This window comes from Zea mays, chromosome 1 (assembly GCF_902167145.1).
Source record: "Zea mays cultivar B73 chromosome 1, Zm-B73-REFERENCE-NAM-5.0, whole genome shotgun sequence".
Taxonomy (NCBI): Eukaryota; Viridiplantae; Streptophyta; class Magnoliopsida; order Poales; family Poaceae; genus Zea; species Zea mays.
The window spans coordinates 239,311,678-239,383,766 of record NC_050096.1 but is presented as its reverse complement, the minus strand read 5'-3'; the positions used below and the strand labels follow the sequence as shown (position 1 = coordinate 239,383,766).

Here is a 72,089-nt window from a genome sequence, read left to right as displayed (position 1 = left end):
TTAGAGATAGGATTTTGAGGTTGATTTGCAAAAACAAACCAAGTGGTGGCAAAGGATGATCCATATATGCCAAACTGAATCAAAACAATTTTGAGTTCTTATTTGATTTGATTTTGTACTTGTTCTACTTGCTTTATGTTGTGTTGGCATAAATCACCAAAAAGGGGGAGATTGAAAGGGAAATGTGCCTTTGGGCCATTTCTAAGTGTTTTGGTGATTTAGTGTCCAACACAAGTGCCTAAGTGTAAAAAGGTGGACAAAGTACAAATCAAGAATTAAGGTATGTTTCTCAGACTTAGTACATTGTTTTATGGACTAATGTATTGTGTCTAAGTGCTGGAAACAGGAAAAATTCAATTGGAAATGTCTTGGCTCAGAGCAGCCAAGAATCTGCTGAGTCTGGGAGCACCGGACTGTCCGGTGGGTCACCGGACTGTCCGGTGGTGCACCGGACAGTGTCCGGTGCGCCAGGCTGACTCGGCGTGAAGTGGCCGCTCTCGGGAATTCGCCAACGGCGTACGGCTAAAATTCACCGGACTGTCCGGTGTGCACCGGACTGTCCGGTGAGCCAACGGTCGGCCGGGCCAACGGTCGGCCGCGCGATCTGCGCGTGACACGTGGCCGAGCCAACGGCTAGAAGGGGGCACCGGACTGTCCGGTGTGCACCGGACATGTCCGGTGCGCCAACGGCTCTCTGGCGGGCAACGGTCGGCTGCGACATTTTAGGAAGGAGATCGGGCACCGGACAGTGTCCGGTGTGCACCGGACTGTCCGGTGCGCCCGATGACAGAAGGCAAGATCAGCCTTCCAGAATTGCTCTCAACGGCTCCTAGCTGCCTTGGGGCTATAAAAGGGACCCCTAGGCGCATGGAGGAGAACACCAAGCAACCTTAGAGCATTCTTGATCATCCACACTCAGTCTTTGCGCATTCGTTTGTCATTCTCAGTGATTCGAGCTCCGTTCTAGGGAGAACTTTGAGATAGTCTTTTGAGCTCGATTCTTGGCCGTGTGTGTGCGCATTTTGCTGTGGATTTGTGTGTGTTGCTTCCCTCCCTTACTCCGTGTTTCTTTGTGAACTTCAAGTGTAAGGGCGAGAGACTCCAAGTTGTGGAGATTCCTCGCAAACGGGATATTGAAAGGCAAAGCAAAACACCGTGGTATTCAAGTTGGTCTTTGGACCGCTTGAGAGGGGTTGATTGCAACCCTCGTCCGTTGGGACGCCACAACGTGGAGTAGGCAAGCGTTGGTCTTGGCCGAACCACGGGATAAACCACTGTGTCATCTCTGCGTTTGATCTCTTGTGGTATTGTGTTTTGTTGAGACTCCTCTCTAGCCACTTGGCGATTATTGTGCTAACACTTAACAAGTTTTTGTGGCTATAAGTTTAAGTTTCATAGGATCACCTATTCACCCCCCCCCCTCTAGGTGCTCTCAGAAATGCGTCATCTCACCCAAGATGACTAGGATCGAAGATCTCCGCAGAGAGAGCTTCGTCAAGACAATTCCTACAATGATGATGACTGGTATGAAGATTTCCATCATGGAAATTTTGCTTTTGATGATGCTTCTCCTCTATCAGCAGAACTGCAGGCTACAACATGGCCCCCATCATACAAGCCACCTCAGCTCCCCATGTATGATGGGCACTCAGATCCGAAGCAGTTTCTGATGAGCTACGAAGCAACTATATCTTCGTACGGGGGCAACACTGCAGTCATGGCAAAATCCTTTATCAAGGCAGTCCGAAGCGTGGCCTAGACATGGTACTCTTCTCTTCGGCCAGGGACGATCACATCATGGCAAAAGCTAAAGGACATGTTGGTTACCAGTTTCCAAGGCTTTCAAACGAAGCCAGTCATAGCTCAGGCTTTGTTCCAGTGCACACAAGACCATGAGGAATACCTTCAGGCATATGTCCGAAGGTTCTTGCGACTGAGGGCACAAGCGCCCATAGTGCCTAATAAAATTGTCATTGAGGCCATGATCAAGGGTCTTCGGCTAAGACCTACGGCTCAATACTTCGCCAGGAAGCCCCCACAAACTTTGGAGAAGCTGCTTCAGAAGATGGATGAGTATATCCGGGCTGACAACGACTTCCGTCAAAGAAGGGAGGAAGCTTACATATTCTCTGAGATGACCAAGGGCTTCGGAGGAAGAATCCACCCTAGGCATGTTAGATCAATCCACAGCTCTAGTCAGAATGACGACAAAGGAAGCCAACTTCAGAGGCCACAGTACACCTCACAGTCTTCGGGCAGCAGCAAAGCTCCTTTAGGCCACTAGCTCTAAAGGGCAAAGGCGCCAGGGGCTTCGGAGGAAGATATGGGGACCAGCCCAGGAAAATTTATTGCCTATTCTGTGGTGAGGACAAAGGCCATAGTACAAGAATGTGCCAAATCACTATCCAGAAGCAAAAGGAGATCACAGAAGCCAAAGCTCGGTAGAATCAGCTGAAGCAGGTCTTACACACTGCTTCATGCCACTCTCTACATACCAAAATATGTGGGCAATCATCCTGCAGACTCTGTAGCTTTGGCTAGCCATTCTCAGCCTTCTTGGCCTCAACTTCCACCGCCGCCACCACTGCAACCTACACATTCCTGAAACCAGCAGCCAGAAGGGCGCCAGCACTCTCAACAGCAACACGAATTCAGAGAGGAATCTGAAGCTCGTACAGTCAACAGTACTGTGCCAGAATCAAAGCACATTTATTGAGCAATATCCTCCCTCTGAAATACTTTTATGTTCTATGTCATTTTGTTTTTTAATAAGGAATAAACAATGTCAATCTAGTTTCAAGTTCTTATAATAATTTTTGCTTCTATCGAGATGGAATATATCTTCTTCACAGACTTACGAAACCTGAAAATTGCTGAAGCTACAAAAGTCGTTCCCAAGGGAATACAGAGCTAAAAATTGCTGAAGCTACAAAAAGTCATTCCTAAGGGAGCGTAGTGTAAGTTTTGTCGAAGCTACAAAAAAGTCGTTCCTAAGGGAGCGCAGTGTAAGTTTTCTGCTCAAAAGTCGTTCCAAAGAGAATGCAGAGCCAAATACCGTCGACATATAAGGCGAAGAAGTTCAAAAGTTATTCCTAAGGGGATGCAGAACTTATACCGCTGAAATAGAAGGCGAAGAAGTTCAAAAGATGTTCCTAAGGGGATGCAGAACTTACACCGAAAAATAAACGGTGAAGCCGAAAAATAAACGGCAAAGAGATTCTAGTCGTTCCTAAGGGAATGCAGAGATTGTGTGTTCCAGTGTGGGAGTGTGAGTATGTGTCCTCAGCATCATTATCATTTTGCATCATATCATCACATCATTTCGCATATCATCACATCATACATCATATTGCATCAATGACACAAGAATGGAATACGGAGCCGATTTTTGGAAAATATTCTATCAAAGTTACATGAAGTAAGCTTCGAATTACAGCCTCATCAGCCTACACGTAAAAGAGGGATCTCTCTTTGCGAAGCAAAGATATCTTTATTTTTGCGAACCACGGATCTTCTTTCTTCACGAAGCATGAAAAGAAGGGAAGGTGTTTTTTTCGCCGAAGGCTCAAAAACGGTATGTATGAAAGTTTCATGCATCGTAAAGAAATAAGTTACAATAATTTACATAATCAATCCAAAGTTACACACGTCAAATATTACAGCTTCGTTACAATAAGAGCACAATGTTTATTCCAGTGTCTCTTGCATTGACCATTTGAAAATGTTTTTGCAATAAGTGCTAGTCTTCTTTCAGGACTTTCTCTGCAATTTCATTTAACAACTTATTGATGACTTCGTCAACGATAGATTCAGCCATATTAATGATCTCTAGTGCTTCCTTCGTTTCTGGATCGGCCAGGGGATCGAATGGTTCCGGTGGCGGAGATAATTCAGCTGAAGTAGGAAAAATTAATTAGTCCGAAGCCATAGAAACAAATGTCAAAGATGAACATCAAAAGATATTACCTATACGTCTTTCACGCTCTACAGCTTCTTCAGCTTGTCTCGCTTTCATCCGGGCGTCATGGGTGTCTTTTTCACTTTTCTTCATAATTTCATGGGCCATCTCTCGGCCACCATTCACCCAGACATAATTATAGAATTTTCCACCCATTAAGGTCGCTTCAGCTGAAGGATCTTTTGTGTCATCTGCGGAGAAGGTAGCTTTGGCCTGGGCCATGGTCTTGATGTGATCACATCTTGCCTTCTCCAAGATAGTCGAAATCCCCCGTGCACCGGAAAATGCACAAACATCCCCGCGATCACTCAAGATTTCTTCAAAGGTCTCAGCCTCCCCACTTATCCATTCAATAACACCTTCGGGGTCGCCTCGTATGAAGTTTTCTTCGGTAGAATAGGCACTCACGTTGGTGAAACTACCTTTTATTTTCTTCACGCACTCCAAGGATTTTTTAAAGCATCTTTCCTTGGATGTGCGAAGTTCTTCAACATTTTTCTCTAAATAATTTTTCCAATATTCGCTGATATCTTAGTTAGCTTCTGCGAGTGCGCATTTTTCTTTAGCTTCTGCCAGCTGTTTCTGAAGGTCTTCAATTTCAGTTTTTTGGATTTCAGCTTGAGCCTTGTAACTAGCTTCGTATTCTTTCACTTTGTTTACCAATGAAATTAAGATTTTGTCTTTTTCAAGACCTTCGTTTCTTAATTCGATCACCTCTGGGCAAAGGTTGTTCAGAGCCATCGTATAGCCTTCATCTTCAATATCTTTTTGTGCCCTAAGCGCATTGCTAAGAATTAAGCCCTGCAAGAGGGGGACAGAATTAAGCATAGCACAAAAAATATTTCATTTTCAAATACAAAATTAGCTTTTATACCTTTATGCTATTGTACGCTAGGCTGTTAGCAAGTTCGTCCTTCAATAAAATCGAAAGACCGTCTTCCAACTTCGGGAATCCGATGCTTTTACCTATCTCCCGGCAAACGGATATTTCTTTGTTATCCGGGAGACGGTACAAAAAGTCTTCTTCACCACTCCCATTAAACACTAGCACCCCCTTCGGATATTTCAATTTTTGGGCATAGTGTTGCGCTTCTTACATCTCTTCTTGGGATAGTACCTTTCCTGAAGCATGACAAATAATGTAGTCAATACTTTTGTTCGAAGCTTCAGGAGCAGGAGTTTCGATTTTTTTAGTTGTAACCTGTTGATTTTTCCTTGGGGTTAGCAGGCTCCATCTCGGTGGGCCCTGAAGGCCCAGCTTCGGTTTCAACCTGAGTTGTTGCAGCTTCGACTTCTGCCTGCTTAGTATCAGCTTTGGGTTGCGCTTTGGCAGCTTCGGCAATTTTCCTTGTGGGAGCGAGACTCAAGGTTTTTGTTGTTTCTAGCACAACATCCAGCACATTCGCCATCGTTCTCCTCTTAGGAGTAGTGGCAGAACCCTTTTGCGCCTTCGGCTTTGTTGCCTCTGTTGGAGGGCTCAAAATCTCTGGCATTTTTGTTATTTCTTCAGTTTTTGGCCCTTTAGCATTATCAGCCTTCATCTCAACTAGCTCGACTGAAGGTAACTTCGGCATTACAGCTGGCTCTTCAGTGCTCTACGCAGACGGAACAATTTCTTTTGTTTTGGCAGCTGAAGTGGCCCCTTCGCCAAATTCAAGTATCGTGGTCGGTTCAATGTAACGCGGCCGGTGAGTCAGAACCTTCATCTTCTTGCCCTTCGGCTCAGCTGTGATCGCCGAAGCAGCAACTTTTCTCAAAGCAGCAATCTTTCTTTTTACCCCTTGCCCTCGCAGCAGGTAACAATAGTCAGGGTATATGAAGCCAATAGCATCGAATACCCTGTTCAATCTTTTCTTACTCCGACCCCCGAAGGCTGTGGACAAGGCATTGTCCTCGGTCTTGGAATACACCCCCAAGTAACTCATCGGTAGTAGTTTCAATGCACTTCAGTCAGTCATCATTTGGTTCATCAAACTTATCCCCAAACCTGAAGGTATACTTCAGCCGAACCAAACCACCTTCGCTAGAGTCAGTGATGGTCTCCTTCAGCATTTCCCAGCTTTCCACAAGCGGCCATACCCTGAAGGCTATATGTTCTTGAATTAAATCCCTTGTGCCAACAAAGGAGCAAACAGTGCTAAAGGCCTTTTGACACACTTCGGTGGCGTCATCAATTTCGACCTTCGGCCTTCGAAGGCCGAAGCGGGACCAGATGGGGCGCATGATGATTTCTTTTATGTCTTCTCTCGTCTTCAGATCATTCTTCACATAAAACCACTCTTCCATCCAGGCCCCGGGCCATCTCTTCCAAAATGTTGGCACTGGGTGGCTTGCGTTGGGACGAGCAACGAATCCATAACAACCAAAGTTATTGTGGTACTGCTCTTTACCAATGGCCTTCGTCTCATATAAAAGTTCGTGTATATTGTAGAAGCATTTTGCGCTTGGCTCTAGCCCTTGACTCCTTACTGCCTAGACAAAGAGCCCCATCCTTATTACGGCTTCGGGGGTGATCTGATGAAGGAAGATCTGGTAGGTTTTTAACACTTCAACTACAAACTTGCTCAAAGGGAACCGAAGTCCAGCCTTGAAGAAGCTTCGGTAAATTACAACTTCGTTTTCCTCAGGGGGCAGGGACGTTGTTGTCTCTACCAGCCCTCACAATAGACATGTCCCGAAAGTACCTTCCTCTCATGTTTTCAAGATGACTCTACTTAATGGTCGATTTTCCGAAGACAGAATGGCTTGGCCGCCAAGGCCGATCTTCAGAATCTTCATCCCCACTTTCCAATCATAGCTATCGCTATCACCAGTATCTTCAGATAAACCTTCCAGTATCTCCTTAGTAATCTTCTTCGTGTTTGTCTTTGCCATCGACTCGACGAATCCAGCAATATAAGGATCCACAGCCTTCTTCTCCTCAAACAGCTTCATCTCTTCAGTCAACTTCGCCTTCATAACAACCTTCTTTTCCTTGGATATTTTTTCCTCGGACATGGTGAAAATGTGACTTTAAACTAAAGCTCAAGAAGCTTGGAAATCAGGTGAGAGCTAGTGAGCACGAGCTAAAAAGTTTGAGAAAATAACACAAATAGTGGCAATAGCGTACCAAATGTTGTCGCTATGGTTTATATTTATATGCGCAGTGCGTTGCAACTTGGTGGGCCCTGTCTGTCATTGACTGTTGCTATTCTAGCAAAGGGAAGGAGTTTTTTCGGACCTTCGGGTTAAGGCCTCCGTTCATGTCGCAGTCTGAATTCGTTGTTATAACAAATTAATACTGTGAGGGGCTACTGTTGGGGACCTTTGTCTTCCGAAGGTCCTCAAAAACATGATTAACAATGTTTCCCAAGTGTAATGTATGTTCAGGAACCTTCGGACTCGGGATAAAGCTGTACACAATATGAAAAGCAGGGTCAGGATGAAGGATGAACCAGTTCCGAAGCTATACGCAAGGAAGCTTCAGCTCAACGACAGAAAAAGGAACCGACTTAAAGGGGGAAAGGCTATTTAGTCCTCGTTGGATTGTCATCAAGTCAATAGTAAAAAGGGCATAAATGTAATTTTACACAGGCTGCGCCCTGTGCCTATAAATAGATGAATAGTACTCCCGTACTGTTCACATTGACTCGTACTCGCTTGTGTGTCACGCTTGTACCTTTGTCTTCAATTAAGCCGAAGGTACAAATGTAGTTTGATATTATTCTTATTCATTTCTGATTATATAAAAGAAAAGATATATTATGATGTCATGTAATTATTCATGCTACTATGTTTCATATGCTTTGTCTTTCATTGATTTATGTTGCAATAATGAAGGTACATCCTTCATAACCTTCGTCCGAAGATTGTTATACCCTCAGGGAAATAACGCTTCTAAGGATGAAGGACATTAAACTTTAACCTATTTTTGTGTTGTCTTGTTCTTAATTCATAGCATTTGAGAGCAAAACAAATCAAACAAACATAATTACAAATATATACTAATTTCGGCTGCAATTAAATAACAGCCGCCGAAAATATGAAATAAAATACGAAAAAAATAACCTTTGGATGGCAAAGAGCTTGGCGACGACGGTGGAGTGGTTGGAGGAGTTGAGCTTCGCCGCGGCCGATCGACGGTAGTTGAGGACCATGGCGGACGACGGTGGCGACAGCGGGCGGCGCTGCGGCGGCGGATGACCGGGGTCAGGTGCGGCGGGCGGGTGGCGCTAGGGCCAGCGCGTGGGCAGGGGCGGGCGCGCGGGCGGGCAGGGGAGGGCGACGCGCGGCCGGCGACGGTGGGCAGAGGCGGCGGTGAGTGGCGTGGCGCGAGAGCGAGACAGAGACAGAGAGCGGTGGCGTGAGGAGAGAAAAAGAGAGAAGAGAGGAGTCGGGCTGCCGTTAAAATTACTGTATTTTTGGCGGCCAGGACTTGACCGCCGAAAATAAGGTCTTATTTTCGGCGGCTCTATCGGCCGAAAATACTAACTTATTTTCGGCGGCCAGAGCCCGGCCACCAAAAATAACTCTGGCTGCCGAAAGTGACTGTACGTGCCGTTGTGCCTCCCTTACTCCAATTTTGATTGTGATCATTTTTAAGGTTGTGAGAGACTCCAATCTATGGACATTCCTCACAAACGGGGTTGTGATATAAGGAAGAAATCATGGCACTCAAGTTTGATCTTTAGATCACTTAAGAGGGGTTGATTGTAACCGTTGTCAGAAGGAGGACACCATAATGTGGAGGTAGGCTTTGGCCGAACCACAGATAAAAACCAATGTGTCTCTTGTGCCATTTACTTTACTGTGATTTTTCCTCCTCCTAAGCTCTCTATTCTCACTTGTGGTATTGCTCTAAGTTTAACTCATATCTTGATAGAGCAATCAAGTGGAGGGAACTTCTATCTCCTTCTCTCCTCTCAAACTTGGTTGAATTTGCACTAACTCTAACTTTTAGACCAAGTTTGTGTGTTTTAAGTCATATTTTGTAGGATCACCTATTCACCCCCTTCTAGGTGTTCTCATCGAGAGAACACTGTGACTTGATCCAAATCTCTACGCAACGCCACGGGATGACAAAAACTGCATAGCACAGTAATACTCAATCTAGTGTCAATTGAATATACCAAATTACTAGCAACGAGCCAACACAGATGACTATAGAATATTATAACAAGACACGCAAAAAAGCCCAAGCGGCAATGGTGCATAGCAGGTCGACGGCGTCGCACAGTAGGCCGATAGTGTTGGGCATCAATAGTGCCGCTCAAGGGGACGGCAGTGCCGCGCAATGAAAATTGTATAAAATCGCCTCAAACTTCACAGGAAGTTTGTGCACAGGGAAAGAATATGATTTCTAAAGTTTCAACCAGAGCAAAACAAAACTCCATGCATATATCAGAAATCCTATTTTGGTTGGGGTTTTCTCAATCCAGCTAAACTAATGCCACCTAGAGGAGTAAAACTAGGAGAACAAAATGAAAGGTGCAAGTGCTCTAAGCCAAAAGAGATAGCTATCCACAATAGCTCACCTGTCTATTTATAGAGTGTTATTTCACTAGTCTCAACTATCCCTAGATACATAGAGCCTATCCAGTTAGCCCGGGGCAAAATGGACCAACTCCTAAGATTTTGATATGATGGCCACACACTCCACACAAAGTTGCTTCGCCTCAACGTACCCTTCGTGATGCTGCCACGTCCCACCTCCGATTCCCACCGGAATCACATCATCGAGTTTTGAGGCCCAAACTTAGCAAAACCAGCAGCTAGATGGTTTTGAGGTGCATCTACCAAAACGGTCATGAGTAGCGCACCACATGCGCGTCCCCCACGTCCTAGACACGTGTCTCACCAGTACTCGATCGCGTCGGCGACATGATCCGCTCCATCACGTCCTTGCGCTCGTGCGTGTCCCAGGTGTCAGCCATCGCGACTAGTCACTCGACCTCTCTATTCCCTCGGTCAAGTCCCAACACTCATCCTTCGTCGGTTCATCAGCATGAACCCGCATGACCTTCACCTTCATTGTCGACCATCGTACCTATGCTCCACACCTGCACACCACAAGCCAAGACACATGGTTGCACAACACATATACTCACGCCCCAGTTTTGTATTTGCATGCATAGTATGTGGGTTTGCAGTTATGATGAGATATGATAAAAACAAGATATGTATTTTAACTTGGCAAAATCATGCTAATAAGGTTGGTGAGAAAGGTTAAAATTTGGGGGTTATGGACAAATGTGATGGGTAGAAAGATTGATAGTTAAAACTCAATCAAGTTTCTCTATAATAGAAAAGGCTCTCCATAATTACTTAGGTTTCACTCAATTTGTATCTTCCAATGTGACACCTATGGTTGCACCACTTCATATTTCAATGATATACTTTTTGCAAATCAACATATATAGTCATCCATGTTTCAAGCGTATTTGTAAACTTATGTCCTTTATGATTCAACACAATGACATTAACATCACGATTTTCCAAAAAAAAACAAGTATAAATGACCATAAATACCATGTGGATTTATGTGAAATCTCATTCTCTAAATTCCAATAAACCAAAGATGCCAAAAGTTGGCTCAGTCACCTTTCCATTACACATAAAGATGAGCATTAGTGTGTGAACCCCTTTAATAAACCAAATTCCAATAATGGGCCATTTGCATCCCTTCATTTTGAAGGAATTGGAATTTACTTTATAAAGTAGGTTATTTAGTTTGGAATTTGACATTCCACCACTTTCCCAAATTTAGATATAAGCCTATCCCCAAATTCATAGGATGAGGTGACTAGGCTATGATTCTACTCCGCAACTTATAACACACTCTCCACGTCTCGCTCCCCTAGAGTAGAAATGTAGTATATAAATATTACACACATATGACCAACAACAGTATACAAATAAACTTTATATAAAACCATATTAGCTTAATAGATTTATGCCTAATTTAGGATTATTAGAATGGAATTCAATTCCAAGGATCCAAACGGGGCTAAGATGAAATTAAAAATTGAATGTATTTCTACTTTGTAGTAGGGCAAAATGGGAAGAACATGTCATATAGTGGTCCCACAAATCCTTTGTTCCTCTCATTTCCCTCCCTTATAACCCTTCCCCTGTGATATAATGTGGTGGCCATGCACATTATAATTGTGATCCCAGTGGCACAACGGTTAACAGTGCCTTGGTTGGATGCACACCATGGAATACATGATTTGCTCAAATGACACTGGGTCATGCACAAAGTCAATGGTTACGTTACTAAAGGCACCATTGCGTGATTTTGGTAATACAGCTAGTGAATACCAGTGCACACGATAGATATGCCAAAAGGAAGGCATAGGATGCCAAAGTATTTGTGAAGAGATATGTTAACATAGCCTAAGGATATTTATTTTTGACTACGCAATAGCGGCGGACAGGTTGGCGAGCGAGAGAAACATGTGAGGTCCAAGGTTAAAGGGGTAGGAGAGAAGATCTAACGGCTAGGAATCAATCGATCTAGAGAAAGGAAAGAAAATACATTTCATAGTTCCTTCGAAGTTACGCAATCTATATCTTCCAATTCTACCCTTGGCATATCTTCAATTCCTATTTTACTTTTAATCAAATACTTTTGCATGTTTCCATTTGAACACCTAGAGTCATCGGACTTATATACATGGTTCTACTAAAAAACATGTAAAATATATGTGTATATATGGTTGTACTAAAAAACATGAAAAAAGACCTAAAAATTAATTCACATAAATTTTCTATATCATATCTCACTCTAAACTCCAATAAAGTTTGCCAAAAAATGCCTTCTTTATCTTTTTTTCATGATCGAGAAGAACGGAGCACATATGTGTCAAACTTCATACACACCTGAATAGCAATAGCAATAAAAAACAATAATACGTAAGAAAAAAAATCACCGCCAAAAAACATTCCTCCTTTTGATAGGGGCAAAGCGGGAAGAATAAGTCAAAACATCGACCCACAGACACCTCGTCCCCCTCGTTTCCCTCTTCGGCTCCTCCCTTATATCTCTCGCCCTGCTTTCGCTCTCACACCACTTCGCCACAAAACCCAAACCCGTTCCACCCGCAAGGACTCTCTTCTGGGAAGAGTGGGACGGATCGAGCTCGACCCCACAGAGGTCCGTCCAGACCCTCCTCTCCGGCATAGAAAGGAGACGAACGCTCTTTGGGGTAATGGCGCCGGCGTGGGAGCGTGCCAGGCGCGCGCTCACCGCCAGGTTCTGCATGCGCTTTGCGGCGAGGCGCGTGGTCGTCGAGGACGCGCCACGTGGGATGGTCGACATAGAGGCGCCTTTTCCGGTGGCGGTGGCGGAGGCGGAGCAGCAGCAAGAGCAGCCGGAGGACGAGAGGGAGATGTTGCTGGCCGCGGTGTCCTCCGAACCGGTGTCCGAGCAGCTGGCGTCGTCGAGGTCTGGGAGCCGGAGTTCAGCGGTGAGATCTCTTTCGCCCCCTTGCAGCCGCCTTGTGTGCTTTTGTCAGGTGATCACGGTGCATCAGATGCGCCACTATAGTTTCATGATTTTGCGTAGGATTGTCTTGTGTTCTCGTCTGTCTTGCTGTCGACATGGGTTGCTTGGCATGCATGGGGACCACACACAGTTCTGTGGGAAACTTCCTGTGACGAGATTATTTTCCCAAGCTTATACGAGAGAAATAATTGGTCTTTTTTTTAAAAAAAAAATCAGTTTCCATTTCAGGCGTCTGACATCTAGAAATCCCATACGTATAAAACTTTTGCTGCATGTTTGTTCTCCTCCGATCTTATTTCAGTATATATAGGACCAAACTCTTGTGCCAATGGTTTGAAATTCGGTAGAAAAAACCCTAGTCCTGAACTGTTATGTTTATTGCCTAACTCATCGTCCTTTGAATAGAAATGTCGGCTTGTTTGGTATGATTGACGCTTTGGGGACTAAAGTTTAGTCCTACTCTACTTGGTTGTAGAGAATAAAAGTATTTAGAGCACATTAAATAAGTTATAAGAAGACCAAAATATATCTTAGCATTCTCAGGTAATTAGTGCAACTGAAATAAATGAGAAACAAAAAGTGAAATTAATATGGTTTAGTCTCTGTTAGTAATCTCTTGATTGACTAGAGACTAAAACATTTTAATCCCGTTTTAGTCTTACCATTTAGCAATTTAGAGACTAAATAGAACTAAAACGAAGAGACTAATCTTTATCCCTGAAACCAAACCGGCCCTTCATTTCTTGGTAATCGAAATGATCTCGAGTTGATGTTCTACGGATTGTACTTAGCGTGTTATTGACTATAGACAAACCGAGGAAGCAATCGGCCATCATTTAAGCAATACTTTTGTGTTGTTCTATTTGTAGCTAGGATCCGGCTGTGATTTGGAAAAGAAAAAAATGGCTCTTCATTTGTGCTCTTCCATTCCTATGTAGGCAATTTATCGAATAATGGTCACCATCACCAATCACCATCTTGGCGTATCTTATGAAGCATACTTTTATCATCTACAGGCCAAGTTTATCTTTGATCTGTTGGTTGTTGCCATTTACTCCTAGTATAGATAAGGCTCAAATGACTTCTAAGGATATTTTGGCGTTGACATCATGCTGGGCGGCTGGGCGAGCCAAGTACTCAAACTGTGTTGCAATAATATTTTCCGTATAGTATGTGTTGGCATCGATTTAGACCTCAATCACTACGATGAGTGCCGACGGCGGTGCGTGGACGGTCCTCGGTCGAGGGCCGGACGGTTCACGACTTGGTGCAGAGGTTAGGGTTCCTGCCTGACGAACCGGATGGTCTGTGCCTAGTGGCCGGATGGTCCGTGCGTGCGCAGAGGTGACGTGTTCGCCGCAGCACCTGGACCTCACTCCAAGGAGGGACCCCGTCGGGGAGAAGAGATTCTAGGGATTGTCTTGTGATCGACAGGCCACCCAAGACGTCTCTAAACGACGTAGAGCCGCAGAGAGGTGAAGATTAGAGTAAGAAATATATGTTACAGTCTACTCCTAGGACAAAATGTAAAGAACTAAAGGTATATTGATTGTTTGATCGATTGTTGGTTCTTCAATCGGTCATACCCCTTCAAATATATAAGAGGGGGGTCTAGACCCGTTCCCAGTCGTTCTCCAACAACTTCCGTAGGGTTAGAGGGCTAAACATACGAGGAGATAGGAGTTTTAACCGCCTGATTTGATTTATTCGCGGACCGTCCACACCTATGGGTGGACCGTCTGGTCGTGCCCAGTGCCACAAATGGTGCTCAACACATGCCCCTGCCTTTTGGAGAAGCTAAGCGAACCAAAATTACTTACACAGGCTGGAACTAACTCGATGTGATAACATTGGTTCTGTTAGGTATCTTGCCACATGCTAGGATGGTATTGCTTTAGGAAATACTTTAATAGCATTGTGTTTAGATATTCTACGAGCCCATAAAGCTTCAGACAAGACCTTATGCCAATGCTTAGAATGATCAGATATCTTCTTTTTTACCAGGCTAATCAATGTTCTGTTGCTAGACATAGCATGTCCATTAGCCTGAGCATAATATGGAGATGAATTGAACAATTTAATTCTATATGATTCAGCGAACTCATGTACCTCCTTTGACATAAAAGAAGTCCCTTGGTCTGTGGTCAAAGTCTGAGGAATACTGAATCTATGAATAATATATTTAGTTATTGTCGGGGACCATAATTAGGGGTACCCCCAAGACTCCTAATCTCAGTTGGTAACCCCCATCAGCACAAAGCTGCAAAGGCCTGATGGGCGCGATTAAGGTCAAGGCTTAGTCCACTCAAGGGACATGATCTCGCCTCGCCCGAGCCCAGCCTCGGGCAAAGGCAGCCGACCCCGGAGGATTCACGTCTCGCCCGAGGGCCCCCTCAAGCAACGGACACACCTTCGGCTCGCCCGAGGCCCAGTCTTCGCAGAGAAGCAACCTTGGTCAGATCGCCACGCCAACCGACCGTATCGCAGGAGCATTTAATGCAATGATCGCCTGACACCTTATCCTGACGCGCGCTCCAGTCGATAGAGCCGAAGTGACCGCATCACTTCGCCGCTCCACTGACCGACCTGACAAGAAAACAGCGCCGCCCACGTCGCTCCGACTGTTGTGCCACTCGACAGAGTGAGGCTGACAGCAGCTAAGTCCAGCCTTGGGCGCCATAGGAAGCTCCGCCTCGCCCGACCCCAGGGCTCGGGCTCAACCTCGACGCTGAACGACAGACTCCGCCTCGCCCGACCCTAGGGCTCGGACACAGCCTCGGCCTCGGAAGACGGTCTCCGCCTCGCCCGACCCAGGGCTCGGACTCAACCTCGACCTCGGAAGACGGACTCCGCCTCGCCCGACCCCAGGGCTCGGACTCCGCCTCGACCTCGGAAGACGGACTCGACCTCGATCTCGGAGGAGCCTCCGCCTCGCCCGACCTAGGGCTCGGACCGACCACGTCACACGGGGGGCCACCATTACCCTACCCCTAGCTAGCTCAGGCTACGGGGGACGAGACCGGTGTCCCATCTGGCTCGCCCCGGTAAACAAATAATGATGGCGCCCCGCGAGCTCCATGATGACGGCGGCTCTCAGCCCCTTACGGAAGCAAGGAGACGTCAGCAAGGATTCGACAGCCCCGACAGCTGTCCTTCCACAGGGCCCAAGCGCTACTCCGATGGCCACGACATCACATGAACAGGGTGTCGAAACCTCTCTGACTGCCACGACGACATGTACTTAGGGCTCTAGCTCCTCTCTGCTAGACACGTTAGCACACTGCTACACCCCCATTGTACACCTGGACCCTCTCCTTACGCCTATAAAAGGAAGGTCCAGGGCTCTCGTACGAGAAGGTTGGCCGCGCGGGAGAACGAGTCGACGCATAAGGCTCTCGCTCTCTCTCTCTCTCTCTCCCACGCGAACGCTTGTAACCCCCTACTGCAAGCGCACCCATCCGCCCTGGGCGCAGGACAACACGAAGGCTGTGGTTTCCCCTTACTGTTCTCCCCCCTTTGTGTCCCGTCTCGCGCCGACCCATCTGGGCTGGGACACGCAGCGACAATTTACTCGTCGGTCCAGGGACCCCCGGGGTCGAAACGCCGACAGTTGGCGCGCCAGGTAGGGGCCTGCTGCGTGTTGACGAGCAGCTTCCCGTCAAGCTCCAGATGGGGAGTCTCCAGCAACCTTTCCAACCCAGGACGACACTCCGTTTCGGGATTCTTGAGTTCATTTCCCTCGACGGTAGCTACGACATGATACTCCTTCCTCCGCCGCGCGACAGCGATAATGGCGGCCGTCAGCCCGCCCGCCGGCGGCGGAATCAACGACGTCTTCCCCACATGGCGGAAGAACAACATCCAGGTTTGTCCCGTCACCTCCCCCGCCGACGGAGGAGGAGGTGGGGCAACCATGGCCAAGCAGGAGGCGGCACCTCGTCGGCTGTCGAGCAAGTCGACGACGCCGGCGCCCCAGCGGGGGACACGTCGGGCTTCGACCTTGCGTCTGAGACGAAGACGAGCGTTGTTTCTCCGCAACACGCCAACCCCAAGCAGACGAACGACGCCAGCACGCTCGCGAAGGACTTGCTGGGCGTCGCCCTCGTACCTGAGACAACGGTGCAGTCCGCCCCTGACGCGACTTCGTCACCGCCCGTCGACCAAGAGGTACCGACCGATTCCCATCTCGTGCCTTTTGGATTCAGCCTCGACCCACCAAGCGACCTCGCTTCGGTGGAAGCCTTCATAGAGGCATGTACCAACCCTCCGGGGTACCATATGCGGTCCCCCTGGGACAGACTGACGGCCGTCTCGACCTACGGACCCTCGAGTTCCGAGGAAGATGACGAGCCCGACTTTTGTTGGGATTTCTCCGGGCTTGGTAAACCCAGTGCCATGCGGGACTTCATGACCGCATGCGACTACTGCCTCTCCGATTGTTCCGATGGTAGCCGCAGCTTCGGCGATGAGGACTGCGGCCCAAGTCGTGAATGTTTCCACGTCGATCTAGGGGGTCCCGGCGAAGGCAACCATCTTGGTATGCCGGAGAACGGCGATCCCCCTAGGCCTGCGCCTCGCGTTGACATCCTTCGGGAGCTAGCTGTGGTCCCAGTCCCTGCGGGGGGTCAGGACGCACAGCTCGAGCAAATCCGCGAGATGCAGGCCAGGCTCGACGAGGGAGCAGGAACACTTGAGCAGTTTCGGCGGAACATCGGGCAGGAATGGGCAGGCCAAGCTCCGGCCGGAGAAGCGCATCATCTACCCCAGGGCATCCAGCACCGCATTGCCGACGACGTCAGGGCAAGGCCGCCACCGGCTTCCAGTGGGGTCGGCCAGAACCTGGCTGCAGCAGCAATACTACTCTGCGTGATGCCGGAACCATCGACCACCGAAGGGCGGCGTATCCAAGGAGAGCTCAAGAATCTCCTGGAGGATGCCGCGGTCCGACGGGCCGAAAGCTCTGCCTCCCGAAGGCAGGGGTACCCCTCCGAGCATCGCGTCGCGACTTCCCGATTCGTGCGGGAAGCCTCGGTCCACACCGGGCGCACGCGCAACACGGCGCCTGTGGCCCCGGGACGCCTCGGCAACGAGCACCACCACCGCAATCGTCAAGTCCACCTCGACGAGAGGGTGCGCCGAGGCTACCACCCCAGGCGTGGGGGACGCTACGACAGCGGGGAGGATCGGAGTCCCTCGCCCGAACCACCCGGTCCGCAGGCTTTCAGCCGGGCCATACGACGGGCGTCGTTCCCGGCCCGGTTCCGAACCCCGACTATCATCACAAAGTACTCGGGGGAGACGAGACCGGAACTGTGGCTCGCGGACTACCAACTGGCCTGCCAGCTGGGTGGAACGGACGATGACAACCTCATCATCCGCAACCTCCCCCTGTTCCTCTCCGACACCGCTCGAGCCTGGCTGGAGCATCTGCCTCCGGGGCAGATCTCCAACTGGGACGACCTGGTCCAAGCCTTCGCCGGCAACTTCCAGGGCACGTACGTGCACCCTGGGAACTCTTGGGATCTCCGAAGCTGCCGCCAGCAGCCAGGAGAGTCTCTCCGGGACTACATCCAGCGATTCTTGAAGCAGCGCACCGAGCTGTCCAACGTCACTGACTCGGACGTCATCGGCGCGTTCCTCGCCGGCACCACCTGTCGCGACCTGGTGAGCAAGCTAGGTCGCAAGACCCCCACCAGGGGCGAGCGAGCTGATGGACATCGCCACCAAGTTCGCCTCTGGCCAGGAGGCGGTTGAGGCCATCTTCCGGAAGGACAAGCAGCCCCAGGGCCGCCAGCCGGAAGACGTCCCTGAGGCGTCCACTCAGCACGGCACCAGGAAGAAGGGCAAGAAGAAGTCGCAAGCGAAACGCGACGCCGCCGACGCGGACCTTGTCGCCGCCGCTGAGTACAAGAACCCTCGGAAACCTCCTGGAGGTGCCAATCTCTTCGATAAGATGCTCAAGGAGCCGTGCCCCTATCATCAAGGGCCCGTCAAGCACACCCTTGAGGAGTGCGTCATGCTTCGGCGCCACTTTCACAAGACCGGGCCACCTGCGGAAGGTGGCAGGGCCCACAACAACGACAAGAAGGAGGATCACAAGGCAGAGGAGTTCCCTGAGGTCCACGACTGCTCCATGATCTACGGTGGGCAAGTGGCGAACGCCACGGCTCGGCACCACAAGCAAGAGCGCCGGGAGGTCTGCTCGGTAAAGGTGGTGGCGCCAGTCTACCTAGACTGGTCCGACAAGCCCATCACCTTCGACTAGGGCGACCACCCCGACCGCGTGCCGAGCTCGGGGAAATATCCGCTCGTTGTCGACCCCGTCATCCGCAACGTCAGGCTCACCAAGGTCCTCATGGACGGAGGCAGCAGCCTCAATATCATCTACGCCGAGACCCTCGGGCTCCTGCAGATCGATCTGTCCTCGATCCGGACAGGCGCGACGCCTTTTCACGGGATCATCCCCGGGAAACGCGTGCAACCCCTCGGACAACTCGATCTGCCCGTCTGCTTCGGGACTCCCTCCAACTTCCGAAGGGAAACCCTCACGTTTGAGGTGGTCGGGTTCCGAGGAACCTACCACACAGTACTGGGGAGGCCATGCTATGCCAAGTTCATGGTCGTCCCCAACTACACTTACCTCAAGCTCAAAATGTCGGGCCCCAACGGGGTCATCACCGTCGGCCCCACGTACCGACACGCGTACGAATGCGACGTGGAGTGCGTGGAGTACGTCGAGGCCCTCGTCGAATATGAGGCCCTCATCGCCGACCTGGAGAGCCTCTCCAAGGAGGCGCCAGACGTGAAGCGCCACGCCGGCAACTTCGAGCCAGCAGAGACGGTTAAGTCCGTCCCTCTCGACCCCAGCAACGACGCCTCCAAGCAGATCCGGATCGGCTCCGAGCTCGGCCCCAAATAGGAAGCAGTGCTCGTCGACTTTCTCCGTGCGAACGCCGAAGTTTTCGCGTGGAGTCCCTCGGACATGCCTGGCATACCGAGGGATGTCGCCGAGCACTCGCTGGATATCCGAGCTGGATCCCGACTCGTGAAGCAGCTTCTGCGCTGATTCGACGAAGAAAAGCGCAGAGCCATAGGCGAGGAGATCCACAAGCTGATGGTCGCAGGGTTCATCAAAGAGGTATTCCATCCCGAATGGCTTGCCAACCCTGTGCTTGTGAGAAAGAAAGGAGGGAAATGGCGGATGTGTGTAGACTACACTGGTCTAAACAAAGCATGTCCGAAGGTTCCCTACCCTCTGCCTCGCATCGATCAAATCGTGGATTCCACAGCTGGGTGCGAAACCCTGTCTTTCCTCGATGCCTACTCAGGGTATCACCAAATTAGGATGAAAGAGTCCGACCAGCTCGCGACTTCTTTCATCACGCCCTTTGGCATGTACTGCTACGTTAATATGTCATTTGGTTTGAGGAATGCGGGTGCGACGTACCAAAGGTGCATGAACCACGTGTTCGGAGAGCACATTGGTCGAACGATCGAGGCTTATGTTGATGACATCGTAGTCAAGACGAGGAAAGCCTCCGACCTCCTCTCCGACCTTGAAACGACATTCCAGTGTCTCAAGGCGACAGGCGTAAAACTCAACCCCGAGAAGTGCGTCTTCGGAGTCCCCCGAGCCATGCTCTTGGGGTTCATCGTCTCCGAGCGGGGCATCGAGGCCAACCCGGAGAAAATCGCGGCCATCACCAGCATGGGCCCCATCAAGGACTTGAAAGGAGTACAGAGGGTTATGGGATGTCTTGCGGCTCTGAGCCGTTTCATCTCGCGCCTCGGCGAAAGAGGCCTACCTCTGTACCGCCTCTTGAGGAAGATCGAGCGCTTCACTTGGACCCCCGAGGTCGAGGAAGCCCTCGGGAACCTGAAGGCGCTCCTTACGAATGCACCCATCCTGGTGCCCCCCGCTGCCGGAGAAGCCCTCTTGATCTACGTCGCCGCTACCACTCAGGTGGTCAGCGCCGCGATCGTGGTTGAGAGACGAGAAGAAGGGCATGCATTGCCCGTCCAGAGGCCGGTCTACTTCATCAGTGAGGTACTGTCCGAGACCAAGATCCGCTACCCACAAATTCAGAAGCTGCTATACGCGGTGATTCTGACGCAGTGGAAGTTGCGACACTACTTCGAGTCTCATCTGGTGACTGTGGTGTCATCCTTCCCCCTGGGGGAGATCATCCAGTGCCGAGAGGCCTCGGGTAGGATTGCAAAGTGGGCGGTGGAAATCATGGGCGAGACAATCTCGTTCGCCCCTCGGAAGGCCATCAAGTCCCAACTCTTGGCGGACTTTGTGGCTGAATGGGTCGACACCCAGCTCCCGGCAGCTTTGATCCAACCGGAACTCTGGACCATGTTTTTCGACGGGTCGCTGATGAAAACAGGGGCAGGCGCGGGCCTGCTCTTCATCTCGCCTCTCGGGAAGCACCTCCGCTACGTGTTGCGCCTCCATTTCCTGGCGTCCAACAACGTGGCTGAGTACGAGGCTCTGGTCAACGGGTTGCGCATCGCCATCGAGCTAGGGGTCCGACGCCTCGACGCTCGCGGTGACTCGCAGCTTGTCATCGACCAAGTCATGAAGACCCACTGCCGCGACCCGAAGATGGAAGCCTACTATGACGAGGTTCGGCGCCTGGAAGACAAGTTCTACGGGCTCGAGGTCAACCACGTCGCCCGGCGGTACAACGAGACTGCGGACGAGCTAGCGAAGATAGCTTCGGCGCGAACAACGGTTCCCCCAAACGTGTTCTCCCGGGACCTACATCAACCCTCAGTCAAGACAAACAACACGCCCGAGCCCGAGAAGGTCTCGGCCCTGCCCGAGGTGCCCTCGGCTCAGCCCGAGGCACCCTCGGCCCGCGAGGGTGAGGCACTGCGCATCGAGGAAGAGCGGAATGGGGTCACGCCTAATCGAAACTGGCAGACCTCGTACCTGCAATATCTCCACCGAGGAGAGCTACCCCTCGACAGAGCCGAAGCTCGGCGACTGGCGCGGCGCGCCAAGTCATTCGTCTTGTTGGGTGACGGGAAGGAGCTCTACCACCGCAGCCCCTCCAGCGTCCTCCAGCGATGCATATCCATCGCCGAAGGCCATCACACAGCGTCTCGAGCCCTTGTTGGAAACGCTTTCCGACAAGGTTTCTACTGGCCGACCGCGGTGGCCGACGCCACTAGAATTGTCCGCACATGCCAAGGGTGTCAATTCTACGCAAGGCAGACGCACCTACCCGCTCAGGCTCTGCAAACAATACCCATCACCTGGTCGTTTGTCGTGTGGGGTCTGGACCTCGTTGGTCCCTTGCAGAAGGCACCCGGGGGCTACACGCACCTACTGGTCGCCATCGACAAATTCTCTAAGTGGATCGAAGTCTGACCCCTAAACAGCATCAGGTCCGAACAGACGGTGGCATTCTTCGCCAACATCATCCATCGCTTTGGGGTCCCGAACTCCATCATCACCAACAATGGCACCCAGTTCACCGGCAGAAAGTTCCTGGACTTCTGCGAGGATCACCACATCCGGGTGGACTGGGCCGCCATGGCACACCCCATGACGAATGGGCAGGTAGAACGTGCCAACGGCATGATTCTGCAAGGACTCAAGCCGAGGATCTACAACGACCTCCACAAGTTCGGCAGGCGATGGATGAAGGAACTCCCCTTGGTGGTCTGGAGCCTGAGGACGACGCCAAGTCGAGCCACGGGTTTCACGTCGTTCTTTCTAGTCTATGGAGCCGAGGCCATCTTGCCCACAGACTTAGAATACGGTTCCCCAAGGACGAGGGCCTACAACGACCGACGCAACCAGACCAACCGAGAAGACTCACTGGACCAGCTGGAAGAGGCTCGGGACGTGGCCTTACTACACTCAGCGCGGTATCTGTGACGGAACCTCCCAAGTAATTAGGCCCACCTACAGTTGTCCTTGTCTCACAGACATCAGACAACCCTGTAGGTGCCCCTGAACTACTTGACAAGTTCGGTATCTTTCCTTACCTTACCAGGAACGTCTCACCCATCTTGTAGACATTTCAGAACATCGGAGATAAAGAAATGCGGAAGCGAATTACATAAACTTTACATTTATTTCAAAAGTAAGCTTGAGTTATATTATTACAGACCAGCCTAAAAGTGAGTGCATAGAGTAATATTATACAAACCAGGGAGGCAAAAACTCCTCCCAAGAAGCTAAAAGCAAAAGATCCTAAACGGAGGACCGAGTCCTCCCGCACCTCAGTCTTGATTTTCCTTATTGGGAACCACCTTAGCACAGAAGCAGCAAAAGTCTGCTACTTCCTCACCTAAAAACAACGAAGGGATAAACCCTGAGTTTGGAATACTCAGCAAGTCTTACCCGACTAAGGAAAAGACTCTCAAGGGGATGCTGGATAAATAGGAGTCAAGGGGAGGCTTTAGCAAAAATCAACTCATACTTTTGCAGAAGTAGCTTACTAAGGTGAGTCCTTACTTTCAATCTTTTAACGCCATGTTAAGTATTAATAGACTCCATTTGCATCTAGTCTAATTTCACATCACATCAACACAACATCATTTTTATCCATCGTGTTCGCCTCTTGACTCTAGGTTGTAGAAAAGTGACCAAGTCTTCATAACCGCGAAGGTACGGCGATCCGAATCGATTATACTCAGCTGAGGATCTCCAATCACACGACATATGTAGCACTTAACCCTTGCATATGTCAACCCGCCACCGGGGTTCTTAAGACCGGATCAGGTTCACGCAGACCGAGAGCACAGATACACCACCGTCCAGCCTCTTGCCACGGAGGGTACACGCTACTCTCGCCACCGCTCCACGCCCATCTCGTGTTGTCTTATTCCGGCCTTAGTCTGCCCGAGGCAAGGCTTACCCATGACGAGGCATGTGACCAGTTAAAGGGTCCTCGGTCAGCACGCCTACATACTCGTTAATCCTTAACCAACCTGGGTAGAACATCACCTGTTCCTAACCCAAGTCTCAATTTAAGTATTTCCATCCTTAGGATTGTGTCTGTTCCTTAGGATGAAAGAGCATCACAGGGAACTTTGCAGTAAGATCCCACTATTGCTCCAAATGAAAATATTCTTGCAGGTAGAAGCCATCCTCTCCATGGTTAAATTGAGGACAACCTCTATCCACAAGATCTAAGCAAGGCTAAGCATTTTTGTAAATCATAATTTTGATACTTCACAGAAGTATCTATAAAGGTATGGATATCAAGGAAAGCAATGCATCAAAGGGTTTCAAGTAACTCCTATGAACCTAATGCACATTTCACTAGACTTAAGTGTGCAAAAAGTATTTAAAAACACAAGGAAAGGGGTTGCATGCACCGGGGCTTGCCTTCGTTTACTGGTGAATCAGGCTCGGATCCACAAATGTCGAAGTAGAAACTATTCCCGGCCTGAGTGTCCAAAGGTGGTTGTACTTGCTCTTCAGTTACTTCTACCTCTTCTTCTCGTTCTAATCATAACCATACATATGTATAAGAATGGATGCCATGGGATGCTCATGAGGATGCAAAGACAACATAAACTTATTAGTTATGTCTTGAATACAACTTTCCTTCACGGAGTTCCGGGAACTTAGGGTTTCCGGAGTCGGTAAAGGAGTTCATGGAGCAGGGGGGGTGGTTTTGGGTTTAGTGATCAAACAAGGTCCAAATCAATTCAAACTCTACCCAAGGCTTCTAAATAATGTGGGGAGTTCATATAAAAATTTTGAGCATTTTAGGACTTATCAATTATTTTCTAAAAATCTATAACCAAGACTTTTAACTACTTTAAATACCCTAAAATTTCTTACTTTCACTAAAAATCACAAACTTATTTTTATTAAATACTATGGAAAATAACAAACCTAGGAAAATTGGTTTCACAATTTTAGCATTTTTCTACATTTTTCTACACATTTTTAAAGCTCTGCTGGAAAAAGAAAAAGGAAAACGATGAACAGGCTTGGGCTGAAACCAGCCCAGGTCGGCCCAACAGCAGCAGAATCGCGCCCGCGCCCGCGCGCGCGATGGCGGCTTTGCAGAAAAAGCCCTCGAGGTTTTATCTAACAGGAAGCGGGTTCGGTTACTATTTCCTGGGGTCACTGACATTCACAAAAAGGTCCTCTGGTTTCTGTCTATTCTGTGTTTCACGTCCTCGACGGCATTCAAGCACGGCCGCGCTCCGGCGAGCAACAACGCCGGCCGATTGGGGCTAAGACCGGTGCTAATCTTCGGCTGAGACCAAACCCGAGTCCCCATGAACGTTTTCCCCAACTTAATTGCACGATTGGTGGACTAGGGAGCTCCGGCCACGGTGGCCGTAAGCAAAGCGGCAATAAGGTCGTGTTCCCGGCGATGGGTGGTCACACAGTTCAAATTGATGACTTGATAAGCATCACGAAGCTATGCAAGTGCTTAAACAAGAAAGCAGGGGACGGGGGCTGACCGGAGAGGGGCTGGCCGCGGTGAGGTGTTCTTGCGGGGTGTTCGACCCGATTTGGGGGAAGTCCCAAATTCGCGTTCTCAGGGGAACGATTGAGGACGATATTCGGTGGCTGGACAGCTTACTAGCCTACGGAGTTCGGGGAGGGGTCAATTTATAGCGAGGGTAAGCGGCGGTGGCGAATTTGACCGAGCAGTGCTGGCGGCCGGAGGTGAAGAAGAACCTGGGTGCGGTGAATTCGTGGCAAATGGCGTGGCGAGCTCCCCGTCGACGATGGGATGGCTTAGAGGAGTCACGACGGCACGATGTAAAGACAGAGCCACGCGGCGGACGCCGGTAATGGCTCAACGGCGGTGAAATCCTTATCCGAGGGATCGGTGAGCAAGGGGGAATGGACTACGGCGGCCGAGGTGGCATGGTGGCGAAGATCTTTTACCCCGAGAGGTTATCCACGAGCCGCGAACGCGAATCCTAACGGCGGCGGCGTGAATCTTCGCGCAGGGGGGGGGGGGGGGTCACCGGCGGCGAGCAAGCTACGCTGGCATTCTGATCCACTCGGTCTACTGTACCATGGCGAGACCCCATCAGAACCCCTAACAGAGCACTTTGGAGCGCCTATTTCTCTCAATTTCATGTGGCAACAAGTCCAACTCTCTGCAGCAATAGTGTAGAGCAATATACCATTTACAATTCGACTATAGGACTTGAACATATTTGAGCACTGGATTATGCTCAAAACCTAGCTTGAAGTCGAGGTCAGTTCACTGCTAGTCTGAAAATTCAGACATAACAGCCTGACAACCCAACTTTAGGCTTGGTTTTCTCTAAATTCTTCTTAACAACTAAGCTCACAACCTTAAGCAAAGTTGTTCTCCTATAATGGGTCTTCAACTTTGATGTGGTGACCTAGGGTAAAAACCCTATACTTTGTAAGTTACAAAGCCCCAAAGTTGAGCCCATCCACTGATTTTCAGACTTAGAGCAAAACTCAAATGAGGTCCATTTTGCATTTAAGTCCAAAACTTTGGGTTTTGCTTTCAAGTACACATTTTTGTGAGCCAAGGGACTTAAGAAACCTATTTGACTTGGTTTTTGCACTTTAGCCCAAAAGTGGACTAATTTTGCATATAAGCCCTAGGGTTTGGTTTAGGGTTTTCCAGGGTTCCAATTAGGGTTTCTGGTATCTCAGGGGTATAAATGTGATTCAACTTAGTGTTTGGGGATATTTTATGACTTTTACCCTAAAGCTTTTAGGTTTTCTTAACTTGGGTTAAGTTTTACCCCTTTAACCACTATTTAGGGTTAAGTCCATTAACCAGGGTTCCATTTGCAAAAACAGTAAAACAATACAACTTGTTTGAAATTTTTGCCTAGTGAATGCACTCTAGGTGTGTCAAACATATGCAATGCCAATGCTCATGGTGCCATGCTCAAGTTTTAGTTATAGTAACACCAGGGGTGTTACATCCTTCCCCCCATAAAAGAATCTCGTCCCGAGATTAAAAATCCTAGGGTAGGTAATGGTAAAGGAAACGCATCACATTTTTATTTCCTTATTTTTTGGTACAAGACAGGGGTGATGTGGGGGTTACTTCTTTATTACAACAGCTATACAGGCTTTACAATTTACATGAGGCTAAAAAGCCTGGGAAATTCTTATCTAAGAAGTCTTGGGTTTCCCATGTAGCCTCATCTTCTGAATGCTGGTTCCACTGTATCTTGTAGAACTTGAGAGTCTTTCTTCGGGTGACCCTGTCCTTTTGATCCAGAACTCAAAGAGGATGTTCCGAGTATGTTAAATCTGGTTCTAGGACAACATCAGTCACTTCAATGGTTCGATCAGGAACCCGAAGACACTTCTTCAATTGTGACACGTGGAACACATTATGCACAGCAGACAATGTTTCGGGGAGCTGAAGTCGGTATGCCACTGGTCCACATTGCTCAAGCACCAGGAATGGACCAATGTACCTGGGTGCAAGTTTCCCTTTAACCCCGAAACGCGATACACCCTTTATTGGTGAAACCTTTAAGTAGACATAATCGTCTACCAGAAAGCATAAGGGTTGTCGTCGTCGGTCTGCATAACTCTTTTGTCGTGCTTGAGCTTTCTTCATATTATGGATAATTCTCTGAACCTTTTCTTCCACCTCTTTCACCAGATCAGGTTTAAAGAAGTATCTTTCTCCAGGTTCAGACCAATTTAGCGGAGTCCGACACCGTCGTCCATATAAAGCTTCAAAGGGTGCCATCTTGATACTTTCTTGGTAGCTATTATTATATGAAAACTCCGCTAAAGGCAGACATTCATCCCATTTCAGTGAGAAATCCAGGACACATGCCCGCAGCATATCTTCAAGTATTTGGTTCACCCTCTCAGTCTGCCCACTGGTTTGAGGATGATAAGCCGAACTGTGGAGTAATTTAGTACCCAAGGAGTTGTGAAGTGCTTCCCAAAACTTGGCTACAAATTGAGGTCCACGATCCGACACAATGGTCTTTGGAACCCCATGCAAACTGAGAATACGGGCAATGTATAATGCTGCATAAGTGGCTATTGTATATGTGACTTTAACAGGTAAGAAGTGGGCAATCTTCGTGAGTCGATCAACTATAACCCAAATAGAATCATACCCTTTGGTCGTCCTGGGTAATCCCACAATAAAGTCCATACTGATGTCTTCCCATCTCCATGTTGGGATTGGCAAAGATTGTAATGGACGGCAGTTTTCATGTGTATGGCCTTGACACGTCTGCAGGTGTCGCATTTAGCCACATAGCGTGCAATTTCAATCTTCATTTTTGTCCACCAGTAATATTGCTTTAAGTCTTGATACATCTTAGTGCTTCCGGGATGAATAGAATAACGACTAAGATGTGCCTCATCCAGAATTTGTTGGCGGAGCTCTTCGTTCTTTGGCACAACTATGCGGTTTTTAAACCATATCACACCTTGATCGTCTTCTTTGAAACACTTGGCTGTTCCAGCCCTTATCTTTTCTCGTATGTGCTTCATACCCAGATTATCTTTTTGAGCATCAATTATTCTTTGCAAAATGATTGACTCAAGCTTTAACTGATTTAGAGTCCCTTGTTGAATGATCCCCAGGTTTAGCTTTTCCATTTCCTGACACAAAGTGTTCTCGGAGGTCTTCGCCATAAGACAGTGGCAGGCAACCTTACGGCTCAACGCATCTGCCACCACATTGGCCTTGCCTGGGTGATAATGGATCTCCAGTTCATAGTCTTTGATGAGCTCAAGCCATCGTCTTTGTCTCATATTCAACTTTGACTGGGTAAAGATGTACTTCAAACTTTTATGATCTGTATATATATGACAGATATTTCCCAGCAGATAGTGACGCCAAATCTTTAGGGCATGAACCACAGCAGCTAGCTCCAGATCATGAGTTGGATAGTGCTCCTCATGCCGGCGCAACTGCCTTGAAGCATACGCAATCACTCGGCCCTCTTGCATCAGTACACAGCCGAGCCCACTGCCAGATGCATCACAATATACGTCAAAAGGTTTAGTGATGTCCGGTTGAGCTAATACCGGAGCAGTGGTCAATAATGTCTTCAGTTGCTCAAAGGCTTCATTGCACTTAGAAGACCAATTGAACTTAGTGTCATTCTTCAACAAACTTGTGATTGGCTTCACAAGCTTAGAAAAATCTGGTATGAATCTGCGATAGTACCCAGCTAGTCCAAGAAAACTCCGGACTTGGTGAACAGTTATTGGGGGTTTCCATTCCAGAATATCTTTGACCTTGCTAGGATCTACCGCAATTCCTTTAGCTGATAATACGTGCCCCAAAAATTGAATTTCTTCCAGCCAGAATGCGCACTTACTGAACTTGGCATAAAGCTGATGTTCCCTGAGGCGCGTCAATACAATCCGTAAATGCTGAGCATGGTCCTCTTCATTCTTAGAATATATCAAGATATCGTCGATGAAGACTACCACGAACTTGTCCAATTCAGGCATGAACACTGAGTTCATTAAATAAGTGAAATGGGCAGGAGCATTTGTGAGCCCGAAAGACATCACCAAGTATTCAAACAATCCATACCGCGTAGTGAATGCGGTCTTCGGTATATCCTCGGGCCGAATACGGATCTGATGATAGCCCGACCTGAGATCAATTTTGGAAAATACCCTCGCTCCAGTCAATTGATCAAATAAGATGTCGATTCTTGGAAGAGGGTACTTATTCTTAATGGTGACCTCATTCAGGGGCCGATAGTCCACGCACATGCGCAAGGTTTGATCCTTCTTCTTCACAAAGATGGCGGGACAACCCCACGGGGACGAGCTTGGCCGGATGAATCCTTTATTCAGTAGATCTTGCAATTGAGTCTTCAATTCTGCCAATTCATTAGGGGGCATACGGTACGATCTTCGAGAAATCGGAGCCGTACCGGGCTTTAGCTCAATCACAAATTCTACATCTCTTTCAGGGGGTAGTCCAGGCAAATCTTCCGGAAATACATCTGGAAACTCACATACTACCGGAATGCTCTTGATCTCCGGTACAATGGCTTCATAGACTCTACCAGAAGCTTTGGCTGGATTGGTTGCGGGGAGAGTCAAAAGAATCTCTTCTTGGTTATAACTCAACCTGACGGTTCTGAGTTCAGTGTTGAGGATTGCCTTATATTGGGTTAGCCAATTCATTCCCAAAATTACATCTATATCCTGGCCCTTCAGAACAATCATGTTAGCAGGAAAGTTCCGTCCGGCCATTGTTACTGGCACTCCATAGGCCACTTCTTTAGTATAAATGTGTCCCCCAGGTGAATGAATTTTAAATCCCTCCTTTGATTCATGGTATGCAATATGATGTTGTTCCACAAACTTCTTGCTAATAAATGTATGTGAAGCACCAGAATCAAAAAGAATTATTGCTGGGTGACTGGCCACAGGAAACGTACCCATCATCACCGGCTCTCCCTCCGGTGTGGTAGCCACTTGCGTATAATATACTCGCCCTGTTTTCTTGGTATTCTTGCCCGAAGTACTTCCCTTGCCTGGAGCTGAATTCCCCGATCCTTGCTGATTATTAGCCTGATTTTGCCTTGGATAGGGACAATCTTTAATAAAATGCCCAGATTTGCCACAGTTAAAACATCCAGTTGAAGAACTTGGCAGTGCAGGGAATCGAGTGCCTGGGGCACCCGGCTGTTTTGGGGTAGTGGGGCATTGTTGGGGCGGATAATAATAGGCTGCTTGAAGGGAAATGAAGGTGGACGAGAAAAAGGGCGATTTTGGTTTGAGGGTCGAATCACAAACCGTGGTTTCTTCGCCTGGCCCTGATTTGGCCGCTCACCACCGAATCCCTTAGTCTTTCCAGAATTTGCATATTTGGCCTCCACAGATAAGGCTGTGCTGACAGCCTTTCCATAAGTAAGATCAATACATGCAGCCATTTTTCGCTGCATCCGGTCGTTCAGTCCTCTCATAAAACAATTCTTCTTTTTCAAATCCGTGTTTACCTGATCAATTGCGTACTGTGACAGGTGATTGAACTTGTTGAGGTATTGAGTGACGGTATCTCCGCCTTGCTTCAGTTTCATAAACTCTTCTTGTTTCATGTGTAGCACTCCCTCGGGAATGTAATGCTCGCGGAATGCTGCTTTGAACTCGTTCCATGTAATTTGATGGTTGTCCGGCTGGATGGCCACAAAGTTCCCCCACCAAGTACTGGCGGGTCCTCGGAGTTGCTGTGCTGCAAACAGTGGCTTCTGTACTTCCGAACAGCGTAGAAGGCCAAACTTCTGCTCTATGACCCGTATCCATTCGTCGGCCTCAAGCGGGTCTTCTGCTTTGATGAAAAGAGGCGGACGAGTCTCGGAGAAATCCAAATAAGTGGTCTCACGGGGACCTTGTTGGAATCCTCTTCCTGCTTGTTGTTGAAGCTGTTGCTGACCCGCCACCTCCCTCAGGAAGCGGGTGTTGTCGGCTGTGGCGTTCACCAAGGCAGCAATTGCCTCGGCAAGCGTGGGTGGAACGGGAGGCGGATTCGGGGTAACGTCCCGACCCCCGGATGTTCCGGCTGTATCCTGTGCACGAGTCCTGGTCGGCATCTGAGGCAAAAACATTTGAATAAACATAATATGCCCAAGGAAACCTTCCGTTTTACATTACTATGAAGAGTAATGATACAGACTCAATATTACATAACAGGATACAATACCCATTATACAAAAGTTCAACCTATTAACAGGATACAATACCCATTATATAACAATACACCCTACAATACCCTACAATGCACTACTCTACTTCTATTACACCCTTATTCCTGCTTGCCATCAGTCTTGGCGGCTTCATCGTCAGGTGTGGGAGTCCAGACATCAACCAACCTCAAAGAAGGAGGAGGCTCAAAAAGGTCTAACTCCCCACCCAGCGCACGTCCCGCAACGTGAGATGGTCCAGCTTCTGCCTCAGCAGGTGGTGCAGGCTCACTTGGGTGTAGTTGTGAGTATAATATATGGACTTCCTCGTGCAAAGTGTTGCAGTAAACCTGCAGGTTATCAACAGTCGAGCTAAGTTCTTTAACTCGGGCCTGAGCCCTTGCCTCCTTAGCACACATTAGCAAACGAGACTGGACGGCCCAGTCAAGAGCTAAGTCTCGATCAGCGAGTTGATCCTGCAGATGTCGGATGTCCCTTCGCAGTTCGTTAATTCTATCACCGTCAGCGACCCAAGCATCAGTCCTATGTTGAAGTGCTGCTTGAAGTCGACTCACACGAACTTCAAGGTCTCCGATCGGGTCGTTGCTTCCACTGCTGCTACTTTCATGTCGGGGAGCCAATTGATGCCGAGGCACCCCAATTGGTCCCGTGGACTTGCGTGCCGTTAGCCTGGTACGTGGCGGCATCTTTTCTAAGGGGGAAAATGTTATTAGTATAGTGCTTAGCATGATGCATGTATAATTACAGAATCAACCTTAGTCGATTCAACCTTCTATATGTTGCACTCTTCCTGTCTGGTCTTTAAAATAGACTCTTCAGAATACTTTAGGTAAGAAGAGAAAAGAATTTTTAGGTAAGACTCTTAAAAATCCTTTTGAAGATGCTTCATAATATCTGCCAAGAAGGGCTACGCTCCGATACCAGCTGTGACGGAACCTCCCAAGTAATTAGGCCCACCTACAGTTGTCCTTGTCTCACAGACATCAGACAACCCTGTAGGTGCCCCTGAACTACTTGACAAGTTCGGTATCTTTCCTTACCTTACCAGGAACGTCTCACCCATCTTGTAGACATTTCAGAACATCGGAGATAAAGAAATGCGGAAGCGAATTACATAAACTTTACATTTATTTCAAAAGTAAGCTTGAGTTATATTATTACAGACCAGCCTAAAAGTGAGTGCATAGAGTAATATTATACAAACCAGGGAGGCAAAAACTCCTCCCAAGAAGCTAAAAGCAAAAGATCCTAAACGGAGGACCGAGTCCTCCCGCACCTCAGTCTTGATTTTCCTTATTGGGAACCACCTTAGCACAGAAGCAGCAAAAGTCTGCTACTTCCTCACCTAAAAACAACGAAGGGATAAACCCTGAGTTTGGAATACTCAGCAAGTCTTACCCGACTAAGGAAAAGACTCTCAAGGGGATGCTGGATAAATAGGAGTCAAGGGGAGGCTTTAGCAAAAATCAACTCATACTTTTGCAGAAGTAGCTTACTAAGGTGAGTCCTTACTTTCAATCTTTTAACGCCATGTTAAGTATTAATAGACTCCATTTGCATCTAGTCTAATTTCACATCACATCAACACAACATCATTTTTATCCATCGTGTTCGCCTCTTGACTCTAGGTTGTAGAAAAGTGACCAAGTCTTCATAACCGCGAAGGTACGGCGATCCGAATCGATTATACTCAGCTGAGGATCTCCAATCACACGACATATGTAGCACTTAACCCTTGCATATGTCAACCCGCCACCGGGGTTCTTAAGACCGGATCAGGTTCACGCAGACCGAGAGCACAGATACACCACCGTCCAGCCTCTTGCCACGGAGGGTACACGCTACTCTCGCCACCGCTCCACGCCCATCTCGTGTTGTCTTATTCCGGCCTTAGTCTGCCCGAGGCAAGGCTTACCCATGATGAGGCATGTGACCAGTTAAAGGGTCCTCGGTCAGCACGCCTACATACGCGTTAATCCTTAACCAACCTGGGTAGAACATCACCTGTTCCTAACCCAAGTCTCAATTTAAGTATTTCCATCCTTAGGATTGTGTCTGTTCCTTAGGATGAAAGAGCATCACAGGGAACTTTGCAGTAAGATCCCACTATTGCTCCAAATGAAAATATTCTTGCAGGTAGAAGCCATCCTCTCCATGGTTAAATTGAGGACAACCTCTATCCACAAGATCTAAGCAAGGCTAAGCATTTTTGTAAATCATAATTTTGATACTTCACAGAAGTATCTATAAAGGTATGGATATCAAGGAAAGCAATGCATCAAAGGGTTTCAAGTAACTCCTATGAACCTAATGCACATTTCACTAGACTTAAGTGTGCAAAAAGTATTTAAAAACACAAGGAAAGGGGTTGCATGCACCGGGGCTTGCCTTCGTTTACTGGTGAATCAGGCTCGGATCCACAAATGTCGAAGTAGAAACTATTCCCGGCCTGAGTGTCCAAAGGTGGTTGTACTTGCTCTTCAGTTACTTCTACCTCTTCTTCTCGTTCTAATCATAACCATACATATGTATAAGAATGGATGCCATGGGATGCTCATGAGGATGCAAAGACAACATAAACTTATTAGTTATGTCTTGAATACAACTTTCCTTCACGGAGTTCCGGGAACTTAGGGTTTCCGGAGTCGGTAAAGGAGTTCATGGAGCAGGGGGGGGTGGTTTTGGGTTTAGTGATCAAACAAGGTCCAAATCAATTCAAACTCTACCCAAGGCTTCTAAATAATGTGGGGAGTTCATATAAAAATTTTGAGCATTTTAGGACTTATCAATTATTTTCTAAAAATCTATAACCAAGACTTTTAACTACTTTAAATACCCTAAAATTTCTTACTTTCACTAAAAATCACAAACTTATTTTTATTAAATACTATGGAAAATAACAAACCTAGGAAAATTGGTTTCACAATTTTAGCATTTTTCTACATTTTTCTACACATTTTTAAAGCTCTGCTGGAAAAAGAAAAAGGAAAACGATGAACAAGCTTGGGCTGAAACCAGCCCAGGTCGGCCCAACAGCAGCAGAATCGCGCCCGCGCCCGCGCGCGCGATGGCGGCTTTGCAGAAAAAGCCCTCGAGGTTTTATCTAACAGGAAGCGGGTTCGGTTACTATTTCCTGGGGTCACTGACATTCACAAAAAGGTCCTCTGGTTTCTGTCTATTCTGTGTTTCACGTCCTCGACGGCGTTCAAGCACGGCCGCGCTCCGGCGAGCAACAACGCCGGCCGATTGGGGCTAAGACCGGTGCTAATCTTCGGCTGAGACCAAACCCGAGTCCCCATGAACGTTTTCCCCAACTTAATTGCACGATTGGTGGACTAGGGAGCTCCGGCCACGGTGGCCGTAAGCAAAGCGGCAATAAGGTCGTGTTCCCGGCGATGGGTGGTCACACAGTTCAAATTGATGACTTGATAAGCATCACGAAGCTATGCAAGTGCTTAAACAAGAAAGCAGGGGACGGGGGCTGACCGGAGAGGGGCTGGCCGCGGTGAGGTGTTCTTGCGGGGTGTTCGACCCGATTTGGGGGAAGTCCCAAATTCGCGTTCTCAGGGGAACGATTGAGGACGATATTCGGTGGCTGGACAGCTTACTAGCCTACGGAGTTCGGGGAGGGGTCAATTTATAGCGAGGGTAAGCGGCGGTGGCGAATTTGACCGAGCAGTGCTGGCGGCCGGAGGTGAAGAAGAACCTGGGTGCGGTGAATTCGTGGCAAATGGCGTGGCGAGCTCCCCGTCGACGATGGGATGGCTTAGAGGAGTCACGACGGCACGGTGTAAAGACAGAGCCACGCGGCGGACGCCGGTAATGGCTCAACGGCGGTGAAATCCTTATCCGAGGGATCGGTGAGCAAGGGGGAATGGACTACGGCGGCCGAGGTGGCATGGTGGCGAAGATCTTTTACCCCGAGAGGTTATCCACGAGCCGCGAACGCGAATCCTAACGGCGGCGGCGTGAATCTTCGCGCAGGGGGGGGGTCACCGGCGGCGAGCAAGCTACGCTGGCATTCTGATCCACTCGGTCTACTGTACCATGGCGAGACCCCATCAGAACCCGTGACAGAGCACTTTGGAGCGCCTATTTCTCTCAATTCATGTGGCAACAAGTCCAACTCTCTGCAGCAATAGTGTAGAGCAATATACCATCTACAATTCGACTATAGGACTTGAACATATTTGAGCACTGGATTATGCTCAAAACCTAGCTTGAAGTCGAGGTCAGTTCACTGCTAGTCTGAAAATTCAGACATAACAGCGTGACAACCCAACTTTAGGCTTGGTTTTCTCTAAATTCTTCTTAACAACTAAGCTCACAACCTTAAGCAAAGTTGTTCTCCTATAATGGGTCTTCAACTTTGATGTGGTGACCTAGGGTAAAAACCCTATACTTTGTAAGTTACAAAGCCCCAAAGTTGAGCCCATCCACTGATTTTCAGACTTAGAGCAAAACTCAAATGAGGTCCATTTTGCATTTAAGTCCAAAACTTTGGGTTTTGCTTTCAAGTACACATTTTTGTGAGCCAAGGGACTTAAGAAACCTATTTGACTTGGTTTTTGCACTTTAGCCCAAAAGTGGACTAATTTTGCATATAAGCCCTAGGGTTTGGTTTAGGGTTTTCCAGGGTTCCAATTAGGGTTTCTGGTATCTCAGGGGTATAAATGTGATTCAACTTAGTGTTTGGGGATATTTTATGACTTTTACCCTAAAGCTTTTAGGTTTTCTTAACTTGGGTTAAGTTTTACCCCTTTAACCACTATTTAGGGTTAAGTCCATTAACCAGGGTTCCATTTGCAAAAACAGTAAAACAATACAACTTGTTTGAAATTTTTGCCTAGTGAATGCACTCTAGGTGTGTCAAACATATGCAATATCAATGCTCATGGTGCCATGCTCAAGTTTTAGTTATAGTAACACCAGGGGTGTTACAGTATCAACAGTCCCTGCGACGCTACCACGCCCGAGGGGTTCGGTCCCGAGACCTCCAGGTGGGCGACTTGGTGCTTCGACTACGACAAGACGCCCGAGGGCGCCACAAGCTCACGCCCCCTCCTGGGACAGCGAGAGAACCCTCTCCCACGGCGTGAAGACGGCGCGCCCGTGTTCCGTGCCTCGAACGGCTCGCGCACGCACAACGGCTGCCCCGCGAACCAGTCGTCCTGTCGCATTAACTCTGCAGCAGGACAGGCGGCACCTTTGGCAGGCGAAGCAGGCGACGCTTCACCTCCGCCATAATGATCGCGTCAAAAAGGTGCGCCACGTCGTTCGATTTCGTATCCTTTTCCTCTTCCTCTTTCTCTCTCTTGCTACAGGGACTGGGAAAGGGGATACTCCGAAAGGGATCCTTCTCCGCGAGGGAAGCGGGCCCCGAGCCCCTCTACTGATCAGAGGTTCGAAGGCTGGCCCCTCGGAAGGGTTCAACAGCCGCCTTAGAGCACTCGGGCTCCGCGCCCACTACTGGTCAGAGGTTCGAAGGCTGGCCCCTCGGAAGGGTTCAACGGCCGCCTCAGGCCACTCGGGCTCCGCGCCCACTACTGATCAGGGGTTCGTAGGCTGGCCCCCAAAGGGTTCGACAGCAGCCTCAGAGCACGCAGAGCGAGGGATGACCCTGGGTGCGTTCGATACATAACCAAGGCTCGGGCTACGCTCCCGAGGTACCCTAGGACATTTCCGAGAACGACGGGAACGATTTTGTAACGGAATCCCACCAGAGGGAGGCATTGAGCCCTCGGACCCCGTCAAAAGGGGACCGGGTCCGGCGAATCACCCGCAGGTACTTTTGGAGCGCGCCTCCGGGCCACTAGCCGACCCCTAACGAATGGGGCACGGGCGTCCACTCGGATTACCCGTTAGCAACTCACTGGAGACACCATGTTCGGCGCCCTCCGAGGGCAACATGGCGCTTCCCCCCCTCCTCCTTGCGGAAAGGCGACGCAGGGGCGTATGAAAAAAGTCGAGTCTGTCCTTGACCGTCCTCTCGCTCTGTGCGGAGGCTTGGGGGCTGCTCTCGCAAACCCGGCTCCGGCCAAACCATTGACAGCGTCAACATACCAGCCCGAGAACTTGGGACTCGACTATGCACCCGTGCTACGGCCAGTTCGCATGAGGGAACAACTAGACCGGCCGAAGCATCACGAAACACGCTAAGACCTCGAAGGAGTCAAACCACTCCTCCGAGGCCTCAAGGGCTACACCCGGCGGGTGCGCTCGCACGCACCCATCGGAACGAAACACAACCGAGAAAGGTCGGTCCCCTTGCAAAAAAGTGCGACAAAAGCCTCCAAGCGAGTATCAACACTCCCTTCGAGGCTCGGGGGCTACTGTCGGGGACCATAATTAGAGGTACCCCTAAGACTCCTAATCTCAGCTGGTAACCCCCATCAGCACAAAGCTGCAAAGGCCTGATGGGCGCGATTAAGGTCAAGGCTCAGTCCACTCAAGGGACACGATCTCGCCTTGCCCGAGCCCAGCCTCGGGCAAAGGCAGCCGACCCCGGAGGATTCATGTCTCGCCCGAGGGCCCCCTCAAGCAACGGACACACCTTTGGCTCGCCCGAGGCCCAGTCTTCGCAGAGAAGCAACCTTGGCCAGATCGCCACGCCAACCGACCGTATCGCAGGAGCATTTAATGCAAGGATCGCCTAACACCTTATCCTGACGCGCGCTCCAGTCGACAGAGCCGAAGTGACTGCAGTCACTTCGCCGCTCCACTAACCGACCTGACAAGAAAACAGCGTTGTTCGCGTCGCTCTGACTGCTGTGCCACTCGACAGAGTGAGGCTGACAGCAGCTAAGTCCAGCCTCGGGCGCCATAGGAAGCTCCGCCTCGCCCGACCCCAGGGCTCGGGCTCAACCTTGACGCTAAACGACGGACTCCGCCTCGCCTGACCCCAGGGCTCGGACACAGCCTCGGCCTCGGAAGACGGTCTCCACCTCGCCCAACCCAGGGCTCGGACTCAACCTCGACCTCGGAAGACAGACTCCGCCTCGCCCGACCCTAGGGCTCGGACTCCGCCTCGACCTCGAAAGACGGACTCGACCTCGACCTCGGAGGAGCCTCCGCCTCGCCCGACCTAGGGCTCGGACCGACCACGTCACAGGGGGGCATCATTACCCTACCCCTAGCTAGCTCAGGCTACGGGGGACAAGACCGGTGTCCCATCTGGCTCGTCCCGGTAAACAAATAATGATGGCGCCCCGCGTGCTCCATGACGACGGCGGCTCTCAGCCCCTTACGAAAGCAAGGAGACGTCAGCAAGGATTCGACAGCCCCGACAGCTGTCCTTCCACAGGGCCCAAGCGCTCCTCCGACGGCCACGACATCACATGAACAGGGTGCCGAAACCTCTCCGACTGCCACGACGGCATGTACTTAGGGCTCTAGCTCCTCTCTGCTAGACACGTTAGCACACTGCTACACCCCCCATTGTACACCTGGACCCTCTCCTTACGCCTATAAAAGGAAGGTCCAGGGCTCTCGTACGAGAAGGTTGGCCGCGCGGGAGAACGGGCCGACGCATAAGGCTCTCGCTCTCTCTCTCTCTCTCTCTCCCACGCGAACGCTTGTAACCCCCTACTGCAAGCGCACCCATCTGCCCTGGGCGCAGGATAACACGAAGGCCGCGGTTTCCCCTTATTGTTCTCCCCCTTTGTGTCCCGTCTCGCGCCGACCCATCTGGGCTGGGACACGCAGCGACAATTTACTCGTCGGTCCAGGGACCCCCCGGGGTCGAAACGCCGATAGTTATAAACTCAATTATCTCTCTGTGCGTCATGTTCTTCAAAGCAACGGTTTCAGTCCATTTGGTAAATTAGTCTGTGGCGACTAACACGAATCGATGCCCTTTCGATGATGAAGGATGTATCTCTCCTATAAAGTCCAATCCCCATCCCGTGAAAGGCCAAGGTTTGATGATAGGATGTAATTCGGCTGTAGGGACCAACTGTAAGTTGCCGAATTTCTGACACACTTGGCATCCTTTGTAGTACTTGAAACAATTAGCTATCATGTTAGGCCAATAGAAGCCAGATCTTCGCAATAACCACTTCATCTTCGGAGCCGATTGATGAGTACCATAAATCCCCTCATGTACTTCGGCCATTGCTAATATAGCATCATTTGGACCCAAACATTCAAGTAGGACATCATTGATGGTTCGGTGATAGAGTTCATCATCCATTAAAATATACTTGAAAGTTGCACGCCGAACGTTCATGTCTGTCCTAACACTGGGATTTCATATATAGTTAATTATAGGTGTCCTCCAATCAATTGCATCGGATGTGTTATCAGCCGAATCGATCAAGAGAACCTTTCTGGCAACATCGAACGGTCTGTGTGGGGCAGATATCCCCGGGTCCACTAGAAGGTGAAAACCCTTGCGTGGGGCCACAGACCAGTCACCCCGCAAGTTCGTCTCGTCGTGGGCCGGGCAAAGACTACAATTGAAATGGGCCGACCCAAGAAGGCGATGGGCTCGCGCCTGGATCGTCCGTGGATTATGCCTAATCTTAAGGGAAATGTTCGTCTTTCTCGCGTCCGGTGCTCTCGAAGGCCGGGGATAGTTCAGGATGAAGTGATTGAGTCTTTCCTTAAGATAAGCTAGGTTAGTTCGCTATTAGTTAGGAGGTATGCTGGAAGAATGTGATCATCATGTGAGTAGGGAGAGTCCCGCGGTCATGTATATAAGGCCTAGGGGAACCCACATAGTTTTCATCTCATTAGCACCCCTCCATTCAGGAGACACCACTTGTAATACACCACGCATATAGAGCCACCCCAGGAAGTAGGGTATTACGCCTCTCAAAGCAGCCCAAACCTGCAGCAAATCGCATGTCTCTCTCTTACCCCCTCTCTCTCTCGTGCTCCTGGCACGAACCATCGAGCTACGATCAGCGACACCGTCCTACCAAAAAGCACCACGAGGGTATACCTGGGTGTGCGGTCGAACACTAGACACCGACGGTCCAGACCCCATACCCGGATGGTTTGAACCTGCTGCGGACGGTCTGGATTGGCAGCTCGGATGATCCACGACCTGGGGATCTTGCGTGACACCAATTATCAGACTTTTGATATTGTGAAATTTCCCTCGCTTTATCCGATAACTTGATGCGTCTTGTGCCAAATTGTTAGCTCTGCAATTCTCAACCCTAGATATGTGTCGAATGTTGAATTCGTCAAAAGAATGGATTATGCCCCAGCATTTTTCAAGGTAAATATTTAGAGTACCATCTAAACATTGGTACTCTTCTAATATCTGCTGGACAACCAGCTGAGAATCACCAAATGTCTTCACATGTTTCACTCCCATACAATTTAGAAGTTCTGAACCGAATAAGAGGGCCTCATATTTGACTTGATTGTTAGTGCAATAAGGTTTTAATCGGTTAGAGAAGTCGAAGGAGGCGTTACTTGACGAAACAAGCACAATGCCAATTCCTTGCCCTTCATTGCAAACTGATCCATTAAAATACAGAGTCTAGGGAGTAACAGTGAGATATGACATATCTAGTTTATGAGTATCATCAATCCGATGTTCTATAATAAAATCTACTACGACTTGGCCTTTCATAGATTTTAATGGTTCGTAGGCCAAGTCATATTCTATAAGTACATAAGCCCATTTACTAATCCTACCACTCATGATCGGGATTTGCAACATGTATTTAATCACATTGGTTAGACTAGAAACGGTGCAATGACTAGACAGTAAATAACACCTAAACTTGGTGCATGCATAAAATAGGCATAAGCATAACTTCTCAATAAAGGTGTACCTTATTTCAGCATCCACCAGCCTTTGACTTGGGTAGGTTACCACGTGTTCCTTTCCTTTGGTATCCTATATCAGAACAACTCCAATAACTTTCTCTTGGCTTCAATGTATAACCTCAATGGCACCCCTACTTGTGGTGCTTTCAATACTAGAGCCAAAGACAAATAGTTTCTAATAATATCAAAGGCTTCCTATTGTTCTACCCCTAGGTGAATTTGACATTATTTTTAAGCCTAAGGATAGGAGTGAAGGCATCAATCTTCCCGGCTAAGTTAGAAATAAACCTCCGTAAATAATTTACCTTGCTAAGAAACTTCTGTATCTCAAGCTTGTAGGTTGCAGGAGCTCCCACATTCTGAATGGACTTGATTCGATCGGAATGTACCTCTATACCATGCTCATGAATTATAAAACCTAAGAACTTACAAGTCGACACTCCAAAAGCACATTTATGTGGGTTCATTTTTAAATCGTACAGACACATTTTATCAAAGGCTTTGCGCAAATCAGCTATATGAGAACCAAACTTAGCCAATTTGACTAAAATATCATCAATGTAAACTTCCACAGTGTTTTCCAACGGCTCATGAAAGATCAAATTCATATCCCTCTGATAAGTGGCATCAGCATTTTTTAGATCGAATGCCATGACAACCCACTTAAATAAACCAATGAAGCCTGGACATATAAAGGTCGTTTTAGACGCATCTTCTTCGCCATGAAGATCTGATTATATCCGGCATTACCATTAAGAAAGCTAATAATTCTATTTCCTGATGCATTATTAATCAACATGTCGGCTATAGGCATATGGTATTCATCCTTAGGAGTTGCTCTATTTAAATTGCGGAAATCAATGCACACCCTAAGCTTACCTAATTTTTTCTTCTCCACCGACACAATTTTGAAGACCCACTCTGTGTATCTGCAAGGTCTAATAAAATTAGCTTCTAAAAGCCAGTGGATATCGTCCTTAATCCGTGGGATTAAGTCCAGACAAAATGATCTTGGTCTCTGCTTGAAACCGGATTTAATAGGCAGCAGATGCTCCACTGTCTCTTGGCTTAATCTGCGCATTTCGATGTAATTCCAAGCAAAGCAATCAGTGTATTCCTTTAACAGACTGATCATTTCATCTGTAGGATCGGCTTCCAGGGTCTTGTTCACAAAAGTCGGCCTTGGAGTTTTACCATCTCCTATGTCAATCTCCTCCAAAGGGTCGACCGATGTGAATCCCTGTCCTAACTTGCCGAGATCTCTAAATTCCTCTATTGTGCTTCCTTCAGAGGAATTAGATGCTCTCTACGTGGCTGTGGACTGTCCGGCCTCAAGGGCTAGACCATCCGTGGCACTGGACTCGTGTGCGACGCTTACTAGCAACAACCGTATTGTCTGGCCTTAAGGTCCGGACTGTCCTAGAAAGGACCGGATCGTCCGGCCTCAGGGGTCGGACTGTCCGCGACCTGGGCTGAGCCCTGCCAATCTCCTTGCCTTTCTTCGGACCGTCTAGCCTCGGGGGCCGGACTGTCCGTAACCTGGGATATATTCTTTTTGGGTGTACTCATTATTTAAACTTTACTTGGGATTTAGTCGATTCTCCATCATCTCTAACATTACAAGAATGAAGCCATACCTATCCATACTTATGAATTGATAATCAAAAAAGTCAACTCCCATGAGAAATGTAGAAGTCTCATAGGTCCAAAGCACAGGGGCATCGGCCACGGCGATGCAGCCTGATGCATTAGCATGTACTTGTTCTACATCATCGCCTACCCATTGTAACAACATTTGATGTAAAGTAGAAGGTACACATTGATTAGCATGAATCCAATCTCTGCCTAAGACTAGACTATAATTTCCTTCTACATCAGTGATGAAGAATGCAGCAGCAAGGGTCTTGGTCTTGATGGTTAACTCAACGGATGTGACTCGCTTGGCTTTGATCGAACTGTCTATCCCAACACCACTGAGTGTCATGTTAGTCTTAACTAGTTCGTCGTCTTGCTTCCCTAATTTTCTATACAATGAGTAAGGCGTTAAATTCACGGTCGCCCCTCCATCTACCGACATTTTAGCAATCAGTATTCCATCGATATGACCACGCACGAAGAGTGGCTTTAAATGGTTGACCAATTCTTTTGGCTTAGTAAAGGAGGTCTTTTTAGGATCAAAATCGAATTGAGCAACAACAGGTTCATCATCACCGATAATAGTACAATCGGTTGAGAACATAATAACATTTACGTCCATACCTAGGTGTTCTAGCGTGGCTCCATATTTGACCAAGTCCTCTCATAGTAGGTCGTCCTCCTCCATAGGTGTTGGCGCGTCATCGGAGGTGTTTAGCATAGAGAGGATGGTCCAGACTCAAGGATCGGACGGTTCGCGACATCTGCGGACGGTCCCGCTTTTATAGCCGGACTGTCCGTCGTACCTGCAGAGAGTTGTGTAGCTGTTGTCTCGTTCTCTGTCTTTGTGGCCGTTTGATTTGCTTCGACGGTCTTTGGCTTCCATCTCTTTTGGGGTGGTGGGTACTGCGGATGTGTATCATTAAATATTTTTTCTGCTTCTTTTTCCTTGCTCTACTTTGCTCTCAAACGATGCAATTTTTGTCTTTTGAGACCGTGTCAGTCTCGATGCCCACCATCGGGGCATGGAGTATCTTGGGTTGGCCGTTTTGCTGGCAGTCATGTCTTCCTCCTTGCTTGTATTGGCCTATTTACCAAAAATCATCAACTCTTCATTATTTCCATGTATGATAATATCTATCGTGCCTATTTTGTTGATGTCCCCTTTTGTCGTTCTCTTGGCTGTTGTAGATATATGCCTCCTACCGGATTGGTCGGCCTTTGCGTCCGAGTAGTTCGGCAATCTTGCTGGACCTGTACCTAATGACCTGATTGAGGGGCACTCGATCGGTCTATTGTTGGAGGTGCCAACCTGTAAAACACAGATGTTTGGGGTGCCCCCCAAGTAGAATATTGTGGCATCCCATATGGATATGGTGGCATGCCCCACATTTGATTGGGGGTATACAGCGGTGGTATGTATGCATATTGATATGGCACAGGTGGGTATGGGGTGTTGGCGTCCATGTAGGCACATTAGGTCTTAATTGGACATTATGACATGTTGCCCTTTCTGATTGGTGAGATGGTCCAATCGGTCTTACCTACTATCGCTCCTAGGTAGGTGAGCGAGGTCGCTTTGTTGGGCGGTCACTTGGGCCGACCTTCTTTTTCACATATTTAGATAATAATTGGTCAAAGATCAGGCTAGATTTGACCAGTCGACTAACTGCCTCGAATGTGTTTGTTTTCCACGTACCTATTTTTGGTCGTCAAGGCTTGAAGGTACGTGGTCGTCGGTGCTCCTGGGCATTGCCGGACCATCCGCTGGAATGATTCGGACTATCCGAAGGTGTCTCAGGTCGTCCGCGTCTACACGTCGGACCGTCCGCGATGCGCCAAACAGGGGCCCGCGCCTGGCTACTACCTACGCCTACCCGCAACGTTGGAGGTAGTTATGGTAACCTTCAGAGTTTCCCCTCCAACAGGAGTCCTTTCCGCCACCACTTTCCTGCAAAAGTTTTTGGTATTTTCATCGGCCTCTCGTGCATCGTTGATGATGACCTCCTTGCCCTTGCCCTTATCGATCGCGCTAGGCTGAATCAGGACTTTTTTACCATCAAAGTTGATCATATTTATTGGGAAGGGCTCCGTGTCCACTTGCATTTTCTGAAATTTTAATCGTCCCTCATTAATGGCCAATTGAATCTGTCGTTGAAACACATTACAATCATTAGTGTCGTGAGAGAATGAGTTGTGCCACTTGCAGTATGCGCGACGCTTGACTTCGTCGGCAGATAGAACAGTATAGTTTATTTTAATGTTACCATTTTTAGTAACTCATCAAATATTTTATCACATTTGCCAATATTAAATATAAACTTAGCCTCCACTTGTCGTTTCTTTTGAACCGGGTGCAAGGAGGAACAAGCCGAAGACTTGGCCTGCTTTAGCCAAATCATTTCAGTAGCGTATACTTCCTTTGATTCACCGTCTGAACTACTCTAGTCGCATTCTACTACATGGACATTGTGATGAACTATTTTGGCAGTTTCTTTAATTCAGCTTTCACAAGCCAAAGCTCTCTGGTGTAACTGTGCTAGCATAAAAAATTGAATGCCTTCTCATCTTTCTTTTAAATAATAGCGTAATCCATTAAAGGCCAATCCTGCTAGCTGTTTCTCTGCTAAATGAATTTGGAAACATCAGTTTCTTGTATCCCGGAACCTCCGAATGTAATCATTAACCGATTCATCTTTCCATTGTCGTAGGGCCACTAGGTCTACCAGATCTAACTCATAATCGTCGGAGAAGAAATGCTCATGGAAATTTTGTTCTAAATCTCCCCACGAAAAATAGAATTAGAAGGCAGTGTGGAATACCATGCGAATGCAGTTCCTGTTAGGGATAATGAAAATAAACGAACACGGTGTCGACCAATTCTCCTAATTGTGCTAGGAACTGACCTATGTGTTCGTGCGTGCTCTTACCCTGGTCACCCAGAAACTTCATGAATTCGGGTATCCTAGTTCCCTGTGGGTAGGGGTGATAGTCAAATCGGCTATCATATGGCCTCCGATATGACTTCCCCAGGGATCATGCTAACTCCGAGCTTATCTCAAAACACCCCAGCTATCTCTTCCCTCAATATGTCAATGGCGGATGGTGGGAGTCCACTGGCTCTCTGGTCCAACATAGGTGTGGTTGTTTTGATATTAGTATGTTGTTTCCCTCCCCACTAGCTTGGGTTTTGTGGTGCATTAATGCTTGCCCTATATGGCTCATATGATTGGTCATTCCTTTCCGGCCTTCTAGGAGGGGTCGGAAAGTACTTACCCCCACGTGTTTAGCTGGGACAGATGTGCATTTGGGTAATAATCATCTTCATATGGTTCTATGTACTCTGCGCTAGACTGTTTGATTAGATATGCGGACCGTCCGGTAATGTATTCGAACGGTCTGGTGCAATACACGGACGATTCGAATGGGTCGTTTATGGTTTGTGTAGTACATGGCGGCTCGGGTGCGGGTCTCGGTAATTCGGTTCTAAAAACAAAATCGGCCATCGCTGGCCCGGATGGTCCGCGCCCTCAGACGGGCAGTCCGGTTGTGCGCAGATTTGTGGTTTTACCACTGGTTTGCATAGGAGGCTATGGTTGTCCAGGGTATGTGTCCATCAGCATCCCGTAAAGGGGTTGTGACTGGTCATGACAATCTACAGCCGATGAATCACGTGTATTTTCCCCCGATTCAACCTCGTGCGAGGGAAAGTTTGTGACGGTAGATTTATCAAATGCACGCACTAGCCTTTTATAATCATTTCGCATACCCATATAATCTGTTGCATTTGGTCTCGCTGCTCATCTATGTAAGCCCTAAGAGATTAGATTTCATTCGTTTCGCTTACCTTGGGGTAGCCGTAGCAGGTCGGAGCAAAGCCAGATCGGTCGCCCATTGTCGAACGACCTTGTTGTTCCTATCCACTTTGAAGTTGGCCAAGAATTTTGCTTTTGTCTCCTTGAACAGTTGCTCCTGGTGCTCCTCGAACTCCAGTTGTTCTTCAGCCGCCAGGGACTCCCAAGTCAGCTCGATGATGTTGCTGGGGAGACGTCAGAGCTATCTTTTGAACCGGCCATTGAGGGCCAATCTGATATGTCTTCGCGCAATGTACCCAGTGAAGTCGCCAAAAAGTGTGTTGGCACCGATCTGAGCGCCAATCACTACGATGAGTACCAACGGCGGCGCTCTCTGTGGAGGCAAGGACGGTCTGCGACCTAGCGCATAGGCTAGGGTTCCTGCCTGACAAGCCGGACGATCCGCGCCTTGTGGCCGCACGGTCCGCGCGTGCGCAGAGGCGATGAGTTCACCGACAGCACCTGGACCTCGCTCCCCGGAGGGACCCCATCGGCGAGGAGAGATCCTTGAGTTTGTCTTGGGATTGACAGGCCACCCAAGACGACTCTAAATGACGTAGAGCTGGAGAGGGGTGAAGATTAGAGGAAGAAATCTATATTACGGCCTACTTCTAGGGTAAAATGTTAAAGAACTAAAGGTATATTGGTTGTTTGATCGATTGTGGGTTCTTCAATTGGACGTACCCCTTCAAATATATAAGGGGGGGTCTAGACCCGTTCCTAGGTGACCTCCAACAACTCCCGCGGGATTAGAGGACTAAACATGCGAGGAGATAGGAGTTTTAACTGTCATTCAATTTATTCGGGGACCGTCCGCGCCTATGACTTTATGAGCTATATGTATATATATCACGTTGTAGTTGTTCTCACTTAGAAGTGTTGAAAGTAAACTTGAGATATTGATAGTTGTATCCAAAGCCAAGAGTAAATGACATATAGAATTTTCTTTAACAATCAAATATGTATTAAAAAACTATGTGTTTGTTGTTACATCAACCTACATTATGATGATGTGAGATATCATACAGTGTCAAATATCTTCTGAAACATGCATGGTTACAACTTGCTAGCTTGGTCCTCTGAGAAATCCAGAGTGTATATGATGCACCACACCTCCTCCCATGTGCTAGGTGTCATTCAGAAAAGGAAAGAGCTGAATAATGGAGGGATGGGCCGGTAGATAGATAGCTCTAGCTGATGTGTCTGCACTTGGATAATTCCAGCCTGATAATATACCTGACCTAGTGACCCATGCTTGAAGCATTTTTGTTTTTGACGTATAGAAATAAAACAGAAGAAAATAGATGCTTTTATAAGTTCACTTGATTGATTGCACAGGACATTCTCCTCTTATGCAGATGTCGTTCATATACAGGAAGAAATGGCACTTACAGTGTTGCCACTAGTACTTAATGCAGTTATTTGTTTTGGTACTAGCATGAAGATGATTCTCAATGTTCTTGTTTGCAACCACAAACCACTTGATTGAGGTGTGGCTTGTCTACATTCCTGACTTGGTCAGTTCTCTTGATTTCAGAAGATATGTGCAATTTGCCTCAGCGCCATGAGGTCCGGCCGCGGCCAAGCACTGTTCACTGCTGAATGCTCCCACAAGTTCCACTTCAACTGCATCTCCTCAAACGTGCAGCACGGCAACAAAATCTGCCCAATCTGCCGTGCAGTATGGAAGCAGCTGCCTTTTCAGGGGCCTCTGGCTGCATCTGCTGCCCATGGGTCAGCGAGAGTAAACCCAGCGATTTGGCCCCAGATGAGCATGCTGTCGGTGAATCCGCTGGACGAGCTCCCAGTCTTTGGCAATCCGGAGCCAGCTGTTTTCAATGACGATGAGCAGATACTTCTTCAGCCTGAAACAGCAGTTGGCGGCGAGGAGGGTGACGAGGTTCCCCCTTTGCTTGAGATCACGACATACAATGAATTCCCAGCCACCCAGGAGTCCGTGGCGCAGGAGGAATTCGCCATCTTGATCCATCTCAAGGCTCCGCATGTGCCGTCGTGGGTAAGCACCCGAGCGCCGCTGGATCTGGTGACTGTGCTCGACGTGAGCGGGAGCATGTCGGGCCACAAGCTTGCGCTCCTGAAGCGCGCCATGAGGTTCGTGATCGAAAACCTTGACCCCAGCGACCGGCTCTCCGTCGTCGCCTTCTCCTCGTCGGCCTGGAGGCTGTTCCCGCTCCAGAGGATGACCGCCTCCGGACAGCAGCAGTCGCTGCAGGCTGTCAACTCCCTCGCCGCCGATGGCGGCACCAACATCGCCGAGGGGCTGCGGAAGGCTGCCAGGGTGGTGGAGGACAGGCAGGCCAGGAACCCGGTGTGCAGCATCATGCTCCTCTCCGACGGCGTGGACTCCCACAACCTCCCGCCGCGGGACGGCTCGGCGCCGGACTACGGGCCGCTCGTCCCGCGCTCCATCCTTCCCGGGAGCGAGCACCACGTGCCGATCCATGCCTTTGGCTTCGGCATGGACCACGACTCCAGGGCGATGCACGCCGTCGCCCAGATGTCCAGCGGCACCTTCTCCTTCATCGACATGGCGGGGTCGATCCAGGACGCCTTCGCGCAGTGCATCGGCGGCCTCCTCAGCGTGGTGGCGCAGGAGACGCGGCTCGGCGTCGACTGCGCCGACGATGGCGTGCTGCTCACGTCCATCAAGTCGGGCGGCTACGCCAGCGGGGTGGACGGCGACGGGCGCGGCGGGTTCGTCGACGTCGGCCGACTCTACGCCGACGAGGGGAGGGACTTCCTCGTCACCGTGCGCGTCCCGCAGTCACGCGGGGACATTGCGCTCATCCGCCCGAGCTGTACCTACCGCGACGCGGTCACCATGGAGATGGTGCGGGTGGGAGGCGACCCGGTGACGCTGCTCCGCGCGGCGAACCCTGCGAACGCGGGGATGTCCCTGCGTGTGGAGCGCGAGTGGCACCGCGTCCACGCCACCGAGGACATAGCCGCGGCGCAGACCGCCGCGGAGGAGTACGACTACGCGCGCGCGGCTTCGATCCTGGAGGCCCGCCGCCTGCTGCTGGAGTCGTGCGCGTCGCTGTCCTCGGACCAGCAAACGCAGGCGCTGGTGGCCGAGCTGCGGGAGATGCAGGAGCGCGTGCTGAACGCGGAGCTGTACGAGGGGTCTGGCCGCGCCTACCTCCTGTCCGGGCTGAGCTCCCACTCGTGGCAGCGTGCCACGGCTCGTGGCGACTCGACTGAGCTCACGGGCCTCGTCCACAGCTACCAGACGCCGTTCATGATCGACATGCTCAACAGGTCGCAGGCGCTCCAGCCGGAGGTAGCGGAGGCGCTGAGCCGGTCCCCGACGATCGCGTCGTCGCGCAGCTCGGCCCCAACTCCCGCCCCTGCCTCCTCCGGCTCGCCGTGGACGCGACGCGGGCTTCGGTCGTTCAGGCCGGCAAAGTCTTTCACCGGGCTGTCATTGTGAGTGCAGGACTGCAGGTTCGCTGATTCCATTCACAATGCATGCAAACTGGCATCTTGCAGTAGCAGTAGCTAGGAGGAGCGCGGAAGAAAACTATCACCATTGATCCGTTTCTTCGATACTCTATTGTCGTAGAGAGGATTTGGTATTACTGGTTTGTACTGCTGTTTGTCCGTGGATTAATCCTGAGACATGTTGTTTGACCATCGATTCGGGTGTTTTTGTTCTATAAACGTTTGTGCTGTTTGTCGATTGTTTTTTCCATATAGTAGCTGTTTGGCCTCCGCTGGTTGCCTCCTTAGAGCATCTCCAAGAGTGCCAGGTGCCTTATATTGAACTAATCGGTTGTCTGTGCGTTGCAACGGCTCACAACAATACCACATAAATTATCTACAAAAAAATCTCAAGATTTTTTATCGATTGTCTCTACTCTACACATAATATTTTTTTATTTGACTAACCGAGTCGACATTGTGGTAAAGTAAAGGCCATGTAGACAGGCGATGTCGAGTCATCGAATGGGTACCATAGACAGCAAATCAGGGACCATCATCCCTCGGCTCTCCCACTTCCAAGGTTTCGTAGAGCAGGAAGGGAAGGGAAGAGTCAGTCGTACCTGTTCATTACCGGAGAAATACACGACGAAGGCATGGACATCTGAAGGCGACATAGGTAGTATACCGCTAGATACATACAGGGAGAGAGCACGCAAGCGGAGAAAGAAGCCCAGCCATAGCAGCTCCAAACCGAGAGGCACCCACACCAAGCGTCAGTCCGAAAAGGGCGAGAGAATGCGAGTGCCTTCCAGCCCTCGACCCGCCGAGACGACACAACACCACCACCAACTCCGTAGCATATGCTGACCGCTGCCGCGCTACGGGCCTTGGTTGTCCAATATCTCAGATCTGAACTCGTCATCGCCAAGATAACCTAAACGTCGCAGGCGCCATCGTGTCCTCCTCGGCGCCGGCGACACACACGAGAAAAGCCAGGAGCAAGACTAACTCGCCCGTACCCGCGTCGACGAGCGTCGGTCGGCTCGCGGCTACGACCGTGGGCAGGGGCAGCAGGTTGGGGAAGAAGAACAAAGCGAAGGCCGGGAAGACGAACGGGACGTCCGACGATGGCGAAAACAATGGTGCGTGCATGCTGTGAAACACCCTCGTGGACGTGCAATAGTCACTGCGCGGGTCGGTGTTGGGGTTGGTGTCGGACGAATACGAGGAGGAGGAGGCGCCTGCTCCCACACCCTCTGCCGAGAATGGGTGGCGTGGAGGCAGAGGCATGAGGGGAGAGGGAAAAGAAGCATGACGACGAACGAGGTGGCGACAACTGAGGCGAGGACCATCATTATCGTGCGGATGTATATATGACGAAATGGGTCGTGTCTTGCGGGCTGGTCCGGGGCACAACCCATTTAATAGTGCCTAGGTCAGCCCGACACGATCGTCGTGTCGTGCTTGGGTCGTAGCCTCGACCCGTAGTGCTGATCCGGCCCCGCACGAATATATATATTTTATTTTACAAAACTCATATATACATATATATATATATATATAATTTATATTCAATATTAAAAATAATTAATCATGATGTTCCAATAGTTAGATGGCTTCACTTATGGTGTGTTTGGTTTGTGGAGTCACTCTATGCTTTATGAGGTGATACATCATAAGTTCATTCCACCAATTTTGGTGGAATCAACCCACTCTTCATGTATATACTAATTATTAGATTATGAGGAATGGGGTGGTGATGGATGAACCCATTCTATTCCACAAACCAAATAAAAAAGTGAGGAGTGAGAAGAAGATGGATCACTACATTCCTCAAACCAAACACACTATTAGTGTCTCCCTTCCTTTTTTCATCAGGGCTTAGGTTCGAATCCCACCTCCTACACCAAATTTTAAATATTTTACGCTAATTTAACCACCCGGCTGGCTAACGGACCAGACGTGGAGGTTGTGTGCATTGAGGGATGCAGCGGGTTAATTTGAGATAGATGTAATGGGTTATTTATAAAAAATATGACACAGGACGGTCGTTGAAACTGTTGCTTTAAGTATAGTAAAGATATAGGGCAGCACTCGAAAAAATAGAGTCCAACAGTCTCATTTTAAATAATTTTATAAAAAATAATAGGGCACAATTATTAGTGTCCCAGATATGAGGCATCGAAACAGACTGCCCTTAAATGGATGTCAACCGATTGAAGTTTCATCTATTCCTAGTGTCCCAGCCAGAAACGAAATAGCGCCGCCATCGTGACCTGCCCATCCCACCATTGTCGTCGTCCTGCCCCTCCCCCAGCGCCGACTCCCTGCCCTGCCACCGGTACCGCCTCGCCCTGCCCCGCGAGTTCGCCGTCGCAGTCGCCTGCCCAGCGCCGTGAGTTCCCCGTCGTTGCCTGCCCAACGTCGCTGCCCCTCCCCGTCGCCCCGTGAGTTCGCTGTCACAGTCGCATCTTCTCCGTGCCCCCATCGTTGTCAAGGTATGACCAGCTCCTTATGATCCCAACCCCCACCCAACGACGGCATGTACTTCCCCATTGCCCCCTTCACCTTCTCATTGCCCCATCGTCCTCGGATTCTAGCACGATGGACCGAAGGCCAGCGCCAAAACCCGTCGGTCTGCATTGAATGCCGCCATAGGTACGATTTGTGGAGGTTGGCATCCATCGTCACAAGATAATCATCGCAGCCCCACGAACGACGGTCATGCAACACATGCACAACCTGAAGCTTCGTCGCCAGCTGCATCTGTGCAAAACCCTCTGGACAACAACATTGATGCCTCGTGGATGCTTCCTGATTACAGGTGCGTATATTTACTTTATCTGTTAAACAATTACATACAAGCAAATTGATTTTTTAAATGATGTAGCCGTTAATCATAAAGTAGTAGAATAGCATTGTATGTCCTGTAATTTGATATGAAATTCGAAAATAGTATACAGGTGGAATTTGTTGAATACTAGCATGTAGGATGTACCATCTTGACTTTAATAATTGGTGAAAATGGTTATCTTAATTTTGTGCAGCATACTACCCACCCAAGATAACTACTATAGGAATCTGATGAACCAAGATGATGCAGATAATTTAGGCTCGGAGGATTGCGTGCAAGTTGATCCTCTTGTAGCTAATATGAATTCTTAGACAAAACCAAAGGGCCGCTCAAAAATTTCACTGATGATGAGGACATCTTACTATTCTCAGCGTATCTAAATGTTAGCAAAGATCCTATTGCTGGAAGGGACCAAAAAGATGGCAGATTTTGGGAAAGAATTGAAAAGTATTATCATGTCAATTTAACATTTGAATCAGATCGCAATTGCTCTTCGTTGCGTCATCGATGGGGTATAATCCAAAAGGAAGTAAGTCTTTTCCAAAGTTACTATGAAACCATAGAAAGGAAGAATGAAAGTGGAAAGACAGTGAATGACAAGGTACACTTTTATACTCTTATGTTATGTGTTGCTTTTGTTCACATAACATAAAATGGTTTTGTGTGGTTGACGTATGCATTTTATTGTAGATTGCTGATGCTAAAGCTATGTTCCAAACCTTAAGAAAAAGGCTTTTACTTTGTTTCATGCTTGGAATATTCTTAGACACGAGCCAAAGTGGTCATCAATAAAGGACTCCACAATGGCTACCAAGAAGCTAGATCCTCACAGCGGTAATGAAGATGATGGACATGACGCCCCTAGACCACCAGGAAGGAAAGCTAAGAAAGAAAAATTGCGAGCACGAAAGCGAGAGGACAATGACAATGATGCATTCATGGAAGAACTAAAAAAATAGAGAGTCAAGACTGGAGATAGAAAATGATCGAAAGGCACGAGAAGACAAGTTATTAGAGTTGGAGAGTAGTAAACTTGATCTTGAGCGTGAACAACGTGACGACAAGGTGATGAGAACCGACACAAGTACAATGGATGATGAGTCGAAACAATATTTTAAGTTAATGAAAGAGGAAATTTTGCCGCGACATTTTGGGAGAAAGCAAGATTGAGGGGTCATGTTATTAGAGTTGCTTTTAGTCATACTGAACATACTTGTATTTTTCTGTCTCTTCAATATAGTATTTTCCTGAAACGACTACAAGATCTGTTTACAAATGCTGCCTTTGTTACCCATTCACTAATATCTTCAACATAGTGCACACATTCATACAATATAGCGAAAATATTGCTGCCATTGTTACCAACATTTTTAGAGAATATATTGTAAACATTTTCGCTGCCATTGTTTACAAATGCTGCCATTGTTTCCAATTCTTATCCATTCACTGATATCTTCAACATAGTGTACACATGCGTACAATATAGAGAAGATTTATGAACAAAAACTGAAACGAGCATGTTCTAAACACAACATAAAAAATTATTGTTCTCGGTTTATTTGACCTGCACGCTCCCAAAGATGATCAACTAAGTCTGACTGGAGTTGTTGGTGAAGGTGAGAATCTTCGATGCCTAGGCGCATCTGACCAAATGATGTAAAATTTGAGGTTCCTACTCGTGAAACCACATCTGTGACATATACATGTGCTTGATCTGACGCCACAAGCCGGGTATCTGATCGGAGGACGGAAGATGTGTGAAGCCAATTGCCAACGAGTTGTTGTAAAAGCAAATGCATGCGTGGAGATATGAGCGCAACCGGCACTAGGGAGAAGGCGGGAGAAACGAAAACAAAGAAAGAGAGAGCGCACCAAAAAAATATCGCAGGGATAGTAACAACCTAAGCGCAACTGTTGGAGCTACACAATATCGTGAGCCCTAAAACATTTTAATTGAAGCCCATTTTAATTTATAGGTCACTATTATGAGGCATACTACTAGAGATGCTCTAAGAAGGGCTTATGTAGATAGACCCATGGGCTCAATTTAGAGCCCATGGACTCGATCATCATTATTATTGGAAGGTCTAGTATGATGAGGATTCTAGAAGTATAAATATGTCAAAGATCTTATTGGAATATAAGAGATAAGACAAAGTCCTAAACGACAACATTGTCGGGTACCGTAATTAGAGGTACCCCCAACACTCCTAAACACGGCTGGTAAGCACCATCAGCACAAACTGCAGAGACTGATGGGCACGGTTCAGGTCAAGACCTCGCCTACCAAGGGACGCAATCTCGCCTCGCCCGACCCCGGCCTCGGGCGGGAACAGTAGTCCCGGACGAATTCACGCCTCGCCTGAGGGTCTCCTCAGGCAGTGGGCCACCCTCGGCTCGCCCGAGGCCCAACTCGAGCAGGCTTCGTCGAGAAGCAACCTTGGTCAAATCGCCTCACCAACCGACCGTATCGCAGGCGCATTCAATGCGAGGATCGCCTGACACCTTATCCTGACACGCGCGCCTCAGTCGGCCAGGTCGAAGTGACCGCAGTCACTTCGCCCTTTCACTGACCGATCTGACAGGAAAACAGCGCCGCTCAACCCGCTCCGACTGTTGTGCCAGCCACCCGGGCAAGGCTGACAACAGCAAGTTCAGCCTCGAGCGCAACAGGAAGCTCCGCCTCGCCCGACCTTAGGCCTCGGCCTCGGGAGGAGGTCTCCGCCTCGCCCGACCCCAAGACTCGGCCTCAGCCTCGGCCTCAGGAGGAATCGCGTCCTCGCCCGACCCCGGCCTCGGCCTCAGGAGAAGTCTCCGCCTCGCCCGACCTTGGGCTCGGACCGACCGCGCCACAGGGGATACATCATTACCCTACCCCTAGCTAGCTCAGGCTACGAGGGAACAAGACCGGCGTCCCATCTGGCTCGTCCCGGTAACAGGTAATGATGGCTCCCCGCGTGCGTCCATGATGATGGTGGTTCTTAGCCCCCTACGGAAGCAAGGAGACGTCAGCAGGATCCCAGCAGCACCGCCAGTTGTGCTTCTACAGGGCTCAGGCACTTCTCCGACGGCCACGTTATCGCGTACACAGGGCTCTAGCACCTCTCCGACAGCCACGTTGGCATGTACACAGGGCTCAGGCACCTCTCTGCCAGACACGTTAGCGCATAACTACACCCCCCATTGTACACCTGGACCCTCTCCTTGCAACTATAAATGGGAGGTCCAGGGCCTTCCTGCAGGAGTGTCACGCGGAGGGACGAGCAAACGAACAGGCTCACTCTCTCTCTCTCTCTCTCTCGCGAACGCTTGTAACCCCTACTACGAGCACCCCCTGGTGCGAGATAATACGAGCCGCGTTTTCCCCTTGTGTTCCATCTCGCGCCAACCCATCTGGGCAGGGGCACGCAGCGACAAATTTATTGCCACCTCCTCTCCGCAGGATCCGGGTTTGCCCTGCCACCCTCCTCGTCGCAGGAGGAGGAGATGAGGCAACTGTGGCCAAGCAGGAGGCGGCACCTCATCGGCTGTCGGTCCAAAGCGAGTCGACGACACCGGCACTCCAGCGGGGGACATGTCGGGCGTTGTCCTCGCACCTGAGACAGCGATGGATGTCGTTTCCCCGCAACGTGCCAACCCCAAGCGAACTGATGACGCCAGCACTCTCGCGAAGGACTTGCTGGGCGTTAGCCTCGTGCCTGAGATAACGGTGCAGTCCGTCCCCGACGCGACTTCTCCACCGTCCATCAACCAAGATGTACCGTCCGTTTTTCATCCTGTGCCTTTTAGATTCAGCTTCAATCCACCAAGCGACCCCGCTGCGGTGAGCGCTTTCGTAAAGGCGTACCCTAACCTTCCGGGGTACCATATGTGGTCATCCTGGGACCGACTGACGGCCGTCTCAACCTACGGGACCCCGGGTTCCGAGGAAGAAGACGACCCCGACTCCGGTTGGGATTTCTCCGGGCTCAGTGATCCTAGTGCCATGCGAGACTTCATGACTGCATGTGACTACTGCCTCTCCGGTTGCTCTGATGATGGCCACAGCCTTGACGACGAGGGTTGTGGCCCGAGTCGCGAATGTTTCCACATCGATCTGGGGGATCGCAACGAAGGCAACCACCTGGGTATGCCGGAGGAGGATGATCCCCATGTGCCTGCTTCTCGCGTTGACATCCCGCGGGAGCTAGCTGTGGTCCTAGTCCCTACGGGGGGTCAGGACACACAGCTCGAGCAAATCCACGAGATGCAGGCCAAGCTCGACGAGGAAGCAGGGCAACTTGTGCAGCTCCGGCAAAACATCGAGCAGGAGTGGGCAGGCCGAGCACTCGCCGGAGAAGCGCGTCATCGGGCTCAGGGCATCTAACGCCATATCGTTGACGATGCCAGGGCAAGGCTGCCCCAGCCTCCAGCGGGGTCGGCCAGAATCTAGCTGCAGCGGCAATACTACTCCAAGTGATGCCAGAGCCATCCACCACCGAGGGGCGGCGTATCTAGGGAGAACTCAAGAATCTTCTGGAGGATGCTGCGGTCCGACGGGCCGAAAGCTCTGCCTCCCGAAGGCAAGGGTGCCCCCCCGGAGCATCGTGCAACGACTTCTCGACTCATGCGGGAGGCCTCGGTCCACACCGGGCGCACGTGGGATGGGACGCTTGCAGCCCTGGGTCGCCTCGGCAACGAGCCACACCATCGCAACTGTCAAGCCCGCCTCGACGAGAGGGTGCGCCGAGGCTACCACCCCAGGCGCGGAGGACGCTACGACAGCGAGGAGGATCGGAGTCCCTCGCCCGAACCACCAGGTCCGCAAGCCTTCAGCCGGGCCATACGACGGGCGCTGTTCCCGGCTCGGTTCCGGGCCCCGACTACCATCACCAAGTATTTGGGGGAAACAAGGCCAGAGTTGTGGCTTGCGGACTACCGGCTGGCCTGCCAGCTGGGAGGAATGGACGACGACAACCTCATCATTCGCAACCTCCCTCTGTTCCTCTCTGACGCTGCCCGGGCCTGACTGGAGCATCTGCCTCCCACGCAGATCTCCAACTGGGACGACCTGGTCAAGGCCTTCGCTGGAAACTTCTAGGGCACGTATGTGCGCCCTGGGAACTCGTGGGATCTCCGAAGCTGCCGCCAGCAGCCAGGGGAATCCCTGCGAGAGTACATCCGACGGTTTTCGAAGCAGCGCACCGAGCTGCCCAACATCACCGACTCGGATGTCATCTGGCCAGGAGGCGGTCGAAGCCGTCTTCCAGAAGGACAAGCAACCTCAGGGACGGCAGCAGGAAGACGTCCCCGAGGCGTCCGCCCAGCGTGGCACGAAGAAGAAGGCCAAGAAGACGGCTATCGTGGACCATAATTAGGGGTACCCTCAAGACTCCTAATTCTTAGCTGGTAACCCCCATCAGCACAAAGCTGCGAAGGCCTGATGGGTGCGATTAAGTCAGGGATCGGTCCATTCGAGGGACTCGATCACGCCTCGCCCGAGCCTAGCCTCGGGCAAGGGCAGCCGACCCCGGAGGATCTCCGTCTCGCCTGAGGCCCCCCTCCAGCGACGAACATACTTCCAGCTCGTCCGAGGCCCTGTCTTCGCCAAGAAGCAACCCTGACCAAATCGCTGCGCCAACCGACCAAATCGCAGGAGCATTTAATGCAAAGGTGGCCTGACACCTTTATCCTGATGCGCGCCCTTCAGTCGACAGAGCCGAAGTGACCGCAGTCACTTCGCCGCTCCACTGACCGGCCTGACAGAAGGACAGCGCCGCCTGCGCCGCTCCGACTGCTATGCCACTCGACAGAGCGAGGCTAACAGGCAGCCAGGCCCGGCCTCAGGCACCATAGGAAACTCCGCTTCGCCCGACCCAGGGCTCGGACTCGGGCTAAGCCCCGGAAGACGGCGAACTCCGCTCCGCCCGACCCAGGGCTCGGACTCGGGCTAAGCCCCGGAAGACGGCGAACTCCGCTCCGCCCGACCCAGGGCTCAGACTCGGGCTAAGCCCCTGAAGACGGCGAACTCCGCTCCGCCCGACCCAGGGCTCGGACTCGGGCTCAGCCCCTGAAGACGACGAACTCCGCTTCGCCCGACCCCAGGGCACGGACTCAGCCCTGGCCTCAGCCGACGGTCTCTGCCTCGCCTGACCTAGGGGCTCGGACTCGACCTCGGCCTCGGAAGACAGACTCGACCTCGACCTCGGAGGAGCCTCCACATCGCCCAACCTAGGGCGCGGACCGGCCACGTCAACAAGAGGCGCCATCATTACCCTACCCCAAGCTGACTCAGGCTACGGGAAACAAGATCGGCGTCCCATCTGGCTCGCTCCTCCAGACAAAGTAATGATGGCGCCCCGCGCGCTCTATGACGATGGCGGCTCTCAGCCCCCTTACGGAAGCAAGAGGACGTCAGCAAGGACTCGACAGCCCCGACAGCTGTCCTTCCGCCAGGCTTCAACGCTCCTCCGACGGCCACGACACCACACGAACCGGGTGCCAAAACCTCTCCGGCTGCCACGATGGCATGTACTTAGGGCGCTAGCTCTCCTCCGCTAGACACGTTAGCACTCTGCTACACCCCCATTGTACACCTGGAACCTCTCCTTATGCCTATAAAAGGAAGGACCAGGGCCCTCTTACAAAGGGTTGGCCGCGCGGGGACGAGGACGAGACAGGCGCTCGCGTGAGGCCGCTCGCTCCCTCTCCCGCGTGGACGCTTGTAACCCCCTACTGCAAGCGCACCCGACCTGGGCGTGGGACGAACACGAAGGCCGCGGGATTTCCACCTCTCTCACGCCCGTCTCCGGCCACCTTTTCCCCCCTTCACGCTCGGCCTCATGCCGACCCATCTGGGCTGGGGCACGCGGCGACATTTCACTCGTCGGCCCAGGGACCCCCCGGTCTCGAAACGCCGACAAAGGCGCAAGCAAAGCGCGACGCCGCTGACGCGGATCTCGTTGCTGATGTCGAACACAGGAACCCTCGGAAGCCTCTCGGAGGGGCCAACCTGTTCGACAAGATGCTCAAGGAGTCGTGCCCCTATCACCAGGGTCCCGTCAAACACACCCTTGAGGAATGCATCATGCTTCGGCGCTACTTCCATAAGGTCGGGCCCCCGGCGGGAGATGGCAAAGGCCAAGACAACAACAAGAAAGAGGGCGACAAGGAAGAGGAGTTCCCCGAGGTCCACGACTGCTTCATGGTCTACGGTGGGCAAGTGGCGAACGCCTCGGCTCGGCACCGCAAGCACGAGCGCCGGGAGGTCTGCTCGGTGAAGGTGGCGGCGCCAGTCTACTTAGATTGGTCTAACAAGCCCATCACCTTCGACCAAGGCGACCACCTCGACTACGTGCCGAGCCCAGGAAGGTACCCGCTCGTTGTCGATCCTGTCATTGGCAACGCCAGGCTCACCAAGGTCCTCATGGACGGAGGCAGCAGCCTCAACATCATCTACGCCGAGACCCTCGGCTCTTGGGGATCGATCTGTCCACAATCCGGGCCGGTGCGGCGCCCTTTCACGGGATCGTCCCCGAAAAGCGCATCCTCCCCCTTGGACAACTCGATTTGCCCGTCTGCTTCGGAACTCCCTCCAACTTCCGCAGGGAAACCCTCACGTTCGAGGTGGTCGGGTTCGAGGGACCTACCACGCGGTGCTGGGGAGACCGTGCTACGCCAAGTTCATGGCCGTCCCCAACTACACGTACCTCAAGCTCAAGATGCTAGGCCCCAACGGGGTCATCACCATCGGATCCACGTACCGACACGCGTACGAATGCGACGTGGAGTGTGTGGAGTACGCTGAGGCCCTCGCCGAGTCCGAGGCCCTCATCGCCGACCTGGAGTGCCTCTCCAAGGAGGTGCCTGATGCGAAGCGCCACGCCGACAACTTCTAACCGGCTAAGGCGGTTAAGTCCATCGCCCTCGACCCCAGCAATGACGCCTGCAAGCAAGTCCGGATCAGCTCCGAGCTCGACCCCAAATAGGAAGCAGTGCTCGTCAACTTTCTCCGCGCAAACGCCGAAGTTTTTCCGTGGAGTCCCTCGGACATGCCCGGCATACCGAGGGATGTCGCCGAGCACTCACTGGACATCCAAGCCGGTGCCCGACCCGTGAAGCAGCCTCTGCGCCGTTTCGACGAAGAAAAGCGCAGAGCCATAGGCGAGGAGATCCACAAGCTGATGGCTGCAGGGTTCATCAAAGAGGTATTCCATCCCGAATGGTTAGCTAACCCTGTGCTTGTAAAAAAGAAAGGTGGGAAATGGAGGATGTGCGTAGACTACACTGGTCTAAACAAAGCATGTTCGAAGGTTCCCTACCCTCTGCCTCGCATCGATCAAATTGTGGACTCCACTGCTGGGTGCGAAACCTTGTCATTCCTCGACGCCTATTCAGGTTATCACTAAATTAAGATGAAAGAGTCCGACCAGCTCGCGACTTCTTTCATCACACCTTTTGGCATGTACTGTTATACTACCATGCCATTTGGCTTGAGGAATGCAGGTGCAACATACCAAAGGTGCATGAACCACGTGTTTGGAGAGCACATCGGCTGAATGGTCGAGGCTTACGTCGATGACATCATTGTCAAGATGAGGAAAGCCTCCGACCTCCTCTCCGACCTTGAAACGACATTCAAGTGTCTGAGAGCGAAAGGCGTGAAACTCAATCCCGAGAAGTGTGTCTTCAGAGTCCCCTGAGGCATGCTCCTGGGGTTCATCGTCTCCGAGCGGGCCATCGAGGCCAACCCGGAGAAAATCGCGGCCATCACCAACATGGGGCCTATCAAAGATTTGAAACACTACACCAAAATAGTAAACTTCCTAGAGCCTAAACCCTAGGAAGTAAGGCCTAAACTCTAGGAAGTTAGCTAAACTCTCGGAAGTTAAGCCATCCCGTCGGAAGTTTGGCTCTCGGAAATTTTTTGTCGGAAGTTAGCTTAACTTCCTAGAGCCCTCTAGGAAGTTAGCTAACTTCCTACAGCCAAAAAAGCCTCTCGGAAGTTAGTTGATTCTCGAAAGTTAGTAGCTTCACGCCGTCAACACCGTCAGCTGACTAACTTCCTACGACTAACTTCCTACGGCTAACCGTAGCCCCTAGGAAGTTAGCTGGCTAACTTCCTACGGCTGACTGTAGCCCCTAGGAAGTGAGCTGGCTAACTTCCTATAGCTTAATAAGCCTCTAGGAAGTTAATTTTACCAGCATTACAAATGTTGTTTATTTTTATTTTACACCACATTCCACAACATAACAAATATATCAACAACTATATAGCACAACATATTTTCACATAAAACATCTCACACACAATCACATAACAATATTTAAATCCATAGTCTCATCAATTACATCACAAAAGTCTCATCCATAGTCTCATCAATTACATCACAAAAGTCTCTTCCATAGTCATAATAAGACACATCTCATCATCCAGTACTAATAAGAGACAATATCTCATACATAGTCATAATAAAAGTCTCAAGTATCAAAATGCAATAACATGGAAGCTCATGGTCGCCCATCACCATCGGGTTACAGTGAAGAGTGATGGTCGATACCTCCACTAGTGAAGAGGGTTTCGACAAAGTCTAACCCATCGTCTTGTTCATGCGTCGGCAAGGTAGCTGGAGGGGTCTAATATACATGTACAAATGACATTTGCTAAGTTACATCATAATATAACTAACAAGTAAATGATGATAAATATGCATACTTGATGTTCGGTAGATGGAGATGTATGTATAGGTGGAGGTGGAGGTGAAGGCCAAGGATAATGAACGGGAGGTGGGGGGAGGGGGGCACCGGGACGTGTATCCCTTGGGCCTGCGCTAGTTGCTACAAATTTGTCGAACTCATTCACATCAGCGTTTTAAATCAATACATATCCACGCTGAACCCTCATCTGGCTCGTGTCGATGACGTTAGCAAACATTGTGTACCTATAAAACAAGTAACATCATGACAGATTAAGAATACATGTATTGCACTCAACAAATGAAACAATATAAGATATGTAGAGTCCTCACCTTCCATGAGCTTTTCCACCACTTGCATACACAGCCTGAGGATCAATAGGTGAGGTCTTCCAGTCATAGTCTGGTCCGTGCTGACTAGACATCGCCTCACCATACGCTATTTTTTACTGATAGTAATAGCCATTGGTCTATCATATTTTTCTAAAATATTACCCACCTAAATATGCAGCCAAAATTACCCAGATATGCCATTACGAGTGAAGAAAATGGTGGCTCAAATAGACTGGATGATTTTGGAAAACCTTTGGAGGCATGCCTAAAAGGAACAAACATCAAAATATAAAACGAGTGCTTCTATGAGAAAAGATGTAATAATCTCCCAATGTGTGAAGAAAAGAGCCATCACAAGCAATTATTTGCAAGCCATTTCATGGACCAACACAAGTATTAGACATATGCCTATGATCATGTCAAGTCAGCATATGTATGTCACTTTGGTTATGCTATATTTCATTAAAAAAGAACACCCTGTGTTATGCTTATGATGATGATGCGTTCCCTCATTTGTGTGGGCGACTTGGGTTTAACAAAGTTTTACATATATGGTTAATGATACTATTGTTATTATATCTGTATGATTCATTGCATGAATATTACCATTTACTCTCAAGAACATAAACATGTTTTTTATTTAATACCTAGTTCCTGTTCCATAGTGTGGTGGTTACTTTGACTTTTTTATATGACCCAAAAAGTTATGTTAATATTTTTTAGTAGCTCTACTCTTGATAATATGAACTCCATAAGGCCTGATAACTTAGAATTTTTTTGAAAACTTTTATGCTATGAATCTCTAAAACACTTATGCATCCTCTTGCTATGATCACACCTAATAGAGTCATATACTTGCTACACAACTATATCTCAACCTGTAGACTCAGACTAATGTTGAGGTGAGCGGGGTTAATATTTTTTCGTGTTTGGTATAAAACTTACAAGCTGGTCATTCCTTTGCATATCTCTTAATTGCTAGACTTTTTATCCTATCTTTCTATAATGTGATCTCTAATATTCTATTGGCTTTTCTTCCATTAGCTTGCCAAAAACGTCGGGTCTGACAGAAACGTCGGTTTAGTTTTCACTTAGACTAGTTAAACAACTCAAATAAGTCCTTTGCTTCCACTAGTTTAGTATCTCAATTTACAAATGCAGCCACAACTAATTTAATAATGCTTGTGCATAAGAAAAATATGCCTTTCGCAAACAGCTTTAAACTTTTTATTGCCCGAAGCATCACATGAATTCAGCCTAAAAATAGAAATCAAAATAATAATGGCAAATAAAATCGACAAATTGGGTGACAAAGAACTAACCATGTATCCATGTAATAAGGCTTCAACTGGTAGAAATTGCGTTCAAACGCATCTTGGTCCTCAAGTTTCACACTCAAAACAACATCATGCTCATAAATGTCCCCTGAAATGTTTTTGGGCTGAGTTCAAAACTTGCTCTGTTGAAGGAAGGGTAACTAAAAGAACAGCATAACAGTTCAAGGACCTCTTAATCTTTTCTGCTACTAAATCACTAGATAGCTTAGTCATAAGGACGAAAACATAAGTTAAGAACAGTTTACTGCATATCTGTGACTCTGCGTGCAAGAATAGAAATGAAACAAAGCATCAAAAAATAGCATCAAATGCGACATCCATTATCGTGCTCATCGTTATCCATGTTAGCAAATGTCACTAAAAAGATGATCTGCATCTTCTCTAAAAACAAGTCGTGGTGGCATTGTAATTTATTTATGTGAACATCCACTCACGGTACCCTTTAAAATGGCGCCTGACATCATGAATGTACATGCCAAATAAGATAGCACGAATATCATGCCCAGGGTGGTTGCTTGCTAAAATTAGTAAAATCAAGTGCTTCACTGCTCAGCAGTTAGGAATGCAAGAACAGTAAAGATAATAATAAATAGGTTATCGCACTTCAACAACTAGCCAAGTGGGGCTCCGTTGGACCAAGACGATAGCAGGCAGCATCTATCTAATCTATCTATTCTCGATGCAAAACAAGCAATCTACTAGTAAAAAAGAACAGAGAGTTGGAATTGATAAAAACAAGGAGTGGTAAGGTCACCCTTTGAGGACTCCTGGACGAGCATAATATGCATCGCTGCATTGTTTGGTGGCAGTTGCAGACGGAGAGGAGTGAGCTTCCCGTTGATAGGGTTGTGCATATGATGATATTATCCACGGCGGGGTCGGTGGTTGCGCAGCGGGCGCCGACGGGCGGGGCCGGGGTTGGGCCGGGGGTGGCGAACGGGGCCGGAGGCGAGCCGAGGAGGGGGTGGCGGCGGCGTCCGCGGCGGGGGCGTCCGAGCATGGCAGCGGCGTCTGCGGCGGGGGTGGCCGGGGGTGGGGGCGGCCGGGAGTGGGGGCGACCGAGCGTGGCGGGGGCAGCCGGGCGCGGCAGGGGCGGCCGCGGCGTGGAGTGAGCGGCGGGGGCGGCTGGCGGCTACAAGAGACAGAGAGACGGGTTGAGAAAGGTGAGAGAAGAGATAAGGTTGAGAAGAGGTTTAAAATAAAAAACATAACTTCCTAGAGTAAAGCCGTAGGAAGTTACGTAACTTCCTAGAGTTTGTATATTTACTCTAGGAAGTTAAGTAACTTCCTAGAGCTGGCCGTAGGAAGTTAGATTTTTGTTTGACTGGTCAACAGCTGAAACCTAACTTCCTAGAGGAGGCCGTAGGAAGTTAGATGGGTAGCTAACTTCCTAGAGCCAGCCGTAGGAAGTTACCTTTTCGTTTGACTAGTCAACAGTTGAAACCTAACTTCCTAGAGGAGGCCGTAGGAAGTTAGCTGAGCAGCTAACTTCCTAGAGCCAGTCGTAGGAAGTTAGTTTTTTGTTTGACTGGTCAACAGCTGAAACCTAACTTCCTAGAGTAGGCCATAGGAAGTTATCTAACTTCCTACAGTTTTGTAACTTCCGACAGCTTTTATAAAATACCATAGGAAGTTACGTTTATTTCCTAGAGGTAGCAGTTGCCTCTCGGAAGTTATTTATTTCCTACGGTTTGTTATAAAAGCTGTAGGAAGTTAAAAAACCGTAGGAAGTGTATGATTTTGGTGTAGTGAAAGGAGTACAAAGGGTCATGGGATGCCTTGCGGCTCTGAGCCGCTTCACCTCGCGCCTCGGCGAAAAAGGCCTACCCTTGTACCGCCTCTTAAGGAAGGCCGAGCGCTTCACTTGGACCCCCGAGGCCGAGGAAGCCCTCGGAAACTTAAAGGCGCTCCTTACAAACGCGCCCATCTTGGTGCCCCCGCTGCGGGAGAAGGCCTCTTGATCTACGTAGCCGCAACCACTCAGGTGGTCAGCGCCGCGATCGTAGTCGAGAGATGAGAAGAAGGGCATGCACTGCTCGTCCAGAGGCCGGTCTACTTCATCAGCGAGGTGCTATCCGAGACCAAGATCCGCTACCCACAAATCCAAAAGCTACTGTACGCAGTAATTCTGACGCGGCGAAAATTGCGACACTACTTCGAGTCTCATCCGGTGACTATGGTGTCATCCTTCCCCTAGGGGAGATCATCCAGTGCTGAGAGGCCTCGGGTAGGATAGCAAAGTGGGCAGTGGAACTCATGGGTGAGACAATCTCGTTCGCTCCTCGGAAGGCCATAAAATCCCAAGTCTTGGTGAACTTCGTGGCTGAATGGGTCGACACCCAATTGCCAACAGCTCCGATCCAACCTAAACTTTGGACCATGTACTTCGATGGGTCGCTGATGAAAACAGGAGCAGGTGCAGGCCTGCTCTTCATCTCACCCCTCAGAAAACATGTGCGCTACGTACTGCGCCTCCATTTTCCGGCATCAAACAACATGGACGAGTACGAGGCTTTGGTTAACGGGTTGCGCATCGCCGTCGAGCTAGGGGTTCGACGCCTCGACGCTTGTGGCGACTCGCAGCTTGTCATCGACCAAGTCATGAAGAACTCACTCCACAACCAGACCAGTCGGTGGTTCGGCTGACGTGGCTGGCGCACCGGACAGTGTCCGGTGCGCCATGCGACAACAGCCTTACAACGGCCATTTTTGGTGGTTGGGGCTATAAATACCCCAACCACCCCACATTCAATGCATCCAAGTTTTCCACCTTCAACACATTACAAGAGCTATAGCATTCAATTCTAGACACTCCAAAGAGATCAAATCCTCTCCCAAGTCCGGAATCACTCCAAATCAAATAGTGACTAGAGAGAGCGACATTTGTGTTCATTTGAGCTCTTGCGCTTGGATCACTTCTTTTCTTTCTCATTCTTCTTGTGATCAAACTCAATTGTAATTGAGGCAAGAGACACCAATTGTGTGGTGGTCCTTGCGGGAACTTTGTGTTCCGTTTGATTGAGAAGAGAAGCTCACTCGGTCTAAGTGACCGTTTGAGAGAGGGAAAGGGTTGAAAGAGACCCGGTCTTTGTGACCACCTCAATGGGGAGTAGGTTTGCAAGAACCGAACCTCGGTAAAACAAATCATCGTGTCTCGCTCTTTATTTGCTCACGATTTGTTTTGCGCCCTCTCTCTCAGACTCGTTTATATTTCTAACGCTAACACGGCTTGTAGTTGTGCTTAAGTTTATAAATTTCAGATTCGCCCTATTCACCCCCCCCCTCTAGGCGACTTTCAATTGGTATCAGAGCCCGGTGCTTCATTAGAGCCTAACCGCTCGAAGTGATGTCGGGAGCATCCACCAAGAGGGAGATCGGGACAAGCGAGAAGCCCGCTACAAGCCATGGGAAGGCTCCATCCGGGGAGTCTGCCAACAAGGTGAAGGGATCCCCTTCACACAACAAGTCGGGTCGGAGCGGTGACAAGAAGAAGAAGATGAGGAAGGTGGTCTACTACGAGACCGACTCTTCGTCACCATCCACCTCCGGCTCCGACACGTCGTCTGTAACTTCTAAGCGCCATGAGCGCAAGAAGTTTAGTAAGATTCCCTTACGCTATCCTCGCATTCCTAAGCATACTCCATTACTTTCCGTCCCATTAGGCAAACCACCAACGTTTGACGGTGAAGATTATTCTAGGTGGAGTGATATGATGAGATATCACCTAACCTCACTCCACAAAAGCATATGGGATGTTGTTGAGTTTGGTGTACAGGTACCTTCCGTAAAGGATGATGATTACGATGAGGACGAGGTGGCCCAAATCGTGCACTTCAACTCCCAAGCCACCACTATACTCTTCACCTCTCTAAGTCGAGAGGAGTATAACAAGGTGCAAGGATTAAAAAGTGCCAAAGAGATTTGGGACGTACTCAAGACCGCACACGAAGGAGATGAGGTGACCAAAATCACCAAGTAGGAGACGATTGAGGGGGAACTCGGTCGGTTCCGACTCAACCAAGGCGAGGAACCCCAAGCCATGTACAACCGCTTGAAGACCTTGGTGAACCAAGTGCGCAACCTCGGGAGCACAAAATGGGATGACCATGAAATGGTTAAGGTTATTCTTAGATCCCTAGTTTTTCTTAACCCTATGCAAGTTCAATTAATTCATGGTAATCCTAGATATACACTAATGTCTCCCGAGGAAGTGATAGGAAACTTTGTGAGCTTTGAGTTGATGATCAAAGGCTCAAAGAAAATCATCGAGTAGATGGCCCCTCCACGCCCGAAGCACAACCGGTCGCATTCAAGGCGACGGAGGAGAAGAAAGAGGAGTCTACATCAAGTAGACAACCCATCGATGCCTCTAAGCTCGACAATGAGGAGATGACGCTCATCATCAAGAGCTTCCACCAAATCCTCAAGCAAAGGAGGGGGAAGGATTACAAACCCCGCTCCAAGAAAGTTTGCTACAAGTGTGGTAAGCCCGGTCACTTTATTGCAAAATGTCCACTATCTAGTGATAGTGACAGGGATAACGACAAGAAGGGCAAGAGGAGAGAAAAGAAGAGGTACTACAAGAAGAAGGGCGGTGATGCCCATGTGTGCCGCGAGTGGGACTCCGACGAGAGCTCCTTCGACTCCTCATACGACGAGGACGCCGCCAACATCGCCGTAACCAAAGGGCACCTCTTCCCCAACGTCGGCCACAAGTGCCTCATGGCAAAGGACGGCAAAAGGAAGAAGGTAAAATCAAAATCCTCCAGTAAATATGAAACCTCTAGTGATGAGGATAATGCTAGTGATGAGGAGGACAATTTGCGCATCCTTTTTGCCAACCTAAACATGCAACAAAAGGAAAAATTAAATGAATTAATTAGTGCTATTCATGAGAAGGATGAACTCTTGGACTCCCAAGAGGACTTCCTGATTAAGGAAAATAAGAAGCATGTTAAGGTTAAGAATGCTTATGCTCTAGAGGTAGAAAAATGTGAAAAATTATCTAGTGAGCTAAGCACGTGCCATGATGTTATCACCAACCTTAGAAATGAGAATGCTAGTTTAATTGCTAAAGTTGATTCAAATGTTTGTGATGCTTCAATTCCCAATCTTAGAGATGATAATGTTAGTTTACTTGCTAAGATTGAAGAATTGAATATCTCTCTTGCTAGCCTTAAGATCGAGAATGAAAAATTAATTGCTAAGGCTAAAGAATTAGATGTTTGCAATGCTTCCATTTCTGATCTTAGAGATAACAATAATATTTTGCGTGCTAAGATTGTTGAACTTAATTCTTGCAAACCCTCTACATCTACCATTGAGCATGTTTCCATTTGTACTAGATGTAGAGATATTAACATTGATGTTATTCATGATCATATGGCCTTAATTAAACAACAAAACGATCATATAGCAAAATTAAAGGCTAAAATTGCCGAGCATGACTTAGAAAATGAAAATTTTAAATTTGCTAGAAACATGCTCTACAGTGGGAGACACCCTGGCATCAAGGATGGCATTGGCTTCCAAAAGGGGGACAATGTCAAACTTAATGCCCCTCCTAAAAGATTGTCTAACTTTGTAAAGGGCAAGGCTCCCATGCCTCAGGATAACGAGGGTTACATTTTATACCCTGTCGGTTATCCCGAGAGCAAAATTAGGAGAATTCATTCTAGGAAGTCTCACTCTGGCCCTAATCATGCTTTTATGTATAAGGGTGAGACATCTAGTTCTAGGCAATCAACCCTTGCTAAATTGCCTAAAAGGAAAACTCCAATTGCATCAAATGATTCTAAAATTTCATTTAAAACTTTTGATGCATCTTATGTTTTAACTAACAAATCCGGCAAGGTAGTTGCCAAGTATGTTGGGGGCAAGCACAAGGGGTCAAAGACTTGTGTTTGGGCACCCAAAGTTCTTGTATCTAATGTCAAAGGACCCAAAACCATTTGGGTACCTAAAATCAAGAACTAAAATTGTTTTGTAGGTTTATGCATCCGGGGGCTCAAGTTGGATCATCGATAGCGGGTGCACAAACCATATGATAGGGGAGAAGAAGATGTTCTCCTCCTATGAGAAAAACCAAGATCCCCAACGAGCTATAACATTCGGGGATGGAAATCAAGGTTTGGTCAAAGGTTTGGGTAAAATTGCTATATCTCCTGACCACTCCATTTCCAATGTTTTTCTTGTAGACTCTTTAGATTACAACTTGCTTTAAGTTTTGCAATTATGTAAAATGGGCTACAACTGTCTTTTTACAGATGTAGGTGTTACTGTCTTTAGAAGATGTGATGATTCAATAGCATTTAAGGGAGTGTTAGAGGGTCAGCTATACTTAGTAGATTTTGATAGAGCTGGACTCGACACTTGCTTAATTGCTAAGACTAACATGGGTTGGCTCTGGCATCGCCGACTAGCACATGTTGGAATGAAGAATCTTCACAAGCTTCTAAAGGGAGAACACATTTTGGGACTAACATATGTTCATTTTGAGAAAGACAGGATTTATAGCGCATGTCAGGCTGGGAAGCAAGTTGGTGTTCATCATCCACACAAGAACATCATGACGACTGACAGGCCACTCGAGCTCCTACATATGGACCTATTCGGCCCGATTGCTTACATAAGCATCGGCTGGAGTAAGTATTGTCTAGTTATTGTGGATGACTATTCTCGCTTCACTTGGGTGTTCTTTCTACAGGAAAAATCTCATACCCAAGAAACCTTAAAGGGATTCTTGAGACGGGCTCAAAACGAGTTCGGCTTAAGGATCAAGAAAATAAGAAGCGACAACGGGATGGAGTTCAAGAACTCACAAATCGAAGGCTTCCTTGAGGAGGAGGGCATCAAGCATGAGTTCTCTTCTCCCTACACTCCACAACAAAATGGTGTAGTGGAGAGGAAAAATCGAACTCTATTGGACATGGCAAGAACCATGCTTGATGAGTACAAGACTTCATATCGGTTTTGGGCCGAGGCGGTCAACACCGCCTGCTACGCCATCAACCGGTTATATCTACACCGAATCCTCAAGAAGACGTCGTATGAACTCCTAACCGGTAAAAAGCCCAATGTTTCATATTTTAGAGTCTTTGGCAGCAAATGCTTTATTCTTGTTAAAAGAGGTAGAAAATCCAAATTTGCTCCTAAGGCTGTAGAAGGCTTTTTACTAGGATATGATTCAAACACAAGGGCATATATAGTCTTTAACAAGTCCTCTGGACAAGTTGAAGTTTCTTGTGACATTGTGTTTGATGAGACTAACGACTCTCAAGTAGAGCAAGTTGATCTTGATGAGATAGGTGATGAAGAGGCTCCGTGCGTCGCGCTAAGAAACATGTCCATTGGGGATGTGTGTCCTAAGGAATCCGAAGAGCCACATCAAGCACAAGATCAACCATCTTCCTCCATGCAAGCATCTCCACCAACTCAAGAAGAGGATGAGGCTCAAAATGATGAAGGAGAAGATCAAGAAGTTGAGCCACCTCAAGAGGAGAGCAATGATCAAGGGGGAGATGCCCATGATCAAGATGAGGAAGATGAACAAGTTCCAAGACCGCCACACCCAAGAGTCCACCAAGCAATCCAACGAGATCACCCCGTGAACACCATCCTCGGCGATATTCAAAAGGGGGTAACTACTCGATCTCGTGATGCTCATTTTTGTGAACATTACTCTTTTGTTTCCTCTATTGAGCCACACAGGGTAGAGGAAGCACTACAAGATTCGGATTGGGTGGTGGCGATGCAAGAGGAGCTCAACAATTTCACTAGGAATGAGGTATGGCATTTAGTTCCACGTCCTAATCAAAATGTTGTAGGAACCAAGTGGGTCTTTCGCAACAAGCAAGATGAGCATGGTGTGGTGACAAGGAACAAAGCCCGACTTGTGGCCAAGGGATATTCATAATTCGAAGGTTTGGATTTTGGTGAAACCTATGCACCAATAGCTAGGCTTGAGTCAATTCGCATTTTACTTGCCTATGCTACTTACCATGGCTTTAAGCTTTATCAAATGGGCGTGAAAAGTGCCTTCCTCAACGGACCAATCAAGGAAGAGGTCTATGTTGAGCAACCTCCCG

General features: G+C 49.1%; 1 protein-coding gene across 2 annotated transcripts; it reads left to right on the top strand.

Moving 5' to 3' along the window:
* The first annotated feature begins 11,952 nt into the window (after positions 1-11,952).
* Positions 11,953-50,092, top strand: LOC100217033 (E3 ubiquitin-protein ligase WAV3). Of its 2 annotated transcripts, none has more exons than XM_008667337.4 (2): positions 11,953-12,405; positions 47,898-50,092. In XM_008667337.4, exons 1-2 carry the CDS (start codon positions 12,148-12,150, stop codon positions 49,809-49,811), a joined length of 2,172 nt encoding a protein of 723 aa, XP_008665559.1. In that variant the 5' UTR covers positions 11,953-12,147; the 3' UTR covers positions 49,812-50,092. The 2 variants fall into 2 exon arrangements, with proteins under 2 accessions (XP_008665559.1, XP_008665564.1); XM_008667342.3 differs by having other exon boundaries at positions 11,998-12,405; positions 47,901-50,092.
* Positions 50,093-72,089: the final 21,997 nt, after the last annotated feature.

Coding starts and splice junctions, on each gene's coding strand:
- LOC100217033 (XM_008667337.4), top strand. CDS start 12,148: ATGGCGCCGGCGTGGGAGCGTGCCAGGCGCGCGCTCACCGCCAGGTTC. Junction 12,406..47,897: donor CTGGGAGCCGGAGTTCAGCG/GTGAGATCTCTT, acceptor TCTTGATTTCAG/AAGATATGTGCAATTTGCCT.